The 72,089-nt window shown below is 35.1% G+C and overlaps 6 protein-coding genes across 8 annotated transcripts; 2 read left to right on the plus strand and 4 right to left on the minus strand.

Moving 5' to 3' along the window:
* Positions 1-4,858: 4,858 nt before the first annotated feature.
* On the minus strand, positions 4,859-7,803 carry LOC109153462 (7-deoxyloganetic acid glucosyltransferase-like). Its single transcript, XM_019301331.1, has 4 exons — positions 7,168-7,803; positions 6,842-7,065; positions 5,307-6,036; positions 4,859-4,940 (listed from the first exon to the last, which is right to left on the minus strand). Exons 1-3 carry the CDS (start codon positions 7,658-7,660, stop codon positions 5,335-5,337), a joined length of 1,419 nt encoding a protein of 472 aa, XP_019156876.1. The 5' UTR covers positions 7,661-7,803; the 3' UTR covers positions 4,859-4,940; positions 5,307-5,334.
* Positions 7,804-18,072: 10,269 nt separating this feature from the next.
* Positions 18,073-18,639, plus strand: LOC109153445. The gene has a single exon (XM_019301315.1). It carries the CDS (start codon positions 18,073-18,075, stop codon positions 18,637-18,639), a length of 567 nt encoding a protein of 188 aa, XP_019156860.1.
* A 6,798-nt stretch (positions 18,640-25,437) lies between these two features.
* Positions 25,438-29,286, plus strand: LOC109153463 (N-carbamoylputrescine amidase). Its single transcript, XM_019301332.1, has 9 exons — positions 25,438-25,701; positions 25,899-25,947; positions 27,549-27,640; positions 27,809-27,960; positions 28,051-28,097; positions 28,217-28,250; positions 28,376-28,542; positions 28,662-28,758; positions 28,896-29,286. The coding sequence occupies exons 1-9, from the start codon at positions 25,613-25,615 to the stop codon at positions 29,069-29,071; spliced, it is 903 nt and encodes a 300-aa protein (XP_019156877.1). The 5' UTR covers positions 25,438-25,612; the 3' UTR covers positions 29,072-29,286.
* A 2,675-nt stretch (positions 29,287-31,961) lies between these two features.
* On the minus strand, positions 31,962-32,564 carry LOC109153464 (18.2 kDa class I heat shock protein-like). The gene has a single exon (XM_019301333.1). The coding sequence runs from the start codon at positions 32,458-32,460 to the stop codon at positions 31,972-31,974; it is 489 nt and encodes a 162-aa protein (XP_019156878.1). The 5' UTR covers positions 32,461-32,564; the 3' UTR covers positions 31,962-31,971.
* A 19,808-nt stretch (positions 32,565-52,372) lies between these two features.
* On the minus strand, positions 52,373-60,055 carry LOC109153432 (7-deoxyloganetic acid glucosyltransferase-like). 3 transcript variants are annotated; one of them, XM_019301302.1, is made up of 3 exons: positions 59,324-60,055; positions 58,280-59,218; positions 52,373-52,542 (listed from the first exon to the last, which is right to left on the minus strand). In XM_019301302.1, exons 1-2 carry the CDS (start codon positions 59,817-59,819, stop codon positions 58,287-58,289), a joined length of 1,428 nt encoding a protein of 475 aa, XP_019156847.1. In that variant the 5' UTR covers positions 59,820-60,055; the 3' UTR covers positions 52,373-52,542; positions 58,280-58,286. The 3 variants fall into 3 exon arrangements, with proteins under 3 accessions (XP_019156847.1, XP_019156848.1, XP_019156846.1); XM_019301303.1 differs by lacking the exon at positions 52,373-52,542 and adding an exon at positions 58,027-58,069 and having other exon boundaries at positions 58,269-59,218; XM_019301301.1 differs by lacking the exon at positions 52,373-52,542 and having other exon boundaries at positions 58,134-59,218.
* Positions 52,470-57,890, minus strand: LOC109153433 (7-deoxyloganetic acid glucosyltransferase-like). The gene is made up of 2 exons (XM_019301304.1): positions 57,373-57,890; positions 52,470-53,483 (listed from the first exon to the last, which is right to left on the minus strand). The coding sequence occupies exons 1-2, from the start codon at positions 57,866-57,868 to the stop codon at positions 52,555-52,557; spliced, it is 1,425 nt and encodes a 474-aa protein (XP_019156849.1). The 5' UTR covers positions 57,869-57,890; the 3' UTR covers positions 52,470-52,554.
* Positions 60,056-72,089: the final 12,034 nt, after the last annotated feature.

The following is a 72,089-nucleotide window of genomic DNA, read 5'->3' on the forward strand; positions in this document are numbered from 1 at the left end:
GACTAATTGTTATAGTATTAGTTAATGGTAAAAAAGTACCAGGATTATGTGGTCTAATGGTACCCGAGTTGGACTTCCATTTGGAAGGTTGTGAGTTTGAGCCTCAGTGGAGGTTGAGAAAGTATATGAACAGATACTACAAAATAAAAAGTGTTTGGTAAATTAACTGTTCACTGATTATATACAAAATAAAAAGTGTTTGGTAAATAAAAAAACTGATCGAAAAAACTACTTTGACTAACTTTTTTTTAAAACATTAATAAAAAGTGTTTGGTAAATTAACTGTTCACTGATTATATACAAAATAAAAAGTGTTTGGTAAATAAAAAAACTGATCGAAAAAACTACTTTGACTAACTTTTTTTTAAAACATTTTGGAACAAGTTGTTACAAAAAGATAAACGACTAATAGAGGTCCTTTCAGATTACTCAAAAAATTGTATTTATTTATTTTTGGGGTAAAAATTAAGGTGGTCTGGGTCTTTCACTGCCCGTCTAATGGACAATACCACCCTACTAAGGATAATTCTTTCCAAAAAAAAAAAAGAGCTCATTTGCCATTTAAGCTACCTTATTGGATTAAAAATTGTATATAATGATGATTTGTTTTAAACAAACCTTAGCACAGTTATACAAACAAACACTTATCAAACATTTTCACACTTTGAAAACTTGTTTCTCCCCAAATAATAAAATGAAGACCAATTAATCATCTCTTGTCAATCCAACCTGATGGGACTATCCTAAAAGCCCAAAACATTTCCTGGTCAAAACCGCTCATCACCTCGACCTATATTGATCCAACTTGAGCTATATATGCTTTTGTTTTATTCCGGTTCTCTATCAACTTATTCCATCTTTAATGAAAAATTTGCCGCTTTTAGGGTTTGTTTATGTTGTAACTACTATTATAACAACTAGTATTTGCGCCCGTGCGTTGCACGGAATGAATTTGTTATAAAATTTTAAAAATATTTATATCGATATACAATTGTATAAATTATAAAATCGAATATTATATAATATAATTGAAGAATTTAGTTGCACTGATTATGTTTTCTGATGTTATCAATGCTTGAATTCGAATAAATAATTGCCCAATTAATAGCTAACATGTAGATATACGCATTCGGTGTTGCAACTTTAGAGATTTTATATATCAGTGTTTATAATTTGTATTAATTGGGCTAATTAGCTCGTTGTCTAGCAACTCAGTTATATAAATTATTTATACGGAAGATATATTTTCTATGTAGATCAGCTATATAGCAATTTTGTCATTTTTGTATGTAAAAAAAACATAATATCAATGGCTTAAATTATACATTATTGAAAATCTCTTTATAGCTAGACGACATTGGTAGTAGTAACGGAATTTTATCCATCATCGTCTAAAGTTAAAACTATCAGACTATCAGGATGGGTGATTCGGAAAAAAGTAACATACAATTAACTGTGATTAAAGACTGATTTTTTCAGTAATAACTCAAATATTATATAGTGCAATTAAAGATATGGTTTCGCCCGTGAATTTGTTGTAATATATTAAGAATATCTGGATTGATATATAATTATTTAAATTAGAACATTAAATATTATATAGTGCAATTGAAGATATAGTTTGGATCGTTTATATGTTTTGATGTTATCGTTGTTTGAATTTAAACAAAGAATTGCTCAAATTAATAGCTAATGTGTAGATATACGCATGCAGTGTTGTAACTTTGAAGCTTTTATTTATCATTGTTTAGTATTTTTATAAATTAGGCAAACGTGCTCATTCTTTAGCAACTCAGTTATAGGAATGAATTGCTATCCTAATTCATTTGTATGAAAAATATTTTTTTTTTGTCTAAATTTCTTTAAATTTTTTTTTTTTGTGTGTAGATAAATAGCAATTTTGTCATTAAAAAAAAACATAATATCACCAATTGTATTTACACATTATTAAAATCTCATATTGTAGACGACATTGGTAGTAGCAACATAATCTTGTCCGTCATCGTCTATAGCTAACATCTTCAGTCCATTAGAATGGGTGACTCGGGTGAAAATATATTATCGTAAAATATCAGTCAATTAGTAATATCATATTCATTTTCAACTAATTATTCTTTTTATTTTCCGTCGACTAATCAATTAGAATATCATATGCAATGGTATTTTTACCTAATTTCAGTTTTATTTTTAATTGGTGATGTAGAATATTATTATTGAAATATTTCAGTTCAATTTTTAATTTACCTTTACTATTGTTTAAAATATGCCTTTACTATTGATGATGTAGAATATTATTATTGAAATATTATCTTTTAATTTTTAATTTACTTTTACTTGATGATGTAGAATATTATTATTGAAATATTTTCGTTCTATTTTTAATTTCTGTTCTTTTGTTTTAAATTTTGAAAGATTTATTGTGATATAATTGGTTCACATATTTCAATTATTTATTTTTTCTTTAATTATTATAAACAGAAACGATATTGTACTAATTAATTTATGATATTTATCAAATTGTATTTTTTAAAAATATAAGATTTACACATATTATGAGGGGTTAAAAAAATATTTTAAAATGATTTTTTATTAGTATGAATTTTTATTTTAAAATATTTTATAGCAATCCAAACACTCCATTAGCCTCCCATACAAAAACTGATAAAAGAAAAGTCATTTCATTAAGAAAATTAAAATTAATTAAAGTAAATCAAATCATGCTATATTTATTTGTAACTGTATATTAATTTCATTTTGAAATCATTGGTTCACATATATGAATTTTTTTTAATTATTATAATTTATAAACAGAAATGATATTCTACTAATTAATTTATAATATTTATCAAATTGTAATTTTAAAAAATATAAGATTTACACATGTTATTGGGGGGAAGGGGAGGGGGGTAAAAAATATTTTAATTTTTTTTATTAGTAAGTATTCAAAAAATAATAATAATTTCCAGCAACTCAAACACTCCCTTAGTCTCCCACAAAAAAACTGATAAAGAAATTCATATCATTAAGGGAATTAAAACTGATTAAAGTAAATCTAATCATGCAATATTTATTTGTAACTGTATATTAGTTTCATTTTGAAATCATTGGTTCATATATTTGAAATTATTTATTTTTTCTTTAATTGTTATAAATATAAATGATATTGTACTAATTAATTTATGATATTTATGAAATTGTATTTTTTTTTAAATGTAGTATTTTACCCGTGTGTTGCACGATTTTTTTTGTTTTTTTTTTTGTTTTTATGAATTTAAAATTAAAATAAAAAATAAAAAATGTTAAAATGTAAAATATAATAATATAGTTGGACTTTTATATATTTGGTCAAGTATCTATTTTCATAACATACAAAATTTAAATTTAAATTTTGTATGGTTAATATAATCTCTAATCATGTACATATTTAGATAAATTTATAGAAAAAATTTATATAATTAAGTTGATTTATTCCAAATTGTATTATATATATATTATTAATTCTAAAAATATGAATAATAATAACTAAGAGAATTATACTTAGAAATCAATAAAAATGTAAATTCTAAATTTTGTATGAACAAATATAAACTCTAATGGGACGCATATCCTTATATGATTGTATAATACATTGTATATACACATAATATTTATTAATATGTATATAGGAAAATTATAATATAATTTCATTAATTTTAATTTATATCGATAGATTTATACTTAAAAATTATATTTAGAAATTTAAAAAGTGTATGTATGTATATTTAAAAAAAAATTATAAATATTCAATCAAGACTTTTAAAGTGATGAATTTTAAATAATTTTTATAAAATTTTCTAGACTTTCCTAGAAGTTTTCGAGCTTTCATTTCATCAACTTTGTACGAATCTATAAAAATTCGTAGCACAAATATTTATAGGCTTTTAAAAACTTTTTCATATTAAAAAGTCTAACAAACTCATTAGAACTCTAAATTGAATACACCCTCGCAAGTTGCAAACACTCCATAGCTTCTATTAATACACTATTTATAATGTTCTTACAAAAATATATTTTTATAAATCATAAATAAATTTAATGCGTTGCAAAAAAAAAAAAATTGATTATCACAAAAATAGAGTATATTATTATTATTATTATTATTATTATTATTATATATAAAGAAAATATAATCAATTTTCACTAAATATAACCAATAAAAATATTTCTTGAACTAATGAAACAATTAATGTTGAGTAATATAATTATCAAAATGTCTAGCTAGAAAAAGTATGAATTAAAATATTAATATTGTTAGTACAATTATCTTTGATTGACATTGATTTCACCTTGATGGGTATCTCTCCACATATCCAATGCTATTTTAACCTTCCATTCATTTGCATGCTCTCATTGTTGCTCTCGAGTTAAAAATTTATGTCAATTTTACTACGACCAACAGTAGTTTCCTGCTGCAAATAGTAAGCTGCAGTTTGTAGCAAAAACTTTTGTTGTGACGTAACAACAACAAATAATAATTTTTCGTAATAATTTTTGTTATGATTTTTTTTTTATATATAAATATGTATGAAAATAAAGATAAAAATAAAAAGTATACGAGTATTTATGAAAGGTTTGAAACATACCGTAACTTTTGATAAAAATCGATGAAAAGTTTGTCAAGTCTTCAGAAATCATATTGGACTATAATGCACCTATGCCAAACCACACTAAAAAAAATCCAATTAATTACCTAGTTTAATCCATGACCTTATTGTTGGTTTCTAGACTTTTGGGAAGCCTACCGAGAGTCCAACACAACCGGGAAAGATGGTGGACCACAGGAAAATAGAATATAAATTAAAAATAGATAGAAAAAGAATTGACACAATGATTTTTACGTGGAAACAGAAAGGAAAAATCACGGACCTTTTTGGGCGGTGCCAAACCTAAAAATTCACTATATTGTAGGAGATTTTGTACTTACATTGTGTATGGATGAAGTTTTTGTCTATCTAGAGTGAAGGAGCTTTCTTGGATTTTGTGGGTAATAATTTGGGATTTGAAGGGGTATTTATTTTGGGGGTTATGGAGGGTGGTCCAACCAAGTTTTAATGCTCCGTATCCATCATTTATAAACTCATAATCTCTCTTATATATTTTTTGAATGTGGGAGTCTTAACAATTTCTATATTTGAGGTTATTCTTAGATTCACCAAAGGCTGGGAAAATCAAGTTTTAATTTATCAGTATATATTATGGATATATAGAGGTTAAGTGGGAACAAATGACCCATGTAAAAAGTCATATTAATCTTGAACAATATAAACATTGTAAGTATTAATTTAAAGTGTCTTCCTAGCTCATTGACACATTAAGCTTAATGATATCTTGAATCAAACAATCCAAATTACAGGAAGATGATCCTCCTTCAGTGATGGCTTCTTTTGCCAACTTAGCCATATCTTCAGCCCTCTTCAAGAACTCTCCTTTTCTCTTATCCATCAACTCTCGAATCATATTCTCCACACTACTTCTGTCACAAACATCTTTCATGTCCAACCCAACCTTCCACACCTCTCCCACAAACCGACTATTCGTCTGTTGGTCAGCGAAGAACGGCCAGCAAATCATAGGCACACCGGTTACTATACTCTCCAGTGTCGAGTTCCATCCAGAATGCGTTAAGAATCCCCCGACCGCAGGGTGTTCCAATACCTCTTCTTGTGGAGCCCAACCTACCATGTACCCATTTGCTTTTGTGCCCTCTTCTAGCTCCAAAGGAATTGGGGTTTCCCCATCTTTTGCTGCAACCAAATCAGGCCTCATTACCCATAAGAATTTCTTCCCACTGTTAATCAGACCATACCAAAACTCCATCAATTGCTGCCTGGTAATCACAGAAATGCTTCCGAAGCTCACGTAGATCACTGATTTTGGTTCTTGAGAATCCAGCCATGCGATGCAAGATCTGTCTTCTTGCAAAAGGCTATTGGAGGAGGCTTTTTTGAGTTGCAGTTTGGCCTTGAGAAAGGCATGGATTGGTCCGATTGTGTAAACCTTGAGACAAAAAAGATGGTCTTTTATTGACAGATATTATAAAGTTTTTACCCTTTTGGTTAATACCACAATCATTATACCATGGACCATAGTTCACCTTACAACGTGGATCAAATTGTATAGAGTTCATTTATTGTATACTGAAAGTTCATTTTTGAAAACTACTACTTGGATTCCCAAGTTCTACTCTCTACTTTTACTCATTCACTCAAAATTTTGATGTTGACATTTCATTGGAACCCACAGGATGAAGATAACTTATCATCTCTTGTCACATTAAGGAGAAGTAAGAGAGTAGAGATTGAGTCCATGTATTAGAACTCTTCATTTTCAATATATTGAATGTTCATTTTTTGGTATACTATTTAAAAAAAAAAAAAACTTTTATACTAAAAAAGAACCTTCAATATACTAAAAATGAACATTTATTGATGGTCTACATTACAACGTTAACAATGGTCTATACTAAAAATGAACATTTCACATTATAGCGTGAACAATGGACCATAGTATAATTTGCCTTAAGACCAAAGGCAGTATCAAAATGTATACAATAATGGGGGCAACCAGAGTCAAATTAGTAAGACTATTGACTTGGTAATCACATAGTTATAATTTATTACTTGTAAGTTTGATTCCTAGTAGGATGAGTTTATTGACCTTCTTCATTTGAATTGATCAGCAATGAATAATTTAGACTAATTTACTTTTTATGGTCTTTTATCGACTAAGGTAGGTTTACTTAATACATACTTCAACTCAAAAAAAAAAAAAATGTATAGAGTGATTATTTGTTTGAACAAACCTTTGGATATTTGGCTCTAATTTGGGATAGGATTGGACCTTCGAGGCCTTCAAAGGTGTTGATAATGATGGCATGAAGTTGATTGACAAGTTGGGGTTGAGTGCACACAAGCTTGAAAACTGGGCCTGTCATCTCATCTGCCCTACACAAACTTGGAAGGTCTCTTGCCCTCAGGAAGCCCTCCATGCCCTTCACCTTTGTCACAAGCGAGTCCATCCCATTCTCTGCATTTCCATTTTCATCATATATACTTAGCTTAATTGGATTCATTTCTTGAAGAATTCAAGAAAGTTAAAAGGAGAGAATTGCAGAAACTAATTAATAACCTTTGATTGGCAGCTCGTTGGCTTGGATGAGATCAGGGACGGAGAAGTAAGCCCACAAGGCGGAAGCGCCGATTGTACGGAAATAATAAACCGGCAAACCCAAATCTCGACTGATATTCAGAGAGATTTCAAGCAAATCGGAGATCATACATGTGAACGGCGGCGGCCCGGAATCGCCAGTCCGGCGGGCTATGAGTTCCCTCAAGAACGGCTCGCCGGTTTTAACCAGGGAATAAAAAATCTCTGCGAGCTCTTCCTGGGAACCCGTGCGATCCCCATGGATGTCGGCGGGGAAGGTGTGGAGGCGGAAGCGGGGGCTGAACCGGCCGGAGTCGACGTCGGAGTGAGCTAGCAGGCGAGCGTGAGTGTCGGCGGTGAGGAGGAAAGTGATATGGATGTTGGAAAGATCTAAGAGGTGTGCGAGGTTGAGCATGGAGTTGATATGGCCCTGTAATGGGAAAGGGACGATGAGTATGTGCCCGGAAAACTCCATTAAGAATTCGTACTCAACCTTTGTGATTTTGATCAATGGATTCTTGAAAATATAGAAGTCAAAGACGGCCGGCCGGCGGCTCCATTTACTATAAAAGTCCCAAGAAAGAAACAAAGCCGGGCTATATACACTATGCTTTATGCTTTATTGTTTGTCCAGTATTAATGTAATTATTTTCACTTTTAAAAAAGAGCTATCAGAGATTTAGAGTAGGTGAAACTATTATTGTTCGAGACGAATTTGATTTTTATATCACACACATCCTCCATATCCAACCAACCTTCCACACAACCGACTATTTGTCGGTTCCACACCTCCCCCACTCCTGTCACTATACTCTCCATCGTCGAATTTCATCCACAGTATGTTAAGAATTTTCCGATCACAGGGTGTTCTAGCAATTCTTTTTGTGGCGTCCACCTTACCGCCAAATTATGTTGTAGAACTGTGTCCACCTTGTTCTAAAATGACATTGTTTTGGTGAAAAATGACAACATGTCAATTAAAAAATATTGCTTTTTTTTGTCGTTAAAGACGTTTGTCTTCAGGAAGTCTATGTTCATAATTATAAACTTCTATGTTCATAATTTTTGAACTTCATATTCACAATTATTAAACTCTATATTCACAATTACAGTACTCTATGGCACCGTTTGGTTTGCGGAAAATATTTGAGGGGAAATGGAAATGAAATTCCATGAAAAAGAAATTACCGAAAGATTATTAATTACATTGTTTGTTTGGTGGAAAATAAATTAATAGGAATACCGATTCTATTGTTTGGTTAAGTTTGAAATTGTAAAGAATAATGAGTATATATACCCTTACATAATAATAACAACAATAATTATAATGGTAATTAAAAAAAGTTGGCGAAGGCATAATTGTCATACTTGTTTTACATGGAAATTAAAACATTTTCCATAGAAAACAAAATACTAAGGAGACCATAAAAAATGTTTTCCTCAAATTCAAGAAAAACATTTTCTTTTGTAAAACATTTTCCATGAACCAAACATGTCTATGTTCATAATTATAGAACTTTATGTTCATAATTACTAAACTCTATGTTCATATTATAGAACACTATATTCATAATTTTTGAACTCTATATTCACAATTAGAGAAAATTACACTTTTGATCTTGTGACTATTGAGTTCTTGTTAATTTTAATACATAACTTTAAAAACTAACAATTTAGTCCTATAACTATGTATTTTTAACACATTTGGTCTATCTAGCTAAATCACCGGACAAATATTGCCAAAGAAACATAAATCTTTTAAAATTATTTATTCATGAGGATAAAATGGTCATTTATGTTTGAAATTGCTTTCCGTCTCCCCGGTCAACCATGATAAGCTAAAATAGTTGGCTTGCGAAACCTCCGGCGAGTACGAGAAACTAATCTTCTTCTCGCCTCCGGCGGCGTTCTCCTTTCTCAGCCTTGGGGGTGATCGAAAACAACCGGCGGCAGAACTTGCTCCATTGAAATACTCTGTAATCTCTCTCACGCGCAACAGGACTCCATGATTAAGTAATAATCGAGAAAATTACACTTATTTAAGCAACAGGACTCCATGGAAATACTCTGTAATCATATTCGATTGATCTTTGAACCATATACTTCGTATTATTATTCTAGAAGTGCACAAAATGTTTTGTAGTAATTTCCCTTCAAGATACCAAGTTTGCTTAGGGCTTATGATAAAATGCAACTGCAGTTAGGCGAAGATGAGTTCAAGAAGATTGTCAAGATAAACTTCATGGTGGATTCATTTTTGTTGAAATCTGTGTGCAAAGGAAATTTCTCTTTTTTATCTTTTTCCGGCGGTTGCTCCAAGAGGGAAGAAGAAAAACAAAGAAGAAGGGAGGAGAAGGAAGAAGAAAAACATAAAATAACCATTGTGTCCTGATGATTAAATAATTTAAAATAATTTATATTTTTTTGGTAACATTTGGCCGGTGATTTTGTCGGGTGGATCAAATATGTTAAAATTTACATAGTTAAGGTATTAAATTGTTAGTTTTTAAAGTCGTGTACTGAAATTAACAAGACCTCAATAGTCACAGAATCAAAAGTGTAATTTTCTCTTCACAATTATTAAACTCCATATTCACAATTACAGAACTCTATATTTATAATTATAGAACTCTATGTTCATAATATTTGAACTCTATATTCATAATCTTGAACTCTATATTCACAATGTCTCGTTGAGTGTTTTGACAATTTCCTTTTTAAAAAAAGAAAAAAAATTGATTGATAGAGGAAAAAGTGTCACTAACTACACCATTACTCTAAAATTGCCCAACTGCATCGTATTGAAACCGTGTCCACCTTGCACGACATAACAATTGCAACCTACCATGTACCCATTTGCTTTTGTGCCCTCTTCTAGCTCCAATGGAATTGGGCTTTCCCCATCTTTTGCTGCAACCAAATTAGGCCTCATCACCCATAAGAATTTCTGCCCACTATTAACTAGACCATACCAAAATTCCATCAATTAATGCTGGGTAATCACAGAAATGCTTCCAAAGCTCACGTAGATAACTGGTTTTGGTTTTATAGAATCCAGCCATGCCATGCAAGATCTGTCTTCTTGCCAGAGGCTGTTGGAGGAGGCTTGTTTGAGTTGTAGTCAGGCCATGAGACAGACATGGATTGGTCCGATTGTGTAAACCATGAGACAAACAAGATGGTGTTTTATTGACTCACTTTATAAAATTTAATCTTTCAGTTAAGAAGAAAGGCATATTAAAATGTATGGGATGTGAGGACAATTTTAACAAAATTGGTCGGTCTGTTTATTAAAAGGTTATAAGTTCGACTCATAGTAATGCTTTATTAGTCTTCTTGATTTGAACTGAACAACCTAGAACGATTTACTTATTACTTTATGGTCTTTTACCATCTAGGGTCATAAGGCAGAACTAAGTTGGCCAGTCTGTTATCACAATGTTATAAGTTTGACTCCCAGTAGACACGAGCAAAGCCAAAAACTTCATATGAGGAGCTAAAATTATAGCAAAAAGTTACAATGTTAATCAACAATAGTGACAATTATGCATTATATCATTATATATAATATACATAATTGTATCATGTATTATCGACACTGTTGCAAAAATCGGTCTAGGCGCCCGCCTAGACCCCGCCTAGGCGCTAGGTGTTGGAAAAATTAGCTTAAAATGGCATAAAATGGCATATTAAGTGACTATTTTGTGGTACAATTATCAGTGGGGTCCACTTCCGATTTGGGTCGGGTCAAAGTGAATTCGGATTCTTCGTAGTAAGACGAAGAGATTGATATATTGTACGCTCAAAACGGATAATAGGTGAATGAGATATTGATTCTCAAAGTAGACCCATTCGAGTTGGGAAATGAAGGGAAAATAGTGGACTTTGTCCCACATTAGTTTGGAAACAAGATTTGCCCCCCTTATATACATGAGCTCTTTTCAAGCTTGTAGAGTTGTATAACATAGAGGCTCTCTCGCGCGAGGGGGGGGGGGGGGTCCAAATCAAAATCCAACTAGAGGAGATCGAAAGGGCTTGATTCTGGCCTTGCGGGCATAAGTTATGCCAAACTTCGGTATCATTTTCCAACTGGTATAGTCACTTGGTTCGGCCGGAACCGAACCGAGAGCACCTACTCTCGTGCTACAGAGGAGCAAGAGAGGTTGTGGTGCACCGAGAGCACAACTCTCGTGCATCTGTGACCACGAGAGTAGTGCACTCTCGGGTTGCACCACAGGGCGCACGAGAGATGTACTCTCGTGTTGCCTGGTCCGTGTGCTCTCGTGTGAACCTGCACCCCAACGGTCTGAAACCCGAAAGTTCAGCCTGTTGTACAGATTAAACTAATCTGTTACGGAATTAATACTGTTTTAATTCCAATTTTAAATTCTGAGTTTAATCCTACTTAGTGGGTGGCTGTTACAGGTGTTACACAATTGGTTTTAATACCAATTTAATGGCCATGTTGAATGCTAGCACTCCAACATCCCTATATAAAGAGAGGTAGAGCAGTAACATTTTACACACAGTACACAAACGAAGGAATTCCAGTACAGTTTTCAGCTTCAAAACTTCTGCTTCTACTCTCTTCTTTAGCTAACAGTGTTCATACTGTGCTTTGTTTGCTGGGTTCTTTGTTTAGGTGCTTAAACAAAGAATCGAAGCACGTTTTATCCTGGGAAACCTAGGCTACAACGCTCCTAGCACTTGTGGGAGGTAGCAAATAAGGTTTTAAGGAAAAGAACTTTGTGTTCGAACTCGTGCTAAACCTATACCCAAACACTCAACCTTTTCCTTCCCAGTTTTTTCTGTTTTTCCCATATAATATTAATCTTTTCGTAGGATTATTATTATTTTGGGAGTTTCCACCTTATTACCCAACACTAGGCGCCCCTAGACCGTGGCCGTTTCCCCCCTAGGCGTCCGCCTAGCGCCTAACTCGGCCGATTTGGTCGCCTAGACAGCCGCCTAGCGTCTACCTTGGTGAAGTTAACCCGGTCAGCTCAGTCTTGCTAATTTTTTTTCATTATATATATACACACATATATGTATATAATATGACATATATACACCCGTAGACTAGTTTGATACTTTGAATCTTTGGATGATTGAAGTATTTTGAGTATTTTTAATTTTTTAATATTGTTTTGATGTTATGACTTATGATTGTCATTATTTCATTTATTTTGATGTGTTATTTGATTTAATGTTGAAAACATCCTCATTAAAATTGTCAAACTGAAAGTCTGCCACTATTTTTTTGGCTCCCGCCTAGCGCCTCCTAGATTCCGCCTAGGCGTCGCCTAGGCCGCCTAAGCGCTAGGCGCTGCCCGGGAGCCCGACTAGCGCCTAGCGCCTACTGCAACCATGATTATCGATAATAAATTTTAATGATACTTTTGTAACCATTGACATCGATATCAATAGATACTGTATATTAACGTAAGTTAGTTTGAATACATAAGTAATAGAAGGTTTAAGTTCTGCAATAATCGGGCCAGCTATATATTCTTTGTTTGAATCCTGACATGATTTGATATATATGAGACGGATGAGGTGAGAAGTACATGCCCAGTAGAGGAATGAGAACCCAATGCTGCCATCCATCTGTCCAATTTAACGGATCAATTTTTTTTTTTTTAATGCGGTGACATTTTTGTATATAATTCAAACTTTGAAGTGCAAGTAAATTGTGTTGAAAGTACAAGTAACAATATAGTTTCATAGAGTGCACCTAAGTGCAAGTAAAATATATTAGAAGTGCAAGTAAAATGGATGAGAATATAATTGTGTTGTATTCAATAATAATGTCTGAGAGTACATGGAGCGAATATATAGAGATGCTAGATAGAATCCTAGTCTAACACGAATAATATAGTCCTAGTCTAATATGAATAATAGAGTCCTAATACTCCCCCTCAAGCACAAGTTTGGTCAGCCAATACATTGAGCTTGGAACGGAGTAAATTAAAATGTACAGACGAAAGAGACTTAGTAAAAATATCTGCTATATGATCTTTGGTAGAAATAAAATTGACTTGTAATTCCTTCTTTGCTACTTTATCGCGAACAAAATGGCAGTGGATCTCAATGTGTTTGGTGCGAGCATGAAACACCGGATTAGCACATAGATAAGTAGCACCCAGATTATCACACCAGTGTTTGGGCGCAAAAGATGAAGCAAACCCGAGTTCCTTCATCAGAGATACGAGCCAAGTAACCTCTGCAGAAACATCAACATGTCCTTTGTATTCTGCCTCAGTTGAGGAACGAGCCACAGTATGCTGTTTTCGACAAACCCATGAGACAAGATTGGTCCCCAAAAACACAGCAAAACCACTGGTAGATTTTCGATCATCAGGATTGCCAGCCCAATCGGAATCAGAATAAGCATGAATATCCAGAGAGGGAGAGGAAGTAATTTTAAGACCGAGACGTAGTGTACCATTTACATACCGTAACATCCTCTTGAGAGCCGCCCAATCCGCAGTGGAGGGAGAGTGCATGTGCTGACACAAACGATTGACTGCATAGGAAAGATCAGGACGAGTTACCGTAAGATATTGTAGAGCACCTGGAAAGCTGCAATACTGAGTAGGATCAGCATATGGCACCACGACACCAGTCTCAACCTTCGCAGTTGAAACCGGAGTGGCCACGTGCTTGCAATCAACCATACCTGCCCGTTTTAAAATATCCTTCATGTACCGTTGTTGAGACAGAAGCATGCCACCAGACAACGGAATAGTCTCAATACCCAGGAAAAAAGAGGGCACTCCCATATCACGAACTTTAAATTCAAGAGCCAACTTGTCAATAAGATCAGTCACATGAGCCGAATCAGAACCCATAACCAAAATATCATCCACATAAACCAGAAAATATAGACGAGTATTGCCATGTGAATATATAAATAAAGATATATCAGTCTTGGAAGGTGAGAAACCAACAGAAACTAGAAAATCATGCAAACATGTGAACCAAGCACGTGGAGCTTGCTTAAGCCCATACAAAGAACGTTGAAGGAGACAAACGTGCCCGGGCATCGTTTTGTCTTCATAGCCGGGGGGCTGGCGCATATAAACTGTCCCAGCGAGATTGCCATTTAGGAAAGCATTGTGTATGTCTAGCTGTCGAATAGTCCATCCACGAGAAATAGCTAGGGATAAGAGAAGACGTACCGTAGTCGGTTTAACAACGGGACTAAAGGTCTCAAAGAAATCCTCACCGGCAATCTGATTGAATCCCTTGGCAACTAACCGAGCCTTGTAACGCTCAATCGAACCATCAGCCTTTCTCTTGGTTCTAAACACACACTTACATCCAACTACATTCATACCTGATTTAAAGGGAACAAGCCTCCATGTATTGTTGTGCACCAATGCATTAAATTCCAAATCCATTGCATCCCGCCATTCAAGAAATTTAACCGCTTGAGTAAAACATGTAGGCTCAGGAGTAACAGCAGCAGCAGATAAAGCAACATGATCATTTGGTCCCGAACTTCTCGTATTCATTCCATGAGAGCGAACGGGTGAGGGTGCGGGACAAGACCGACCACGAGGCCGGCTTCTTGGCCGAGGAGCCGGCTGGTCCGTGACTGTCCGCTCGGACTCGGTCACGGGCTCGGCAGTAGCAGGCTGCTGGCGGTGGTGATCAGAAGCGGATATGGGCGCGGCAGGAGGGTCACGAGTTGTGACAATAGTCGGATCACCACCAGAAACAATTGGTGCAACACCCCACGGCTCCGGGAGTGGTTTTGGAACCTGCGAATCCATAGAAGTAACAAAAGGAAAGATAGCCTCATCGACTCGCACATGACGACAGATAAAAACCTTGTTAGTGTTAGTGTCTAAACAACGATAGCCACGAAAAGATGGAGGATATCCTAGAAAGACACAAGGGGATGACCGAAACTGTAGTTTGTTGCGATTATAGGGACGCAGATTTGGAAAGCATAAACACCCAAAAACACGCAGATATGAATAAGATGGAGGAGACCGATACAAAAGATAATGAGGAGATTTATCATATAAGACAGGAGTGGGCATTTTATTGATTAGATAAACTGCAGTTTCAAAAGCATAATCCCAAAAACGAGACGGAACATAGGATTGAGCCATTAATGCTAGTCCCGTTTCAACAACATGCCTATGCTTACGTTCTACCCTGCCATTTTGTTCAGGAATATATGCACAGGATTGCCTTTGACGAATACCTAAGGACGCAAGAGTGGAACCAAGCTTTTTATATTCTCCCCCTAAATTAGATTGAAAAGAAATCATCTTGCGAGAAAAGGAACGTTCAACTAGTGACCGAAACTTATTAAATATAGCATACAAATCAGATTTAACACGCATGGGATAATACCACATATAACGAGTGTAATCATCCACAAACAACACAAAATATTTAAAGCCAGACGCAGAAAGTAATGGCGCAGGGCCCCAAATATCTGAATAAATTAATTCCAAAGGATGTGTACTAGTAGTTTCGACACGAGACAAAGGAAAACGAGAAGATTTTCCTAATTGACAAGAGGAACATACATTGAGAAGATCACTAGAATTAAATGTACCAACAGACGAAGACGCTAAAATTTTACGTAAGACTCGAGAATGAGGATGCCCCAACCGCATGTGCCAAACGTAAGAGGACCGTGCAGCAACAAATGCAGCAGGGGAAGCAGAAGACGCAGGCCATGTGTAGAGACCCCCAAACGCATGTCCCTTAAAAAGAACCTTCTTGGTCAAAATGTCTTTCACATAGAAACAAAGAGGGTGAAACTCAAAGAAAACATTATTGTCCTTTGCAAAACGCTGGACAGATAATAGAGAAGAAGAGAGACCAGAGACATGCAAAACATCATGTAACTTAAAAGACATAGAATCAGTAGCTAACGAAGCAGAACCAACATTAACAATAGGCAAACCTGTACCATTGCCGACTCGCAGAGTCTCCGGGCCATCATAACTTGTCGCAGAAGTCATCAAAGAAGAATCAGGCGTAGCATGATTTGTAGCACCAGTGTCAGAGAACCACTGATGAGGACCGTTGGAATCACCATTATCACCAGAGACGGCCACATTAGCCTGAAAACCCGGAGCCCCTGAATAACGCCGAAAACAGTTGACTCCCGTGTGACCAAAACGGTTATAAATTTGACACGGATCATCATAACGCCAAAAAAAATTGGCTCCTGTGTGGCCGAAACCTTTACAAATTTGACACGGATCATCAATGTCACGTCGTTGACCGGACCGCTTCTCATACGGTGTATCTTGGTTCGATGCCATCGGCTACTGCTACGAAGTGAGGAACATGGATGTTGGAAAAGAAAACCCTAGCTAATTAATACCAGATGAGAATATAATTGTGTTGTATTCAATAATAATGTCTGAGAGTAAATGGAGCGAATATATAGAGATGCTAGATACAATCCTAGTCTAACACGAATAATAGAGTTCTAATAAAATGTGTTAGAAGTGCAATAATATAATATACACCGAGCAACAATATTAAGTATTCATAATGCTAGCATTATATGCACCAATATTAAAAAGGTAAACTACTTGCCCTATTATGTGAAAATGATTGCACTTTTAAATGATTTTACTTACACATTTACACTGATTACTTGCACTTTTAACACATGTTACTTACACCAAAATTTAAATTATTTATAAAAATGTCACTACATTTTTTAAAAAGATTACACATGATCCGTTACATCCATATGTGTGTAAAATGCAAAGACGATTTACATAATATCCATTTTATTCATAAGAATTCAAGGTTTAATATAAAATAGATCCCCTTTCCCCAAAAAATAATAATATAAAATAGATTCCCAATGCACAAATTTTAAAATGGAATTGAATTAGGCACTAACCCAGAGCTCCAGTAGATCAATTAATGATTTTGTCATTCCTCTAGTCAATTCAACTCACATCTAAGTTTTGCATCTTTTATAGATTTAGGCTTGACCTTTTTTTTGAATTTTTCGAATTTTTTTGAAAACAAGGCTTGACCTAATTACTATGAAGCGTTATGTTGTGGAAGCGTGTCTACCTTGCAAGGTGGATACAGTTCTATGTTCATAATTACTGAAATATATGTTTATAATTATAAAAAGATATATTCATAATTTTTGAACTTCATATTCATAATTATTGAACTCTATATTCACAATTACAGAACTCTATGTTCATAATTACTGAATTATATGTTCATAATTATAAAGCTATATATTCATAATTTTTGAACTTCATATTCACAATTATTGAATCTTTATATTCATAATTACAGAATTATATGTTTATAATTATGTTCACAACTCTATGTTCATAATTATAGAACTATATGTTCATAATTTTTGAACTATATATTCATAATTATGATAGAAGTCTAGAGCCGTCGAAACGGTCTCGCGGGGCGGGACGGGCCAAAAAACACCAAAGCCCGTCCTCGTAGCGGGACGGGCTAAAAAGCCCGCCTCTTAGCGGGCTTGGAATGTAGCCGGCCCGCCCCGCCATGCCAAAGCCCGCTGGCAGGGCGGGCTAGCCCGCCAATCAATTTTTTCACTATGTTATTTAAAAAAAAAAATCAATGTACAATATCCTTAAAAAAAAAAAATCATTGTACAGACGTACAGTACACTAACACAGTAACACTGCCTAGTATTATATTCCTATAAATCTATAATCCTATTGTGAGTAATAATGTTATTTGTTATTATTATTTGTAGACAGGAATTAGTCTCCAACTGTTATCCTGATGTATCGGAGTGGTTAGAGTTATAATCTCTGTTGTAGCTCTGTCTCGTTCAATCAATCTGAAACTCAAAATCTCATCTGCTATCAGACTGAGTTTCTCTCTCTCCCCAAAATGTCGACGAATTCAAGCAAGCGCACAGTTACCGCCGCTATCACCACTGGTTCGCCGGCAACCCCCACCTCCCTATCATCGGCGCACCACTTTGTGTCGCTGAAATTAACAACAAGAAATTTCCTCTTTTGGAGAACACAAATGATCCCCTTCCTCCGTGCCCAAGGCTTACTTGGTTATGTAGATGGCGAGCTGCCATGTCCGCCGGCCGTTCTTCCTTCGACTACCGCCGGCGATGAAGCCTCCGGAGCCACGGTCTCCGCCACCACCCCAAACCCATCGTATGCGTTTTGGGTCCAGCAAGATCAAGCGATCTTTTCGCTCCTCATCTCTTCCCTTGCCGACGAGGTAATGTATTTGGCGGTGGGGCGCAATACGTCGCGCGAGGTGTGGCTGTCTGTCACCGCGGCGTTGGGATCGTCCACAAGGGCGCGTTGCCTGAATCTCATCGCTCAGTTCCAGAGCTTACGCCAGGGTGACAGTACGCCGGCCGAGTACCTCGGAAGAGCTCAGTTGATCGTCGAGGACCTAGCTTTGGCCGGCCGTCCAATGTCCTTAGACGAATAGAATCTCTACGTCTTCAGGGGTCTCCGCCCTGAATTCCGCGCCATGGCTGCCTCGTTAGCTGTCAATGGAACCCCAGTAACCATCCCTCAATTATCGGATTTTCTGCATGCTCAACAGTTCATCTTCGCGGAAGATTTTCCGGCGACTGATGGTGTTGCTGGTGGCTCCCCGACGGCGATGATGGCTTCACGAAGTCGCAGGCAGAATTCCAATCGTGGCTCTGGCGGTCGACAGCACTCCAACACTGGCCAGGGCCGTGGCCGGAACAATGGACGAGGGCGCGGCGGACAGGGTGGTGGACGCGGCGGCCGGACTCCACGTTGTCAAATATGCTGGAATTATGGGCATATCGCAACCAGTTGCTACCATCGGTACAGTGGACAGCCGCAAGCAAACATGGTTGTAGCCGGAGATGATGCAACCACCGCCGGCAGTGAAGCCTGGTTTCCTGACACGAGAGCATCCTCGCACGCGACTCCTGATCCGAGCATGATCGCGCAATCCGAGCCATATTTCGGCGGGGATGTCCTCCGTGTTGGCAACGGTACAGGTTTGGGAATTGAACGTGTTGGTCATGCATTTTTACCTTCTGTGTCTAGAAATCTTAAAGTGTCAAATATTCTACATGTTCCTCAATTATCTGTTCCTCATTTGTCTGTCAATCGTTTTGCACAAGATAATAACGTGTTTTTTGAATTTCACGCTGATTATTTTGTTGTGAAGGACTCAGCTACCAAAACTCCTCTAATTAAAGGTCCTAGCGTGGGAGGTCTCTACAAGCTGTCAGTTCCTCGGGCACATCTGGCTTACATAAGTGCTCGCGCGTCCTCTAGTGTCTGGCATTCCAGGTTGGGCTACCCACATTCCCGTGTTCTACAACACATTCTAAAAAGGTGTCCGGTCACGTCCAATAAAACGAGTCCCTCCGGGTTGTGTTCTGCGTGTCAACTGGGCAAGTCGTCACGGTTCCCGTTAGATAGGGTCAATTCTAGTAGTAGTGATGTACTAGATCTTTTATATACAGATATTTGGGGCTCTCCCGTTATCTCTTCGGATGGATTTAGACATTTTGTACTTTTCGTGGACGACCACACCCGTTTCAGCTGGTTTTATCCCTTACGGGTGAAATCAAATATTTATAAAGTTTTCCAGTTGTTTCGTGTGATGGTAGAACGCCGTTTTTCGCGTTCTATAAAGACCATCCAGTCAGATTTAGGCGGTGAGTACCGTCACTTGCATTCCATTTTTGAGTCAATTGGGATCGTGCATAGGCAATCTTGCGCCTATACGCACGAATAAAACGGTAGAGTCGAGCGCCGGAACAAACACATTGTCGAAATCGGGTTAGCTCTACTCGCCGAAGGTTCCGTTCCACTAAAATATTTGGATTGGGCTTTTGAGACAGCTACTCACCTAATCAATTGCATGCCCTCATCTGTTTTAAAGTTCAAAAGTCCATATGAATGCCTCTACAATACGTCACCTCTATACACTTTCTTTAGAGTCTTTGGGTGTCGGTGCTACCCATATCTCAGGCCGTACAATCGGCATAAGATCGAGTTCCGTTCTGCACCTTGCGTGTTTTTAAGATATCCTAAGTCCTTTAGGGGTTACCGGTGCATGGGCAAAACCTTTATCTGCCGTCATGTCAGATTTGACGAGGCAATCTTTCCTTTTGCAACATATTTACCATTGCAGGTTCCTATAAGTTCAGAAACTACACCGACACCATGGGGTTCTGGACCGGTAGTGCCATCAGTGGTTCCTTTGGCTTCAGTGGCTCCTCTGGTGCCTGAACCCGAGCCAGTTGTACCACGGTTAGCCCTGCCAGGGCCCGCGACCGCACCACCAGCGCGGCGATAGGCTGCACGAGCACGACCACAAGTCCGTGCACATGTCATGAGGCTACGACGCATGACACAGGGCACCGATGAGCCGTTCCAAGCTCTCACAGCCACACCTGAGCCTACTTGCTATTCTCAAGCTGTGGGTCACCCCGAGTGGCGTGATGCCATGGACCAGGAGTTCAATGCACTCGTACACAACAACACCTGGTCGCTGACTCCGGCGAAGCTGGACATGAACATCGTGGGCTGCAAATGGGTATACCGTACAAAACGAAAAGCCGACGGGACTATTGAACGTCACAAGGCTTGTCTAGTAGCCAAGGGGTTCAACCAGGTAGCTGGTGAGGACTTCTTCGACACCTACAGTCCTGTTGTCAAGCCGACCACCGTACGGCTATTACTCTCTATTGCCGTTTCACGTGGTTGGGTTCTGCGTCAACTGGATGTGCACAACGCCTTCTTGAACGGGCGCTTGGCTGAAACCGTATACATGCGGCAGCCACCAGGGTATGAGGACCCGACACATCCTGATCATGTGTGTCATCTGCAACGGTCCCTATATGGCTTGAAACAGGCACCCCGTGCATGGTTCAAGCGTCTGCATGATTATTTGCTAACTGTAGGGTTTTTGGCGTCCAAAACAGACGTATCCCTCTTTCATTACACTGCAGGGGCTTCACGAGTCTTTTTACTAGTCTACGTCGATGATATCATAATGATGGGCAACGATTCTACCTTGCTCACCACTTTGCTGCAACGTCTCTCTACTGTGTTTAAAATTCGTGACTTGGGCACACCGAGTTTCTTTCTCGGCATTGAAACCATTCCTACTGACGGCGACCTCTTCCTATCTCAACGCCGCTACATGAATGATGTCTTAACTCGTGCAGGAATGGCTGATTGCAAGCCGCTAGCCACTCCGGCCTCCATAACTCAATCTGCTGTCCCGGCAACAGAACCGTTTGATAATCCGACACAGTATCGGCGTCTCGCTGGGGCGCTGCAATACTTAACCATCACTCGGCCAGATCTATCCTATGCTGTCAACCAGCTCTGCTAATTTATGCATGCTCCAACTACTGAACACTGGGGCCTTCTGAAGTGTGTCCTACGCTATGTCAAAGCCACTCTCTCATACGGTCTGAAGTTGATGCCTTCTCCGACTTGTGATGTACACGCCTACTCAGATTCAGATTGGGCCGGATGTCCGGTTGATCGAAAGTCAACCAGCGGCTATGCAGTCTTTTTGGGTTCAAATCTCATATCCTGGGTCTCTCGGAAGCAGAAAACTGTGGCCGCTCTTCCACCGAGGCTGAGTACAAGGGGTTGGCTGACGTCGCAGCTGAGGTCACTTGGGTTATCTCACTTTTGAAGGAGCTAGGGTTACATGCTGGAACACCTGCCACACTATGGTGCGACAATCTAGGAGCGACCTACATGTGCGCCAATCCTGTGTTTCATGCCCGCACAAAGCACGTGGAAATTGACTTACACTTTGTTCGTGACAAGGTCGCGGCTGGGGACTTTCTGGTGAACTTTGTATCGACGAAAGATCAGTTAGCCTACATCTTCACCAAACCGCTGCCAGCAGCCCGGTTCACTTCTCTACGGTCCAAGCTCAGTGTAGTCTCTCTACCACCTTGAACTTGAGGGGGTGTGTGAGTAATAATGTTATTTGTTATTATTATTTGTAGACAGGAATTAGTCTCCAACTGTTATCCTGATGTATAAGAGTGGTTAGAGTTCTAATCTCTGTTGTAGCTCTGTCTCGTTCAATCAATCTGAAACTCATAATCTCATCCCTATAAGTTATAATACACTAACACTATTACACAAACCAAAATAACATGTATTAAATACTAAATATATATGTATTAGCAGGTCACGGGCTAAACCCGTGACCCAGACGGGACGGGCTAAAAAGCCCACCTCCTGGCGGATCAAAATTTGAAGAACCCGTCCCCTACCTACGGCGGTACGGTCGACCCGACGGGTAAAACTCATTTTTGACGGCTCTAGATAGAACCGTGTCCACCTTGCAAGGTGGACATGATTACATAGCTTAATTTTCCGATTACTATTTCCTAATTAGAATGTTTCCCATTTCACCGAGTAATCACTCTCACCCAACACTCAACTACAGATAATGCAAGAAAGGCTTATGCATGGAAAGAAGGAATCAGTCCATATATGTTCTTAGAAACATACAATCAACTATGAGGCAAAAGATGCTTAAAGCCAATAAAATTTCAAAAGACTTGCCAGGTTGGATTATATACTTATAATAGAGTTTTAGCCATTTTAAATCCATATTGTTTTGTTTTGATAGTCTTACCCCCATTCTTCAAAATTACTTATCAACATATCCCCTTTTTCACAAAGTTACCCAACAACTAAAAGTGCAACAATTATACCATAGACCCGAAGTCCAAAATACACAATTTACATATTTACAATTATTTTTCTTGCATGATTTAATCGTTGACATTGTATGTTGAATTGTTGATTTCTTGTGAAGGACACGTATTTAAGTTGATTTGTAAATTTGTTGATTTGTATTGTAGGTAGTGTATTGCCTAGTCTAAACTCTAAAGTGATGGGTTCTACTTCTTTGAATTAAACTACTAACGCCTGTTTTGAATAGCATTGATGGATTGGATAATGACTTTTGTAGTTTTGTTATGGACTTATCACTTAGCATTTACATTTTTCTTTTTCAAATTATAAAATTTAAAAATTACAAAGTTAAAGATTTTGGAGTGCCCTACCTCAGTGCCTCAGTGGTTATATCGTGGACCGCGGTGCATAATCGATTATGCACCGCGTATTAAAATGGCGTCGTTTCTTTAAGTAAAGAAATGGCGCACTGTTAGTGTTAACAGAGTGACATTACAGTGTATCTAAACCGACACTGCCTCACGTATTATTTTTATATTTTCAAATGAAACTGCAGTATATATATATATATATATATATATATATATATATATATATATAGAGGCGAGTTCAGGTGCGGCGGTGTCCTTAGGTGCGGCGGTGCGGCGTCACCAATAGTTCAACAAATATACACCATTAACGTTAGAAAAATACACCATAAAAATACACACAAATTAGGTACGCATCACCAAAAATACACCATTAGGCGTGAGAAAAAACACCATACAGTGTTTGGAAATACACTATTGGGGTGTGATGAGTTATATGGTGTATTTTTTGGGTCTGTTGTGTATTCTGTGATTTTTTTTGCATTTCATTGTGGTGCGTTTCCCTTACACTGTTGGTGCATGTTGATAACACTGTTGGTGTATTCTGTAATCCCGCCGCACCGCCGCACGGGAAGTGTCTGCCGCACGGGAACTTTTTCCTATATATATATATATATATATATATATATATATATATATATAATAAAACTGAATAACATTTCACATATTTGAGTGTATATTGTACAATGAAGCTGTAATTATATCGAAATGATCATGTAGTTGTGTTTTAATGAAACTATAATATATATAAAATAAAATAAAATTAAATAACAGTTTCACATATTTGAGTGTATAAATATTGAATAAAACTGTAGTTATATCGAAATGAAACTGTAGTTGTGTTGAACTGAAACTGCAGTGTATACAAAATGAAACTGAAGAACAGAATTATTTTTTGCAAAACGGTGCGAAACGGCAAGAAACGGATTCTGTTTCTTTTTATTAAATAAAACGACGTCGTTTTGATGCGCGGTGCATAATCAATTATGCACTGCAGTACACGATATAATTTGTTGCCCTGCCTCACTTAGGCGAGTATTATTGGTGGGCTTTTTAGCCCGTCTCGTATGTCTACCTGTTTTGACAGCTCTAGCTGAGGTTAAATTTCAAAATTTTAATAGTAAGTTATTATTATTATTATTAAAAAAAAAAAAAACAATAGGCCAGCTCACAACAACTTACAAAAAATTAGGTCCACTGTGGGGCTGGCTAACCCGCTTTGATAGTGATAGTTATGCTGTGTATCCGTATGCACATGGTGCATACGGATGCCAAAACGACGTCGTTTTATTAAAAAATGCGCGTCTCCCCTTTAAAAAAAATTCAGGTTCGATTCCCAGCAACAACATTATATTATTCATTCATTCTGGAATTTTAGTTCATAGATTATGGAATTATAGTTCATTGATTATGGAATTATAATTCATCGATTATGGAATTGTAGTTCATCGATTCTGAAATTTTAGTTTATAGATTATGAAATTTTAGTTCATTCATTCTGGAATTTTTAGTTCATAGATTAGATTATAAAATTATAGTTCATCGATTATGGAATTTTAGTTCATATGTTGTTGCTGGGAATCGAACCTGATTTTTTTTAAGGGGAGACGCGCGTTTTATTAAAACGACGTCGTTTTTGTGTCCGTATGCACCATGCATGGTGCATACGGATGCACAGCATAATTTGCCGTGGTCCACTGGTAAATTACGTTGTGGACCCGGGTCCAAAATAACGTCATTTTGCTTCAAAATAATGCCGTCTGAATTTAAAAAAAATTGTTTCCTTCATATCTGTTAACTTACCATTTGTCTTCAAAATTCGTTCAACTATATTCACAATCTTTGAACTCTATATTCACAATTTTAGAATTTTATATTCACAATTTTAGATATCAATATACAAAATTACAGAACTCAATATTTACAATTACAGAACTCAATATTTACAAGTGCAGAACTCTATATTCATAATTACAGAACTATATATTCACAATTTCATAACACTATATTCACAATTACAAAATTGAATATTCACTTGTTGAGTACTTAATTTGTTTTCAATAATTAAAAATATTATTGACTGCCCTAATTTTCACACGCGCAAACTCAATATTTTGAACTTTGGTCTTGTAAAGTGGACCCGGGTACATGGCATAACAATTTACAATTGGTGGTTCACCTTGCATAGACTAGAAAAGCTAAAAAGAAAATCGCCGTTTTTATGTCCAGCTTTTTGCAAGCAAGCACATATTCGCTCTGCAATAAAGGCGTCAATTATTGTCATTCTTATCATTGACTCTGCTTTGATTTCATTGTTGGTTAACGCAAGAGATTTAAGCACAAGGAGTTTAGCGGCGGAGAATGGCGGAGATCAAGAGACTAGTCACCGTCGCAGCTCTGCAATTCGCCTGCACGGATGATGTCGCCACCAACGTCGCCACCGCCGAGAGGTCCGTATTTACGATTCGTCTAGTCTTGTGCAGCTTTAAGATGATTGATATTTATGCCGAGATTTGGATTGATGAGTGATTTAGGGCTCATTCCTTAGTGAGTTTATAGTGAATGATTCTTTCTGGAGAATTGGTTTATTTATTTATTTTGTGAATTATGTTTTTGAGAGTTGCATTTCGTGGCTCCTTTAACGCAGGTTGGTTAGAGAAGCTCATGAGAAGGGGGCGAATATCATTCTTATACAGGTACGAATTGCTTTTGCTAAGGATACGTTTTTGCTTCGTGTTAAACAATTATGTGTTTACTAGATCTATTTCTTTTGTTAAGCCATTTCTTAACGAGGTGTTGATGGAGCAGGAGCTACATCGTTTATTCATTTCTAGTGCTAAAATCTGATAAACTTTAATTTGGCAACTTGATGTATTATAATTGAGTTCTTTTTCTATTTTGTTTTGTTTTGTTAATTTACTGCTTTTGATGGTCTTACCCTATTCTGGAAAATTGTGTGCTTTAGGTCAGAAGGTCTTCATTCCTTGTACACTTAATTACTTATGTTTGTCCCTTTGTAGCTAATTCCACTAAATGCTGGGTAGGGATAGACAAAAAGAGTCAAGGGCAAAGTGAAAATGCCAAAATACGGGCTAAGTGGAAAATAATGGAAACGAAAATGCCAATTTTGGTTATTGGGTAACTTTGTGAAAAATTGGGGATGTTACCATGGTAATTTTGAAGAATGAGGGTAAGACTATCAAAACTGAACAATATGGATTAAAAATGGCTAAAACTCTATTATAAGTATATAATTCAAACTGCCAAGTCTTTTGGAATTTTATTGGCTTTAGTATCTTTTGCCTCCTAGTTAATTGTATGTTTCTATGAGCAGGGAATGATTTGTCCTCTTTCCATGCTTTGCTTTTGTCTAAAGTATCATAATATATGAATGAGAAGTGGATCTAGTCTGGGACATGTATTCTCATTTCACATTGTTTAATTTTTTGGTGAATATGTAGTGAACAACCTATAAAAGAAAATGAAAAACGAATTGAAATTGAAAGATGTGCATAGCATTGTATAAGGCTATAAAGCTATAGTATGCGTGAGTGATCTGAGGCATTTGTGCTGATTGGTGAATTTAGTTCTGAATGTTATGAACTTAAACAGAGGCTTTGCATAAGCCTTTCTTGCAGTATTTGCTGTTCACTGTTGGATGAGAGTGATCACTTAGTGAAATGGGCTGTTTAAGGAAACATCCTAATTAGGAAATGATCAGGTCAAGCCAAAATCTATAAAAGATGCAAGATTTAGAAGTGAGCTAAAATGACTAGAGAGGATTAGAAGAGTGACAAAATGGGTAATTGGTCTAGTGGAGATCTGGGATAGTGCCTAATTTAATTCCATTTTAAAATTTGTGCAGTGGGAATCTATTTTATATTAAACCTTGAATTCTTATGAATAAAAGGGATATTATATAATTCGTCTTTGCATTTTACACACATACATACGTATGTATGTATGCATGTTTTGAGGTTACCAAAGGGTAGTGATATGTGTGCTTTTTGGGGTTTGGCGTGAGTGGCCGTGCACTCTCGTCCCTTAACAGAGGTCGGGAGTTCGAACCTCCTTTCGTATGGAAAAACCAATCTGGCTAGCACTTTGCCCCTTAATTGAGCTGACCCGGTGCGAATAGGGATTAGTCTGAGTATGGTATGGGCTTAAAGGTACCTACTACAGTTAGGGCCTGCTCAGGACACCTCGTGGTCTGACAAAAATAAAATATAATAAATTTTCTATATTTTAACTTATTTAATATTTTTTGTAACTTCTTTCTCCATGTTTTCTATTTCAGGAGTTGTTTGAGGGTTATTACTTTTGTCAAGCACAAAGAGAAGACTACTTTCAAAGAGCAAAACCATACAAGGGACATCCAACAATACTAAGGTGAAAACTCTTAATTTATCTGGTTTTGCATCTTGTTCAGTTGTTTGGTAATTTTATTATCACAAAATTGCTCAATTAATGATACAGATAAACCAAAATATCCCAGATTTATATATCAAGATTGTTCAATCCAGCTAGACTTGTGTTTTTCGTGTACATCCTTTACAGGATGCAGGAGCTTGCAAAAGATTTGGGAGTTGTAATTCCAGTTAGCTTCTTTGAGGAGGCAAATAATGCCCATTACAATTCAGTAGTTGTGATTGATGCTGATGGGACTGATCTTGGACTTTACAGAAAATCCCATATTCCTGATGGTCCAGGTAAGTGGAGCAGGACGTACTGTAGGAGTGAAATTTCAAGTCAACTACATAACAAAATTGATCAAATTCCTTCAACTTGGTGTTCTGTAGGTTACCAGGAAAAATTTTACTTTAATCCAGGTGACACTGGCTTTAAGGTAAATTTCTTAAGTTGGTCCTCCGAATAGGTTTATTTGGTTGTGAATTGTAAAAAAGTCTTTTGCATCTATGATTGTGTGATTGAATTTGGGTAACCTTTTACACTTAAAATGCACAGGTCTTCGAGACGAAATTTGCAAAAATTGGAGTGGGTGAGAATATATCCTATCTTCATCTTTAAATATTCTTTATGAGAATTCGCCAAGAAGCTTAGTTAACATTGGTGACCTCCAAAATAATAAAAGTCCAGTCCAAAATGACACTACTATTTTTGTAGGTATTTGCTGGGATCAATGGTTCCCCGAGGCAGCTCGAGCTATGGCTCTTCAGGGTGCAGAAATACTGTTGTACCCAACTGCAATTGGTTCTGAACCTCAAGATGACGGACTTGATTCCCGAGAGCATTGGAAGCGAGTGATGCAAGGTCATGCTGGGGCTAACGTAGTAAGTTTTATGAATCATAATATTCTAAAGTTGTCTTAGATAAGTTATATTCCATTTGTTACATCATTCAAAGCACATTTCTAAGGGAGGATTGCTATTATAACTTGTTGTGAGTTAAGGTACCTCTAGTAGCTTCAAACCGCATTGGGAAGGAGATAATTGAGACAGAGCATGGGAAGAGTGAGATAACATTCTATGGCAATTCCTTCATAGCAGGTATGCCATGAAATGGAAAGAGTTGACTAAATGAAGCGTTCGAATAATTTTATATATTTGAACTGTTGAGTTTGTCTCATATAGAGATGAACAAGGTATTTGACTATTTGATCTTGGTATTCCAATAATTTGATTAGGTCCCACAGGAGAAATTGTGGCACTCGCAGATGATAAGCAGGAAGCTGTTCTTGTAGCACAGTTTGATCTTGCCAATATCAAAAGCAAAAGACGTAGTTGGGGGGTGTTTCGTGATCGGCGCCCGGAGTTGTATAAGGTGCTTTTGACATTAGATGGCCACAATCCATCTCTCTGAACTGAATTCCTCAGTTAGTTTCTGGTTTGAGAGAGATGGTTGTAAGGAACTTTTAGAACCTCAAAATTTCATCTATACCATTTGAATAAGTAGATGGTTTAGCTCTAAGGTGCTATGTCCCTAGAAGAAACCGAGAAGAGATGTTTTGTTGTGGTCAATCACATTCAAGTATCTTCATATTATGATATCAATACCAACATTTAGCTTCCAAATTTCATCTTCAACCGTTGTTTACATCTAAAAGTAAAGTTTGACTCTTAAAACCTCTACCATTTTGTGCGGGTTCGGTCTTGGGTGTTAGTATCCTAATGGTCGAAGATGCAAACCTGGAGCAGTTATACCATGGACCAAGGTCCACCTTGCAAGGTGAATCTAGGTCTAAAATATACAATTTTAATATTGAATGTTCACAATTTACATACTTAGGCCCTGTTTGGTAAAAAATTGGTCTATAGGCCAATTTTGGATTATTTGATCACTATTAATTGTTTGATTTAGTTAAAATATCAATATAAATGTTTGGTTAATTAGTTTTTTGCAACTCTAAAAGGTTAAAATTCAAAAAGCTATTCTAAGCAACTTTTTCAATTAGCTTTTTGAAAAAAGAAATTATACCAAATAGCTATCAGCTTACAGCTAATTTACCAAACACTTTTCTACAATCAACTAATGTTATCAATTATTTATACCCTTTGACACAATCAGCTAACAACTAACAGCTATCAGCTAACAGCCATTTTACCAAATAGGACCTTAATGTTCGCATTTTATCATTTAAAAAATTGTGAACATTAAATATGTAAATTGTGTATTTTGGAGATGACCCGTTTCGACATGATAATCTACTATCTCTCTCGGTGATTGACAGTTGGCGTCGGAAGCATCTCTCTCTCTCTCTCTCTCTATATATATATATATATATATATATATATATATATATATGCGGATGACACTATGATAGTGACACTATTGCTAACTGAAGTAACCAGTATTGCATCATTGCTCTGAAACTATGACTAATGATGTTGTTTTGGGGTTTAATTAAGTCTCTGAAATTATTAATTCAATATTATTTCTAATATAATTACGCAATTTTTTAAAAAATAGAGTTAAGATTTTGAAGAGATTTTACATGTGTGATAAAAAAAATGAGAGGGGAGAAAAAAAAAAGGAAAAAATAATTAAAACCTGAAGAAAAAAAAAAATTAGTTGCGCCTCACGTGTCAGGCACAACTATTCTTCATTGGGTTCCACCAATGAATGCAAAATCCCCATTTTTGCAGGATCAACTTGTTGGATATTTCGTTTAATAACCCAAATAATAATCCTACGAAAGTGATTATTATTTTATGAAAAATTGAGAAGGAAATGGAGAAGTGATATGGCTCGGGTTTGGTTTAGGTTGTTAGCACGAGTCGAGCTAATCACTTTTTCCTTAAAACTTTATTTGCTACTTCCCAAAAATGCTAGGAGCGTTGTAGCCTAAGTTTCCCAAAATAAAACGTGCTACGGTTCAACGTTTGAGCATCCAAACTTTGAACCCGACGAACAAGCTAAGAGCAAGGCTTAGAATGAACACAGTAGGCTAAAGAAAGGCGTAGAAGCAGAGATTTTGTAACTGAAAACTATGATTTTATGTGGTTGTAAAATTATGCTGCCTCCACTTCTTCTTATATAGGGTTGAAGGAGTTCAATAGTTTTTAACATGGCTTTTAATACCAACTTTCTAACTCCTGTAACAACAACTCATTAACTTGAGCTTTAATTCAAAATTTAAAATTGAAATTAATTCAAAAAATTAATTTCATAACAGTTGAATTAAAACTCAACGGTCACAACAGGACTATTTGATATATATAGTAGACAGGTTAATAATTGTACCACAAAATAATCACTTAATATGTTATTTTCTACGATTTTGAACTATTTTTTCCAACACAACTCCCCCCTCTCTCTCTTCCCTTTCTTTAATTTCCTCCATCACACCCAATATTTCTTAAACTTTGTGCAAGATTCCCTTATTGGGGTTGCTCTTAAGAGTTAGAGCAACACACAATAACGAGTATTTTTCACTTTTGATCCTATGAGTACGGGACAATTTCAACAATTCATCTCCAATTATTAAATTTTCAGATTTGTGCATGAATTTGGAATCATCAATTTAATTCTTGATTATTAAAATTTTTAAATTATGTTCAATTTTTAAATCATTACCACATACCACGAGTTGGTCTTATAGTTGACTAGAATAACTGTGTTGGAATCCCCTATGTCCTTGGTGACTAGTTTGTTTTTGCTCTTTAGAATTCCACCATTCCATTGTATTAAATCATTTTCACATTTCATTCCCAATTATTAAAATTTTTAAATTTAATCTCACAACTTTAATTTTAAATTGTTATCACTTTTGGTCCATCACCTAAATTACAGCTATGAGTGACAAAATTTTAGATAAATGAATTATTAAGGGTAAAATTATTGTCTCTAATACTTTTTTCTTAAACTTATTATTTTCCTACCAAATCATTTTCTTCATTTTTTTTTTCATTTTTTTCTCTTCTTCTCCTCCTACTTCTCCCTTCCTCTTGCAACATTTACTAAGTGTTTTGAGCAAACCCTAATTATAAGAGACACCTTTAAGTTCGTACCATCCTCAAATTAGTTTCAATTCACACCAAGCCGGCTCAATTAAAAGGTAAAGTGATATAATTTTTTTTATAAAAAAAAAAAAAAGTTCGTAATAGGCGTCTATTTGATATATATATAGTAGACATGTTGAAAGATTATTATTAAATTTAATTTAGGGAATTACTAGAATTATAAAATTTAATCCATCATACATGATAATATGACATTCACACACGGGAAAAAACACAAACACATAATAATGCAAACATTAATTAAGCAGAAATGTCGATAGCCTTAACTTCAGCCTTCTTGGGCTCCTCCTTGGGCACCGTCACACTCAACACCCCATTCTCCATGCTAGCCTTTATCCCATCCATCTTCACATTCTCCGGCAGCCTGAACCGCCGGAGAAACTTCCCGGAGCTCCTCTCCATCCGGTGCCACGTGTCCGTCTTCTCCTCCTGCTCCCTACTTCTCTCTCCGCTGATCTGCAGCAGTCTCCCTTCCTCCACCTCCACCTTCACCTCTTCTTTCTTCAGCCCGGGAAGGTCCGCCGTGAAAACATGCGCCTCCGGGGTCTCCTTCCAGTCGATCCTCGCGCTGGCGAACCGCGCTGTCTCGCCGGAAACCTCCGAGCGCAGCGGTGCAGAGACGGCGGCGTTAGAGAATGGGAAGTCATAGAAGGGGTCCCAGATTTCGAGGGAGAATGGGTCGAAGACGTTGCTTCGTTGGCCACCGAAGAAGCTTGGAATCAGCGACATTATAATCCTGGGAAAAAAACAGGAAACAATAGACGATGTTGCAGGAAGATTTTGGTTAAGATTTAAGAAAGAGTGTTTTAGTGATTGCTTTAAGGTTTCTGTTGCTTTGTTTGATGATGTGAAAGTTAGAGGACTGATGTGTATTTATAGGGAAAGTGGAGAATGGGAGTGAAATTTGAAAAGATGAGCTTTTGCAATTGGGTCTTTCGTGAAGCTTCGTGAAGTGAATGATAGAAGAAGGAATTATCTAGAATATGGTGGATATTTTGAGATAGATATTTCAACTCCTCAAATGATTATTATGTGTCTAGTAATATGGAAAATCACCGTGATTATCCAAAATTATATACTGAATAATTGCGTATTGCAATTGTAATTGGCAAAAATTGGGAAAAATAAAATAATATAAGTTGTTCAATTCATAGTTATATGTACATATATAATATGTTAAAACATGTTTAGTTGGATGAAAAAAGCTTTCTTTACATTTAAGAAGAATCAGTGAAACATAATCTACCACGCTATCCAATAAATTTCTAGTATATTACTCTCGATCTCTTACTCCCATTTAGTTCTTAGTACTTAAATCTTAATTGTTTTGTTTTTACTGAATACTTGTTACTATTTTGCTAACTCCCATTGTTGCTATGATGATGCTTCTACCATTTGTCTAAATCAAATGAATTTAGGTTGATTTTTTTTTTCTTTTTTTTTTTTCTAAGTTTTATTCTAAAATTCAAGTAGCTAGCAATTTGCTCCCAATCCTACCTTGATATGAAAAAATAGCAATCTCAACCATTTTTTTCTCTCTCTTAGCACATTTATGTAGGGATGGCAATATGTCCCGTCCCCGTTGGGGATCCCCGTCCCAGTAGGGGATGGGGACGGGGACAGGAAAAAATTTCGGAGATTGGGGACGGGGAATTTTTGAAATTTCCCGGCGGGGACGGGGATACCCCTCCCCGCCCCCGTCCCATCCCCGAATATTTAATATATATATAATTTTAGGATTAGGAATTATATTATTAACTATACTGTGTATATATTGGAGATTATTATATTAAGTATACTGTGTATATATACTACTTATACTGTGTATCAGTGTATATATTGGATTAATTGGAATATATTGAATGTTGATTACTTTGCATTATGAATATTGAATGAATGTGTATATATTGAATTAATTGGAATATAATGAATGTTGATTAATTTGCACGGTGAATCATTGTATTGAATGTCAGAATATATATATATATATATATATATATATATATATATATATATATATATATAATGTTATAAACTCTCATAAATCACAGCCACAGATTTTAATTTTTTTTCTTTTTTTAATTTTAAAAATTGTATCAATTTGACACTTTAACTATGAGTTGACCGAGGATGGGGATTCTCCGTCCCGGCTAAATTTTCCGCGGGGACGGGGCCGGAGAACTTTTTCTATTCCTCGCCGGGGACGGGGAGTATACTCCCTGCCCCCGCCCTGCCCCGTTGCCATCCCTACATTTATGAATCTTTTATTTAAGGGGTTCAGCCTTTGGAAGAATGAATCCTTTATTTAACTTCTATTTGTACTTTGTACTTTATTGGCTAATGGTTTTAAATATGAGCAGGAAGAGGATGTGTGTTGACTGTTGAGTGCTGATGAATTGCTAAATGCTGATTGTTGTATTTATGATTTTTTGTGAACTGTGATGTAACTTTTAATTTGGAGTTTGCCACTTGCTAGTTTGACTTTGGACAATCTAATTTTGCAGTTTGTAGATTTGCAAATTGTAACTTAGTTGTAAGTTGTCACATGTGATGTCATTTGTAAGTTAAGTTCACTACCAGTATCTTGTAACTTGTAAGGTTGAACAATTGATTTTTAATAGTTTAGTTTATATATTTTTTAATGTTTTTCAATCGGAACCAAAATTGAACTCGGATAAAAATCGACTGAACCCGAACAACCAAAATTCCAAGTGGTTACTTAATAAAATTAAACGGTTTAGATATAAATATAGTAAATCGAAATCTGAACGGGTGGGCGGTTCATAAATTCGAACCACACAAATCCGTCTGTTACACAGCGCTACTCGTGGTATAGGCAGTCGTTATATCATAGACCGCGGTGCATGTGCACCGCTGTAAAAAAGGCACCGTTTCTTTAAGTAAAGAAACGGCCCGCCGTTATAGTTAACCGGAGTCCGCTTGTTTGGTGTATTAAACACCAACTGACACTACAGTATATCTAAACCGACACTGCAGTTATATCAAAATGATACTGTAGTTATAGTGAAATGAACTGCAGTGTATATAAAATGAAACTGAATAACATTTCACATATTTGAGTGTATATTGTACAATGAAGCTGTAATTATATCAAAATGATCATGTAGTTGTGTTTTAATGAAGCTATAGTGTATATAAAATAAAATTAAATAACATTTTCACATATTTGAGTCTATAAATATCGAATGAAACTATAGTTATATCGAAATGAAACTGTAGTTGTGTTGAACTGAAACTGCAGTGTGTACAAAATGACACTGAAGAACAGGGTTACTTTTTGCAAAAGGGTGCGAAACGGCGGAAAACAAACACTGTTTATTTTCATTTAAAAAAAAAAAGACGCGCGGTGCATGATTGATCATGCACGTGGTGCATGATATAATTTGCCTGGTATAGGCTTAGTCTTTAAGTTATATGAGTGACCATCTTTTAACTCCTAAGTTATGTGCGAAATGATGATTTTAGTATTTCGTGAACGTAACTATTTTGCTACCAATATGTTACTTAAATAAAGCGGCTAATTTGGTCCTTCAAAAACTAAACTCACCGCTTTGTACATAACTTATGGAGGTAAAGATGATCATGCATATAACTCATAGACTAAATACGTACTATGAGTATAATTAGAGGATAATGCAATCACCTCATAGCCCATCAAGATTCGAGTCTTCATATTGAACAAATTTCACTTTTATTCAATGATTATTGTGATATTATTGATACATTAAGTCTTTAAAAAAATTATCACATTACATCTTTAACTTTTATTTGTCTGCCATAAATTTATTCATTTAAATTTTTGTCATTTCAGCATTTAATGAAGAGGCCGAGCTATCATGTAATTTTATTATTCAAGTTTTTTTTTTTGGTGAAGTTTATTCAAGTCTTTTGTCCCAACATTTAATTTCTCTCCCTATCTTATGAACTCTTTTAATTGAATGATTAAATTACATGTTAGCCAAATTTATTAAATTAAATTGTGAAATAACAAAATTTTAAGAGGATGATTAATTGTAGCAAATAAATGAAAGTTAATGATGGAATGTGTGGCAAAATTAAAAAAGAGTTAATACAACAAATGGTCCTCTGACTATTGGGGTAGTACTCCTTTTAGTCCTCGACTTTCAATTCGACCAAAACACATATCTTAACTTTCATTTTTAACTACAAATAGTCATCCGTTATAATTTCTGTTAAATGGGTGTTAAATCTAAGATTAATATTGTAAATCTAAAATATTAAATGTTACTCAGCAATATGAAACCAATCACCCCCTCCCCCTCCCACCCCCCAAAAAAAAATAATAATAAATGAAGCCAACTAGAATTATTAGGTCAAAGTACCTATGAGGTCCCTGTACTATAGTCTTTTGTTCAATTTAGTCCTTCTACCTTAATTTTGTTTAATTCAGTCCTTGTACTTTAAAAAGTGAAACAATTAAGGACTATCGCTGATATGGCGTAGACATCATATCTGTCACATCATCATACTTACATACCAACTCATATATTATTTTATAAATATTTAAAATTACTTATTTTTACCACCAATATATTACATAATATGTCCAAAATAAATACATAAATATCAATTATTGTCCTTAATCGTTTCACTTTTTAAAGTACATGGACTAAATTGAACAAAATTAAGGTAGAATGACTAAATTGAACAAAACGTTATAGTACAGAGATCTCATAGGTACTTTGACCGAATTATTATATCAGTGTTTGCAAATTAAAAAATATTATCATCCTTCCCTTCATTCTTCCCTAATTACCCTCCACAACTTCAACACCCAGGATTTGAAAAGAGAAAATGTCAAATACCTCTCATTTTTCCCTACGTGAACAATAAAACATGCCAAAACATCGGTCCTCTAAACATGGAGAGTGATGATAATCGACAGGAGCCTCCTAGACATCTTGACAATGTCACTTTTTTTTTTTTTTTTTTTTTTTTTTTTTTTTTTTGGGTTCCCTGGCTTGGCAAAGAGGGTGGCATATATGTGCATATCAACAACTTAGGATATATTAAATTTTCAAGGTTTTCAAATACACATTTTTTTGTTAGGAATATAGCAGAATAATGCGAAAGCGAAGAATCGAAAATTGAGAATTATAGAAGTTAAATAATAGAGGAAAAATATATAAATCTAAGTTCCTTTTAACATCTCAATGGGAAGCATGTGCAGAGAGATCATATTGAAGCATTATGGCAAAATTCAACTACAGCTACAGGTCGAAACCAAAAATATTTATTCATTGAAAAGCTCCAATGAATAAATAAGCGTAGTTTGAGAGGTGTCAGTTACATCTATTTTACGATATTAACCTTATATTTAATACTATTTGACAAAAATTATAATGGAGGATTATTTGTGGTAAAAAATGAAAGTTAAGGTATGTGTTTTTGTTGAATTGAAAATCAAGGACTAAAAAAAGTACTACCCAAATAGTTGACCATTTGTGATATTAACTCATTAAAAAAGCATGCCTAAATGTGACAGTACCACAAATACTCGATAACTAAAAGTAAATCTTGATCAATACGGAGTATTATTTTACCAAGGAGAAAGAGGTCTACAATGATCCCACAAATTATATCGGGTCACCTTGTATTATGGACTTTTATCTAAAATGGCATCATTTTGTTTAAACTAATATAGTAATATTACTTTTTTTTTTCTTTCTTTCCATTTGGTCAACATTCACACTTACAATAAGTACATAATCTATTAATCATCCAAGCGCTTTGTGCTCAGACGTTGTTGACTCTGTGTGCTTCATTAAATTGAGAAAGTATGTTTGAACAGATACTACAATATAATAGAGCCAGTAGCATTCAAAAAAAAAAAAATCTATTAATCATAGATATATAAACTTAAATTTGTAAATACATAATATTTTAATCATAAGTGTATCATAGCACATAATTTTGACATTGTTCTAAATTTATATATAATATATGAAATATAGGTAAATTTGCTTAAAATTAGATATTTATAAATTATGTATGTCAATATATACCTTATAACTTTGTAGTCTTATTTCTTGTATATAAGTACAATTATATGGTTGTATTCATTTCGAATTTAAATATAATTTTGAATCATGTTTGACATGCAATTATAATTCTTTTATAATTTTAATAGATATTTAGTTGAAATTTTAAAAAATTAATTTAGTTGAAATTTTAAAAAATTAGTATTAACTTAAGGTATTCATTTTATTAACATGTAATTAACAAATTATGTACATATAATTATGAATAACTTAGATTGATTTATTTCTTTATAATATTTTTTTACCGACTAAAATCATAAGACGTAATTTATTCAGTACATATTTTTAAATAATTTTTTTGGGTACATTTGTAGTCCTCACCAGATGAACTTATCTAATTCTTAACGATGGCGAGCTATCCGCATCCGCAAGAAGCAAGTCGTTCATCTTGGCGGCAAATTATGCTGTGCATCCGTATGCACCATGCATGGTGCATACGGATGCAAAAACGACGTCGTTTTAATAAAACGCGCGTCTCCCCTTAAAAAAAAAAATCAGGTTCGATTCCCAGCAATTTATCCTTAATGAATATGATTATCCGTTAACTTTTCCGTTAAATATTATCTTTTCCGTTAATTTCTGTTAGTTCACCGTTAACTTACTCATTGATTTCAATAAGAAAGGTCTTAGGTTCGAACCCCATTTTAATCAAAGTTGGCATAATTAGTACTCTATTTTACTCTTATTAAATTAAAATAATAATTTAGAGCATCCACAATGGTTGGGGAGAATTGAGGGATAATGTAAGAGTGATTAGGAAAGAGAAGGTGGAAAGGGAAGAAAAAAAAATCAAAACAAAATAAAACTGATTTTTTTTTTTTAAAAAAAAAAAAAAAAGAAAAACATTGTCAGGCGCGCCTGACGGGCGCGTGCAATGCTGACTGCTGTGCGCGAAACGCGCACAGCAGTTAATGTTTCCTGATATTTCTCTTCCCTTGGGAAGAGAAATATTTTAGCATTTGCAGGAGAAATAATTCATGTATTAACTCCACTCCACATCTATAAATAACTCCACTCAAGTTATTTCTTCTTACATTATCCCCATATTATCCACTAGTGTGGATGCTCTTAGTAGCTACAACAAAAAATAATACATATGCATTTCTTTAATTTAGAATTATGTGTGTACAATGTCTTTATTCAAAAAAAAATTATTCATTATCAATAAATTAAATAAGAGAAATAATTGCATTACTTATATTGTCTTTATTTTTTTCCAATATAAAAATTCTTTATATTAAAAATTCAAATTCATCAATTGATTATATTTGCTACATTGTCCCTACAATGTCTTTATTAAAAAAAATTATTCATTATCAATAAATTAATTAAAAGAAATAATTTCATTAGTATATTGTCTTTATTTTTCTCCAATGTAAAAATTCTTTACATTCAAATTCATCAATTGATTATATTCACTACATTGTCTATTATCTTTTTTTGTGCACTATTTTTTTTTAATTAAATATCAAAGTTATAATACAAAATAATGCTATATATTTATTTACCAAGTATTTTATTAATACCATGAAAAAATTTAAAAAATTTAAATTAATAAAGCCAAACATATTAACTACTTGAGGGATTTGTTGACAAAGCGAGTATTCAGATCACACAACAAATTGAAGTGAGAAACTACCTCGCAATGTCCTTGTTTGACAATCAGCAGTTAGCGGTTAGCGTTAGCGGATTTGACTAGCGAATTATATCAACGGTTGGTAAAAAGATATTTGAAAAAATTATCTGTTTAAATTAACATTTAAAATGACCTAAGGGTATACATATAATAATAATAATAATAATAATAATAATAATAATAATAATAATAATAATAATAATAATAATTGTATTAATAATAATTTTTTAAAAAATATAGATGTGTTTGGAGAAATTATTCTAAAAAACGCTAAGTGAAAATGTTGTAAATTGCAATGTTTGTATTTTCAGTGGTTTGGAACAAATTATTGCTTCAAACTGTTGAATAACCAAAACACTTTCTTTAGTATTTTGATCTTTGGGTTACATCATATTTACCAATCGTCCAATATCTTTGGGTTATATTATAATAAAATTTTTTAAATTTTTATTACATCTAAAAATTCCTTAAATTAGGAACTTCTTTATCCATAATAATTTATTCAACAATAATGATTGAACTGAATGAACACTGACCCAAACATCGAAATGACTGGTACCATTGAGTCATTCATTGATCTTGTATATATGCGCATTCATTAAATATATTAGAACCCTTTGCAACAAAAATACTTGGTTACTATTTAAAAATTTTTAGTAATAATTATAATGAATCTCCTATATTACATTCTATTCATATACTATGAATTACATATTTAAATAAACAAATGAGACATTAAATTACTTATGTTGAACTTCTCATATATATATTCTTGCATTGATATACTTTCAAATATTTATTTAATTATAAACATTGGGTAGAAAAAATGACCGTCAAATTATTAAATCAAATGAATAGTTCAGAATGTTCAGATTTTTATTTTCACAAATCAGAGAACTATATGTTCATAATTGATAACTATACGGTTTAGAAATTATGAATTTACAGTATAGAAATTATGAATCTGTAGTATAGAAATTATGAATCTACTGTATAGAAATTATGAATCTATTGTATTTAAATTATAAATCTACAGTTTAGGAATTATGAATCTAAAGTATAGAAATTATGAATCTACAGTATAGAAATTATGCATATAGAACCGTGCCCACCTTGCAAGGTGGGCACGAGTTCACATCACAACGCTCCTACTGCTAGAATCTCCCCAAACAATATTACTCCGTAGTATATATTTAATATTTTATGCTTTAATTTTTATTTGCTCTCCCTTATATCCTGTATTTGGTTTCAACCATACCCATACAATTATTTTATTGACAATAATTATAATCAATCTTGACTATATTATCTTGCATTTGTAAACTTAGAATTACCAATTTAAATACGCAAATTCAACATTCAATTATCTATTCATGAACAATTCAAATATAATCTTGTCTTTATATATATACTTTAAAATACTTATTTAAAAAAAAACATTGAGCATTATCCCAATCGCGTAATGCGCGTAAAAAACTAGTATATATATATATATATATATATATATATATATATATGAAGTACAGAATCCCATTTCATTTTGTGTTGAATGTTTGCACTTTTGAGATTACGTACCGTTGACATCGACAAAAGAAGCTTCACATGGGTGTTTCAGTACTGACTCTTTATATGGAATTTTTCCAAGCATTATTAAGCGTATATTAATTACGTATTACGTATGTGAACATTTTTTTTTTAAGAAAAGAGGTCATTCCTAATTTCAAGGTCTGCATATGCTTTCATTATTGTGTTTATCGCTTCAACCATATTACTGCATATTAATTCGTATAATTAATTGTATGTTAATTAATTATGTGTTAATTATGTATGTAGATTAATTCTGATTCTCTATAACCAAACTGGTTTACATGGTGGTTTAGAACCTTGTCTCTTAAACTTGAGGTGAAGGGTTTGATCCCCACCCATGTAAATGGAGCAAATCATTTGGCTTACATATTAGTGATAATTATGCATGTGGATATTTTTATGATATTATTTATTATCTTATATCCACTTAACTTGGTATCTAATTATGATTGATTTGTTAGTCGCCAAAGTGGCCAAATTATAAAGTTTTAATAGATATCAAATTTTTAAATAAAATTCAATTACCCATGATTACGTGATGCTTATAATGAGATGACATGATTTTATTTTATTTTCATTGTATTGGGTAAATTGAAAGTTTAATAATTATGAAATATTTAAGAGTCGCCCAAAGGTTGATCAATTATTTCATAATTATAAGCAATAATAGTGGTTAATTATTTATATTTGATTGGGCTGTTTAGCATATCCAAAGATAGCAAACAAGTCTAGTCGTAATATACTTAATGGCCAATTATATAAAAATTTTTCTAGCATCGTATTATGTTTAAAGTTATATGTTGTTGGATCACCCAAAGGAGACCTTCAATTTATTTGACTTTTTATGATTATGTTGAGCTTATTAGCAGCAAAATTAAGGTCCATGAAAATGGACGTGAGTGATACTTTCCTTGCACAATTTATTTTAAACCCTTTTCCTATCGAGTATGAGACATTCCAAGTGAATTACAATTCTATTAAAGATAAGTGGAATGTGTTCGAATTGCATAAAATGCTAACTCAAGAGGTAACAAGGCTTAAAGGACAAGGAATTCACTCAATTAATCTCATGAGTCAGTCAAGAGCTGGTAAGAAGTTTGGAAAGAAGAATCATAAGAGTAAGAAAGGACAAGTGTCATTTCTGTAAGAAATCTGGACATTTTCAGAAAGATTGCCTTAAGCGTAAGGCATGGTTCGAAAAGAAACGTATACATTATATATCAGTATGTTTCCAATCAAATTTAACTGAAGTTCCTTATAATACTTGGTGGATTGATTCTGGTTCCACTACTCATGTTTCGAATACTATGCAGGGATTCCTTATGACCCAAACCATAAAGCCAAATCAAAAAAAATTGTGTCTATGGGGAATCGAGTCAAAGCTCCAGTAGAGGCCATTGGAACTTATCGTTTAATTTTACTAGAAATCATTTGGATTTGTTTAAAACTCTTTATGTTCCTTCAGTTTCTAGGAATTTAATTTCTTTGTCAAAACTGGACTCTTAGGGTTTTTCCTCTAAATTTGGAAATGGTTGTTTCAGTTTATTCAAGCAAAATCATTTCATTGGTTCTGGTATTCTTTCTAATGGTTTGTACAAACTAAAGCTTTGACAATCTTTTGCTGAAACTCTTTTAACCTTGCATCATTGTATTGGAACTAAACGAAGTTTAGTGGATGAAAGATAAGCTTACTTGTAGCATAAACGTTTGTGTCACATATCTAAGGAAATGATTCAAAGACTTGTAACGAATGAAATCCTTCCTGAATTAGATTTTACTGATGTTGGTATTTGTGTGGATTGTATTAAAGGAAAATATTCAAACCACACAAATAAGAATGCAGCCACAAGAAGCACATGGCTCGTTGAAATTATACACACTGAATATGTGGACCTTTTGATGTCCCAACATTCGGAAAAGAAAATAGCATCACATTTATTGATGATTTTTCACGTTATGGTTATGTCTATATTTGTTGCATAAAAAATCTCAATCAATAAATGCCTTAAAGGTATTTGTGAATGAGGTCGAAAGACAAATGAAAAAAAAAAAGATGAAAATTATAAAAGATCTGATAGGGGTGGTGAGTATTATGGAAAGTATAATGAAAGTGGACAATGCCCTGGTCCATTTGCTAAATTTCTTGAAAGACGTGGTATTTGTGCTCAATACACAATGCCCGGTACACAACAACAAAATGGTGTTGTAGAAAGGCGTAATCGTACCTTAATGGAAATAGTTAGGAGTATAATGCGTTATTCTTCTTTACCCTTATCATTGTGGACATATGCTTTAAAAAACGCCGCTTATTTATTAAACATGGTTCCTAGTAAGGTAGTTTCAAAAACACCATTTGAATTGTGGACAGGAAGGAAACCTAGCTTAAGGCACCTTCATGTTTGGGGATGCCTGGCGGAGATACACATTTATAATCCACATGGAAAGAAACTGGATTCAAGAACAACTAGTGGATTTTTCATTGGTTATCCAGATAAATCTAAAGGATATAGATTCTATTGTCCTAGCCATACTACTAGAATTGTTGAAACTGGAAATGCTAAGTTCATTGAGAATGATAGCATAAGTGGGAGCGTTGAACCACGAAAAGTGGAACTTAAGGAAGTTGCGGTGCAAGATTCTCCGATATCTTCTTCTCAATTTGTTGTTCATCCTATGCGTCAAATTACTCTGCTTGGAGTTACTCACATTGCTCATCCTGCAACAGTTGAACAATTTAACCACATGCCGGAACAACAAATTAATGATCAACCAGTCCATATTGAAGTTAGCAATGAACCCACAAATGATATTCCTACAGAAATAGCATTAAGAAGATCTCAAAGACAAAGAAGATCAGCTATATCTGATGATTATATGGTTTATTTTCAAGAATCAGATTTTGATATTGGAATTGATGAAGATCTAGTTTCATTCTCGCAGGTTATAAATAGTCATGACTCTTCTAATTGGGTCGAAGTCATGAAAGATGAGTTAAAATCAATGGAAAGTTGGCTATAAGCCAGTTGGCTGAAGGTTGTAAGCCAGTCGACTGTAAATGGGTTAAGACCAAATACGACTCAAATAACAATATTGAACGATACATGGCTAGACTTTTGCCAATGGTTTTACTCAAAAGGATGGTATTGATTTCAATGAAACATTTTCACCTCTTTCAAAGAAAGATTCATTTAGAATGATTCTGGCACTAGTAACTCATTATGACTTAGAGCTACAGCATAAGGATGTGAAAACTGTCTTTCTGCATGGAAACTTAGAGGAAGAAATTTACATGAAGCATCCTGAGGGTTTTTCAATTGAAGGAAAGGAACACATAGTGTGTAAACTTAACAGATTGATATACGGATTTAAACAAGCTTCCCGACAATGGCATCTTAAGTTTAATGATACTGTAACGACCTTTGGATTTAAGGAAAACACTATTGATTGGTATATATATCTAAAGGTCAATGGGAACAAGTTTATATTTTGATTCTGTATGTCGATGACATTTTGCTTGCTACTAATGATCTTGGTTTAATGCATGAGACCAAGCAGTTTCTTTCTAAAGAATTTTGAAATGAAAAATATGGGTGAGGCATCCTTTGTGATTGGAATTGAAATATTTCGTAATAGATCACAAGGAGTGTTAGGATTGTCTTAGAAAGCATATGTCAACAAAGTTCTAGAAAGATTTAGAATGTGGAGTTTGTGGCATGTTTTATGGCCACAAATCATGGATTATGGTTGCGGAATTTTATTTCGGGACTTGGAATTGTCGATAGTATTGCCAAGCCGCTGAAAATTTATTGTGATAATGCCGCAGCAGTCTTCTTTTCTAAAAAAGCGACAAGTATACAAGTGGTGCTAAACGTATTGATTTGAAGTATCTTGCCGTTAAAGAAGATGTTCGGGAACGAAGAGTATCAATTAAACACATTAGCACTAGATTAATGAGTGCAGACCCATTAACTAAAGCATTGCCACCAAAGGTATTTCGTGAGCATGTTGAAAGAATGGTCGTTATTGGAAACTGTTAACATTATGTTAAAGTTGTGTTTTGATATATTTGATACTTAGAGCTCAATATAGTTTCGTTTCTGTATTAAGTATACTGTTTAGTTTATGAAGTATATATACATGAATGTTTTATGTTAAACAGGATTTGTCTTTGACAAAGACATTATCGTGGACCATCATGAAAAGGTTAATTATGAATCATATTGAGTTTGAAATTAATATTGTGATACATGGAAGGGACTACGTTAAATAAGTGACATATCACCGCCTTGATTCTTATTAATTTCTAACTTAACGATGACTTATGTTCTGACCAATATAATGAAGAAATTAGCTTATACTATGCATATTATTTTTCAAGTTCATTATTAAAATTATGATTTATGAGCTAAGTGGGAGAATGTTAGAATAATATTAATTATTATTATTATTCTATGGTTCATTATAATTTATTGTGGCTCATAATTAAATATCTATTTATAATTTAATAATGAGATAATCCTGTGATTGGCCAGTTAAGGATAATGGCAGTTTCAACTGCTCATTAGATAATATCCTCTCAGGTTGATGGAACCGGGAGATGATGGTTAACCATTTTCTTATTCTCTGGTCCTCTCCCAACCTTCTGAAAAACAAAAACAAAAGTATCTCTCCATCAGAGTTCTTAGAGAAAGGAATGCTGAAGGTCTGGAGGGAGAAACCAAGTTTCTAGTTCAAGTGAGAAATTCATGGAGCCAGGTATGTTCACAGAACACCAACTAAACATTGTATGTGAAAATCATGTGTTCTAAAGTTCTTGCATTCATAGAATTAACTTACAAAATGTACATTATTTTTGTACTGTATGTATATTATATAATATAATGTACACTCAGTACAAAAATAATGTACATCTCCTAAATACAATGTACATTATTTTTATACTGAATGTACATTATTTTACAGTATACAAAATATGGTCCACACAATAATGATTGCTAAAAAACAAAACAGACCAATATGGAGTCTGGCTTTTTAGAAGAGGAAGAGAAAAGTGCCCCTTAATTATTGGGCCTTGGGCAAGCCCCAGTGTAACACCCCATTTTTCTTAAACCTTATTAACAGTCTTAACCTTGAAAGGTAAGCTAAGGCAGCTGAATAAACTTACTAAACAATTTAATATAGGTGTCACCGCCACAATCACCCTTCATGGCGATTGCACAGGCAAAGGTTAAACAACTAAATCATTCAAGTCTTACTAATCATCCAACAAACTAGGAGATAAGACCCCGGTGTCCAGCATAATCAAAAACTCAAGGGAAAGTTAACTACAAGTCTCAAAAGTAATAACATCAAGAGTTTAGACTACAACTAGCTATCTATGCTAATCTAGTCTAACTCGTACTCTCTCACGAACTAGGTCCACCTGAAAGGGGTTAACAAACAACAAGTAGAAAACAAACTCGTTAGCACGAAGCTAAGTATAACGCCACTCAACCCTGTAAAGTACTACATTATATACTTTTGGAAAACATTTGCTTCACATACTTTGATCTAGTAATCTCAATCACTTAGGCAACACTTTATCATGCTTAACATGGTTTCTATATGCTTGCAACCTAATTAACAAATAGGCATACTTTCACAATTATTTAGCTTATCAATAATCTCATACTATCACATACTTATCTTATCAATAAACTCATATCATCAAATATCTCAGTAAGCAATCTCATGCTAACACATAACTCAATAAGCAGTCTCATGCTATCATTCGATTCTCTAAGCGATCTCATGCTATCAAATACTCCACATGCAATCTCGTGCAATCATATAGTCAAAATGCAATCTCGTGCAATCATATACTCAACATGTAATCTCGTGCAATCATATACTCAACATGCAATCTCGTGCAATCATATACCCAACATGCAATCTCGTGCACTTAACTTAATCATGCAATAAAGTTGATGCTTTAGTATAAGTATAAATAGATATACATATACACTCATTTGTAAAAAGAATATTTTTCTGTGGAGGTTTCTTAGAGTCACAATGACTTGCTTTGCTCTTCTTTTCTAGAGTCTCAATGACTCGCTTTCTTTAGAGTCGCAATGACTCGCTTTCTTTAGAGTCTCAATGACTCACTTTCTTTATACTCGTGGGCGAGGTAGGACTTCACCATAGTGTGAATGAACTTATCTAGGCTCGGCATCTAGCCGGCTTAATACTCATCTCGCCCACAGAACCATTCTCTTGGTTCTTTTCTCAAACTCTGTGGAATCAGGTATCGAATTATTAGTGTGCACACCCCATGACCAGGATTTCAAGCCTGGCGGGCAGTTTCCAACCTAGTAACTCGAGAATATCAACCTCGTTACTTCATATCGGATCGCAATGTCCGTTTCTATCTCTTTTCTTCCGAAAGGACATAGTCCCAACGGTCCTCCAAAACAAGTTTTCCTCACAATAGATACATATAAATATAACTCGTGCGATGCAATCTTATGCAACAACTTTACTTATGCAATCTTGTGCACATAACTTCACAACAAATTCTCTTTTCTCGCAAAAAGGAAATCAAATATCATGCAACTATTCAATGAAGCTCAAGGTTGCAAAAATCGCGCCTAGGCGGTAGGAGGCCGCCGCGAGGAAAGGCCTCCGCGGCCGGCCGGCTAGGCGGTGGCCTAGACCGCCTAACCGGCCGGTTCGGCGGTTCGGCGATTTTTTTATTTTTTTTTTTGAAAATGTCGAAAAACTTTCGGAAGGCATAACTTTTGACTCGGTTGTCCGATTTGGACAATTTTTTTTTCAAATCGCGTATTTTTTCGAGATCTATACACCGCAAACCGCCATAGGCGGTTTGGTCCACTAATTTCTCAAAAAAATGCTTCTTTAGCTCTTAATTTTAGTTTTTTATGTATTTAGATGGTTTCAACAATCTTTTGAACAATTTTACAACCACTTTTGTAAATAGTTTCTAAGAAATAACTATGAAAACCTTATATTTTAGTACTAAATTTTGAAAATTTTTAATTTTAAATTTTTTTTAATTAAAATAAATAAAAAATCGGCGCCTAGGCGCTAGGCGCCCCCTTGGCGCCTAGCGTTTTTTGCAACATTGATGAAGCTAGATAATGATTTTTCAAAATAGATATAAGTTTGTGAAAGAGTACTTAGGCTTTCTCTAAGCCACTTATGCACTTTAAGTCATGCTATGCTCAAATATGAAATTTACTGTAAAGCATGCTTCAATTCGATTCACTGTGAACTCTCAACAAATTCTTAAACATGCTTGTAAATCATATCTTAACAAATCTTCTTAGCAAACTCTTAGAAAGTAGTCAACATGTACTTGAATTCAAAATACTCAACTTATACTCATACACTGCAAGTTTAGCATTCAAGGAAAATATGCTCTGTACACTTCTACATATGTGATACTCTTGGCAAAATTCTCAACAAGTCAAAATAGACATCTAGGCATGCTTTTCTAGCAAAACTTAACAAATATTGATCATCGTTCGTTATCTAACAATCATAGAATTGTCATCCTTCTCAAACAAATAGCCAAGAGTCAATACCTAACATTCTCATTTACTAGAAATACTCTCAGACATTTTCTGTAGCATTCTTCATCACAAATCCTAACACAAAAAGCTCATTTCTACTCCAAATTCAATGAAATCAAATTCTATTCGTGCGTCATGACGACCCCGAGTGTCCAAGCTTCGAGGGCTCGCGAGTCCTGGTCCGAAACAACACGTAGCTGAGCCACAAGAGCCAGGCCACTACACGACTTCTACTTGGCGGAGCTCTCGGCTGGGCTTGGGATGGCCCGCCTACTAGCTCTGCCATTCCACGGCTCAGGGCCACGGCCTTCACCAAGCCCTGGAGCCGCCTACTCATGGGGCTGGCTAACGGCTCCTGCCTAGGGCCGTTGGCTAGGCCCGTGAGACTGTCTAGTGCACACTGCCTTGTGCACCAGATGGTCTCTTTCACCTGCAAGAATTATTTCAGGCATTATAACACTTCCAAAACATCAACAACACAACATAGATCAACAATAGATCACTTAATAGTTCAAACACTTCAATAAACTAGCATTTCTACTCATTTCTACCTCAAAAATAGACTTCACAGAGTCTAAAATAGCTTTGGGAGTCCATGAGGTTATACCTTTGTAGATTTCCACCTTTGAGTTGGGATTCCACCTTCTTCCCAAGCTAGCTACACCCTCCTTCACCTCCTAAACATCTCAAACAAACCATACAAAACTTAAGACTAGAACCTCAGAGAAGGGGGAAGAGCTAGAAGGAATGAAATGATAGGATTGAATGGAAAAGAATGGTGAAAACTTACTGTGTTGCCTCTTGATCTTGCAGAGCTCAAAATGAGGGAAGCAAAGAGTGGAATCAAGAGGCAAATGTCTGATAGTGCTTTTATTTATAGAGGCACAAAACCCTAGGATGATCTCTCATGATTGGTGGAGGGCAAAGATGTAAAGTTTGGCTAAAAGTTGAATCAGACAAAAGTTTTTGGATTGCTTGTGGTCCACCTTGCTTTATGCACCAAGGACTAGAATTGAGATTTAAAATAGTTTGGGGTTGAAAGTGGATTTCTCAAAAAGACTTTTGTAGATAAACACTTGTTTTAGGCTTCTCAGCTTTCTCCCGATTTCACTCAGACTGGTTTTTCAGTTCAAAACTTGGTACGCAATGTGCCCGAAGATCTAGGATTCTAGATTTAAATCATGTCTTGGTGTTGAATTTATTTCAAAATGGTTCAAAATAATTTATTCAAACACCGATTTCATCGCAAAAAATTTTTATAGAGTGAAAAATGGCTATTTTAGGATTTCTTAAAACCAAATTTATAAAATTAAATTTTGGGTTGTCACACCCCGTCTGCCCTGCCCAAAGAAAAAGAATGGAAGCTCTAAGAAACATAACAAACCAATATGGAGTTTGGCTTTTTTATGAGGCCCAAAGACACTACTGTATACTCCTTGAGCAGCAGAATAAGTATGGCAACAAAGGGCAAAAGTGTTTTGGTTAAAAGGGGTGATATCAACTCAACTTTTTTTTTCATAATTCCGTCCGGCATAGATGCGGAAACAATTTTTTAACCAAGATAAAAGACGGGAATGGTAGATGTTGAAACAAAGGGTTAGAGTTGAATAACCCTTTGTGCAGTACTTTGAAGGTTTATTCACAGCAAGCCTAGGGGATATGGAGTCGGTCACCCTGAAAATCACTGACCAACAGAATGAGAGACTTACTAGAAGGGTCACCTATGATGAAGCGAAAACAACCATTTTCAGCATGCATCCTGACAAGTCTGCGGGCCTAGACAGGTTAAACATGCGATTCTTTCAAGCCTACTGGGATGTCCTTGGATCTGATATTCATAGACTTTGTGATAGTTTTGTCCATAATGGTCATATGCCCCATGGTTTGAACTCCACACAGATTGTGCTTATTCCCAATAAAACAAAAGCCAGAGTTTATATGGGACATGAGACCGATTTCACTTTCCAACGTTGTCTACAAGGTGATTGCTAAAGTGTTAGCCAATAGGCTCAAGCCTCTTCTAAACAACTTCATCGTAGAGAACCAGAGTGCCTTCGTGCCCGGCATGATGATCACATATAATGTCATGCTTGCGTTCGAAGCCCAACATTTTCTAAGGAAGAAGAGGCAAGGAAAAGAAGGTTATGAAGCACTTAAGATGGACATGAACAAGGCGTACGATCGAGTTGAATGGGCTACACTTAAAGCTATCCTTCGTAGGTTGGGTTTATGTAAAAAAAAATGGATCAGTCTTGTTATGCATTGTGTCACCACAGTACAATACTCCATTCTTTCATACGAGGAAGAGATTGGCCCTATTAATCCTCATCGAGGGCTCCGACAAGGTGATCCTTTGTCACCATACCTATTTATCATTCTTCATGAAGGGCTCACAAGTCTCATTCGAAAGAAAGAAGACGATGGTTCTCTCCTTGAATAGCAATTGCTAGAAACGCCCCAAGAATCTCTCACCTACTGTTTGCGGATGATAGTTATTTGTTCTTCAAAGCCACTTCAAGGGAAGTCCAGGTTTGCAAGGACATTCTAAACATCTACGCTAATGCTACGGGACAAACTATAAATTATGACAAATTTGGGATAGTCTTTAGTAGCAATGTAGAGGAAGGGGTGAGGGAGGAGATCAAGAGCATCTTGGGAGTAAGGAGAGAGGGGAACCAGGGGAAATACTTAGGTGGTCTTCCTTCTATTATGGGTAGGAATAAGAGAGAAATCTTGGGTTTCATTAAGAATAGAGTGGTTAATAGGATCCGAAGTTGGAGTGCAAAATTATATTCTTATCCAAAGCCGGTAGGGAGGTCCGACTGAAAAGTGTGCTGCAAACACTACCTTCTTATGCTATGAATGTATTTCTACTGCCTATTACCACTGTGGAGGAGATTGAGAATGAATGGTTTCTGGTGGGGTAGGAAGAGTGGAGGGAGAAAAGGAATCCGATGGAAGGCTTGGGACTATTTATGTGTGCCAAAGAAATGGGGTGGGATGGGTTTCAGGAAGTTGAGAGCCTTTAATATCGCCATGTTAGCCAAGCGGGCATGGAGACTAATCAAACACCCAGAGTTGCTGGTCTCAAAAGTATACAGAGCAAAATACTACCCAAATGACAATTTTTTGGAAGCTGAAAAGGGAAGCAATCCCTCCTTTATTTGGACCAGTCTAGTATGTTAGAGACGCAAGAAATTATAACGAAAAATACAAGGTGGAGGATTGGAGATGGGGAATTAGTTTTTATTTGGAGGGACGAATGACTTCCAGACAAAGCAAAACCGCCAATCTCAACTCCACCGTACCCTTTCCTCCATGATACCAAGGTGTCATCTATCATGAATGATCTAGGTACGAGTCAGGATGAAGAAATTCTCTACGACATTTTCAACCAAAGGGATGCCCAACTTATCATGTCAATACCTCTATCAACCCACAAGAGGAAGGACGAGCTGATATGGGCTGCTGAGGAGAGAGGTTGTTGGGTGTTTCTTATCTTGATTTGTTATTGTTGGATATTAAAGATATGATGAACATGTTTGCTAATAGTCTAATATTGATATCTTGTTTTTTAAATGTTCAACAAATCAGGCTGTCCATTTGTTAGCGAGGGAGTCTATTTCTATGCCTGAACGTATGGAGTGGAGTTTTCATCCTCCTCCCTTCCTCTATAATGTTCTGGTTCATCTTGAATTAATATATTTTGTTGTTTGGTTTCCAAAAAAAGAAAAAAAAAACATACATGTGTCAATACTCAATAGTAAATTAGTAATTAATGCTTTTAAAGAAGGTAATAGAGAAATTAAAAACGACATAGAGAGGTCAAGCACTGGTGCACTTCTTTGTAGAGGCCTAATGTGGACCACTGAAGTAGGTAGATGTGAGATTGAAAATGCATGGAACAAAATTCTAGTGGGAAATTAACTAGCTATCCTAGGACATTTTACAGAAGTTCCCTTGTAGCTTCATTAACCTTAATCATATCTTGAATCAGACAATCAAAATTGCAGTAAGATGATCCACCTTCACTTATAGCTTCTTTAGCTAACTTACCCATATTTTCAGCCCTCTCTAAGAATTCACCCTTCCTCTTCTCCATCAATTCTCTGATTAACTCCTCCACACTGCTCCTATCACACACATCTTTCATGTCCAATCCCACCTTCCAAACCTCTCCGACAAACCGACTATTCGTTTGTTGATCTGCAAAGAACGGCCAGCAAATCATAGGCACGCCGGCCGCTATACTCTCCAGCGTGGAATTCCATCCAGAATGCGTTAAAAACCCTCCGACGGCCAGGTGGTCCAGGACCGCCTCTTGTGGGGCCCAACCTACAATGTACCCATTTGCTTTTGTGCCCTCTTTTAGCTCAGAAGGAATTGGGCTTTCCTCATCATCTTTCCCTGCAACCAAATCAGACCTCATAACCCACAAGAATTTCTTCCCACTATTAACCAGACCATACCAGAACTCCATCAATTGCTGCCTTGTAATCACAGAAATGCTTCCAAAGCTAACGTAGATCACTGATCTTGGTTCTTGTGAGTCTAGCCAAGCCATGCATGTCTCATCTTCTTCCCAAAGGCTGTTTGAGTGGGTGGATTTAGAAGCTAGGGTGGCCTTGAGACGGGCATGGAGAGGTCCGATTGTGTAAACTTTAGGATATTTGGTTCTGATGTGGGATAGTATAGGTCCTTCCAGGTCTTCGAAGGTGTTGAGTATGAGCCCTCGAACTTGAACGGCAAGCCGGGTTTCGGTATATAAAAGAACTGCCATGTCTTCATCTCTGCAAAAAGGAGGAAGATCTCTAACCCTCAAAAAATCTTCCATTCCCTTAACCTTTGTTATTGGTGATGAGTCTATTCCATTCCCTGCATGTCATGGTGGATATATGGTGTCAATGTCTAGAGAAGATATATATTTATGGGTGAATAATGTAGCAATTTTCCATTTAGTATAATATGCTATATATTATTTAAATATTGAGTCAATAAGTGAATTAATAAAATAAGGTAGGTTAGATATACATGTTGATTTAAATTGGTTATCCACTTATAATGACGGGATTCAAAATTATCCTCTCATAGTTCCTTAGACTGATTTCACTACACCATCTAATTTTTAGAAGAGAAGTATGTTGTAAACGAAACAAATAATGTTTTTTTTTGTAAGTCCATTATTCCAAAGGCAACACTAGTGGGCTATTTGGTGTAGGGGTGACCGCAGTTTTGATTTTAATTTTGATCAATTTTGATTTCGCAAATGGTCAAACCGGAACCGAAACCTTATATTAAGGTTCCGGTTCTAACCGGATTTAGAAAAAAAAAATAAAAAATTGGCCAATGGACATGCTATTCGCCAGTAATAGCATGGCCATTAGCGGAAGTAGGCCACTGGCGTGCCTGGGGTCTATTTGAAAATGGCTTTTCAAATTTAAACTTTAAGTTTTGTTTTGTTTTTTTTTTTTCGGTTTGGAACTGGAACTGTCCGGTTCCGATTTCCTAATTACACAAACTTTAACTGAAATTGGAGCCGTACGAACGGTTTGGTTCCGGTTCCGTTTGTACAGTGCACGATTTCGGTTCGAATTTTCAGTTCGAATCGAACTGTGGTCACTACTAATTTGGTGTGATGTTGCAATTCAAATACAACATAATTATTTGGTCACCCAAATTACAGTGCATAAAACTTTTTCACAATTTTTTCCTTAGTTGTGAGGAAAAAGTTTATCAATGGGAGGGGGTGGTATTTTTCTTTCTATGAAACTTAGGAACAAAAAGTGATTTGACAATACTATTTTGCCCTTGTGATTTATTCTTACTTTTATTATCATTATTAGCAGTCGTCGTTATATCGTGGACCATATGGTCCAAAAACGGCGCCGTTTCTTTAAGTAAAGAAACCATTGCCGTTACATCACTACTGGAAATCTTTAATTTTCAGACCACCTAAAAAATGGTTGAAGAAGTGACATTTTTAAATTTTTTGTCGAAGGATTATAATAGGGAAAGAGGTCAGAATTTCCGACCACCTTTACTTACTAGTCGGAAATACCGACCACAAAGTAAAGGTGGTCGACAAAAAAATTCGGTCGTTTAAATTTTTAAACCAGATTGGGAATTTCCGCCCATCTTTCTAGTAGTCGATTTTTCCGACCACTTTACAAAATTGGATGCTATTTCTGACTACCTTTTCCGGTGGTCGGAAATTCCTTGATTTCCAGCCGTGTATCTTAATGGAGCATGTATTTTTTGTGTATTAATTACAAAATGAAACTAAAGTGTATCTAAAATGAAATTGTCTTACATATTGTTTTTATATTATCAAATGAAACTGAAATTGAATTGAAATGAAATTGTAGTTGTGTTGAAATGAAACTGCCGTAATGTATATAAAATAAAACTGAATAACAATTTCACATATTTTTGAGTGTATATTGTCCAATGAAACTATAGTTATATCGAAATAATATTGTAGTTGTAATGAAACTATTGTACAGTGTATATAAAGTGAAAGTGAATAACAGTTTCACATATTTGAGTGTATAATGTCGAATGAAATTGTAGTTATATCGAAATGAAACTGTAGTTGTGTTGAAATTAAACTGTAGTGTATATAAAATGAAACTGAATAACAGTTTCACATATTTGAGTGTATAATGTCGAATGAAACTGTAGTTATATCGAAATGATACTATAGTTGTGTTGTACAATAATATAACTATAGTGTATACAAAATGCAACTGAATAACAGTTTCACATATAATTTGATTGTATATTGTCGAATGAAACTGTAGTTATATCGAAATGATACTGTAGTTGTGTTGAAATGAAATTGCAGTATATATATAATATGAAACTGAATATGTTATACAAACAGAGCTACTTTACGCGGAACGGCGCTGACGGGTGTCGTTTCTTTTCATTAAAAGAAACAGCACCGTTTTGGACTATGGTCCACGGTATAATTTGCCCGTGTGCATATATGTTTTTATACTCATTATTTTTACAATTCTAAATCCAACCAAACAATGAAATTCATATTTCCAATAATTTTTTTTCGTCCAACTAAACGATGAAATCAATCAATCTAATAATTGATTTTTCAGGAACTTCCTATTCCATTATTGCTTAAATCTTTGTCAAGAACGGGCAAATTATTGCATGGACCATGAATATCAGGTACATTTTTAATATACTAAGAGTATATTATTTTTGTATTGAAGGTACATTATATAAAATAATATACCCTTAGTATATTAAAAATGTACTTTCAAAAATATACTTTATGTACATAAATAATGTACCCTTAGTATATTAAAAATGTATTTTTTATTTATGATTCACACAATTGTGTGGACTATGGTTAGGGATGGAAATTTCAATCCGCCCCGCGGATATCCACCCGAATCCACCCCGCATGGATCGGGTTTTTTTAGGTGATGGTGGGTGGTGGGTCGGGGGTGGGTCTTAAAAAAGTAAACCCGCGGTGGGTCGGGTTGGATTCGGGTTCTATGTACAAAACCCGCATAGAACCCCACCCGACCCACCATGTGTATGTGTATATATATAATAGTATAAGTACTAGTATGTAGTTATTTATAAAAGTTTATATAACTTTGTGTATCTATTTACTATTTTTTATATCTAAACTACTAAGTTTATTTTTAAAAATTAACAATTTAGTTATTATATTTAAATATTTCTATTATTTTATGTTGTAGTATCACTATATGAATTTTATTATTTTATTATGTGTAAGCAATTTAAATATTATTTTTTTAAAAAAATTATAAGATAATAAGTGGTGGGTACCCGTAGTGGGCACCCGCACCCGGTGAGGTGGGGGTGGATTTTGAAAAAGTCCACCCGATGCGGGTTGGAGGTGAGGGTGGGTGGAGAAAATAAATGGTGGGTCGGGTGATGGATGTAGCCATCCCCGACCCATTGCCATCCCTAACTATGGCCCATGCAATAATGATTGTTCATACTTGGTATACTCCAAATTTTTACTCCTTACACTACTTTGATAAATATACTCAATCATTGTTTGCTAGTGAGTATAACTATTAAGTTTTAGGAATAAGGGTCAAATAGGTCATCTAACTGCACACAATAATGCAATTAGGCCACTGAACCTAAAAAAGCAACAATTAGATCCCTAAACTAACTATTTTCTTACAATTAGTCTAATTTGTAGGTTTTCTAAGTTGCTAGCAGGTCACCTTTAATTTAAAATATTTTTTAAAATTTAAAATATTTTTTAAAATATTTATTATTTAAAATAATTATTTAAAAAAAAAAAACAGATCGTCTCGGGCCATGAATTCGTCTCCATGGCCGGAGATGAAGAGTCTCTTCGTCTCCGGCCATGGAGACAAAGAGTCTCTTCGGAGACGAAGAAGTTATCTTCGTCTCCATGGCCGGAGACGAAGATAACTTCTTCGTCTCTGGCCGGAGGCGAAGATAACTTCTTCGTCTCTGGCCATGAAGACGAATCCATGGCCAGAGATGATCTTTTTTTTTTTTTTAAATTTTAAATAATAAATATTTTAAATTTAAAGAAATATTTTAAATTAAATGTAACTTACTAGCAACCTAAAAAACTTACAAATTAGATTAATTGTAAAAAAATGGTTAGTTTAGGGATCTAATTGTTACTTTTTTAGATTCAGTGACCTAATTGCATTATTGTGTGTCGTTTGATGGTCTATTTGACCCTTATTCCTAAGTTTTATTGAAGAAGATAGGAAGAAGAAACCTTTGATGGGTAGCTCGCCGGCTTCAAAGAGATCCGGCAAGGAGAAGTAAGTCCAGAAGGCGCAGGCGCTGATAGTACGAAAATAGTAAACCGGAAGATGATTGAAACATTCTTCACTAACATCTAAGGCGATGCTAACCAGTAAATCCGAGATGAAGCAGGTGAAGGGCAGGCCGGAATCGTGATTCTGGGCTATATATTGCTTCAAGAATGGCTTCCCTATTGTGTGCAGGGAGTGACAGAGCTCTAGCAATCCTTCCTTGGAATCGAGAGCACCGTCATAGATTCCGGGAGGGAAGCTCTGGAGGCGGAAACGGGTGGTGAAACGGCCGGAGTCGACGTCGGTGAGAGCCAGAAGGCGAGCGTGAATGTTGGAGGGGACAAAGAAAGTGATATGGAAGTTGGAAAGATCTAAAAGGTGGGCAAGTTTGAGCATGGAGTTGAGATGGCTTTGTGCTGGGAAAGGGAAAATCAGTATATGACCAATAAACTCCATTTTTCTTCCTTTTACATACTCTTCAACCTCTGCCACACATGCATAAATATATCATCCTCTGATCTGTGCTAGGATAAAGTGCGGCAGTCTCCTCTCACACAAAAGTGAAAATAAATCCGGATCGTTGGATGAATTCAAATCTCTGAAAATTAATAAAATTGAGAAAAGAAAACGGTGTCATTTTGATAATTTTTTTTTACACTATTCGCCAGTATGCTGTGGTGCTCTAAGGTGAAGGAGAAAAGCAACAGATAACATGAGTCAATACTCAATTATTAATGCTTTTAAAGAAGGTAACAGAGAAAAAGGACACAGAAAAGAGGCCTAATGTGGACCACTGAAGCCGGTACAGTAGGTGAGATTGAAAATGCATGGAACAAAGTCCTAGTGGGAAATTAACTAGCTAAGCTAGGACATTTTACAGAGGTTTCCTTGTAGCTTCATTAACTTTAATCATATCTTGAATCAGACAATCAAAATTACAGTAAGATGATCCACCTTCACTAATAGCTTCTTTAGCTAACTTACCCATATTTTCAGCCCTCTCCAAGAACTCACCCTCCCTCTTCTCCATCAATTCTCTTATTAACTTCTCCACACTGCTTCTATCACACACATCTTTCATGTCCAATCCCACCTTCCAAACCTCTCCCACAAACCGACTATTCATCTGTTGATCTGCAAAGAACGGCCAGCAAATCATAGGCACACCGGCTGTTATACTCTCCAGTGTGGAATTCCATCCAGAATGCGTTAAAAACCCTCCAATAGCCGGATGGTCCAGGACCGCCTCTTGTGGGGCCCATCCTACAATATACCCATTTGCTTTTGTGCCCTCTTCTAGTTCTAAAGGAATTGGGCTTTCCTCATCATCTTTCCCAGCTGCAACCAAATCAGACCTCATAACCCACAAGAATTTCTTCCCACTATTAACCAGACCATACCAGAACTCCATCAATTGCTGCCTTGTAATCACAGAAATGCTTCCAAAGCTCACGTAGATCACTGATTTTGGTTGTTGTGAGTCCAGCCAAGCCATGCAGGTCTCATCTTCTTGCAAAAGGCTATTTGAGTGGGTGGATTTGGAAGGTAGGGTGGCCTTGAGACGGGCATGGAGTGGTCCGATTGTGTAAACTTTAGGACATTTGGTTCTGATTTGGGATAGTATTGGTCCCTCGAGATCTTCGAAGGTGTTGAGTATGAGCCCTCGAGCTTGAACGGCTAGCCGGGTTTCAGTATAGAAAAGAACTGCCAGGTCTTCATCTCTGCAAAAAGGAGGAAGATCTCTAACCCTCATAAAATCTTCCATTCCCTTAATCTTTGTTATTGGTGATGAGTCTATTACATTCTCTGCATTTCATGGTGGATATATTATTTAAGTATTGAGTCAATAAGTTATTTAATCAAAGTTAGATATTCAGTTTTATTGAAGAAGATGAGAGGAAGAAAACAAACCTTTGATGGGTAGCTCGCCGGCTTCAAAGAGATCCGGCAAGGAGAAGTAAGCCCAGAAGGCGCAGGCGCTGATAGTACGAAAATAGTAAACCGGCAGATTGAAACACTCTTCACCAACAACATCATAGGCGATGCTAAGCTGGAAATCCGATATGAAAGCCGTGAAGGGCAGACCGGAATTCCGGTTCTGGGCTAAACAATCCCTCAAGAATGGCTTCGCTATTCTGTTCAGAGAGTCACAGAGCTCCATGAATCCTTCCTTTGAATCTATAGCACCCTCATAGATTCCGGCGGGGAAGCTCTGGAGCCGGAAACGGGGGCTGAAACGGCCGGAGTTGACGTCGGTGTGAGCCAGAAGGCGAGCGTGAATGTTGGAGGGGACAAAGAAGGTGATATGGAAGTTGGAAAGATCGAAAAGGTGAGCAAGTTTGAGCATGGAGTTGACATGGCCCTGAATTGGGAAAGGGAAAATCAGTATGTGACCAATAAACTCCATTTCTGATCTTCCTTTTAGTCTTCAACCTCTGCCACACATACATAAACACAATATAAATATATCATCCTCTATGTGAATCAAATCAGGTGCATTAGACTCCTCCCACACAAAGGTACAAACAAATCGGAATCATTGGATGAGCTCGGATCATAGAAAATTAATAAAACAGAGGAAAAAACATGGTTGTACCATTTTAATAATTTTTTACACCAAGCATACCTAGAACACTTAATACTGTTCTGTGCTACGCTACGAGTTGGTCTGTGGTGTATCACCAAATGTTGGTCTTTGGTGCACACAAAAAATATTTGGCGGTGCATTTTATTCAAATCATTGAAATTATAAAAGGTGAATATATATATATATATATATATATATATATATATATTGGTTCCAGTGAGGTCAGGTCTTCCCGTGCGGTCAGTGCGGCATACACCATTACGTAGCATAAATGCACCACACAGTGTTCGTAAATACACTGTTATGTGTGGTGTAACTTTTTTTTTTGTGGTGTATTTTTTGGCATTTCATTCTGGTGTATTTTCGAACACTGTATGATGCATTTATGCATACCTAATGGTGTATGCCGCACTGACCGCACGGGGAGGCATGACCTCACATGAACCAAAATCTATATATATGTGTGTGTGTGTGTGTGTGTATTTAGGATCAAGTGCACATGTCACTTCTCGTGCGAAAATGTGGTTTGTGCACTTGAAGGATTAAAACCATGCACTTGAAGGTAAAAAATGTGTACTTGAAGGTAAAAAATGTGCACTTGAAGGCAAAAAAAAGTTGCATTCGAAGGCAAATAGATGTGCAATTGATGCAATTTATGGTGTCAAAAAGGGAGGTTATTCAACTTAAGTGTTATTAAACCAATTACCCATACAAATCGTTTGTAAATCTCACAAATTTCATTAGAAATTTAGTTATATGTTATTGAAAAGAATGCACAAGATATACAAATACTGCCAGAAGTTGTGCACTTGAAGGCAAAGAAACATGCGCTTGAAGACATAAAACTATGCACTTGAAGGCAAAAGGGTTCACTTGAATGCTAAGTTTTTTTTTTTTTTTTTTTTTTTTTTTTTTTAAATTTTTACACAATAGTAAGACACACATATACACTTTTAGGCATTAAATTGAGCACTTGAAAGCATAAAGTGGATCATTAGAAGGAAAGGGAGAAAAAGAACACTAAAAAGGGAAAATTCGAATGAAATTAATTATGCACTCATAGAAAGGAAAACATGCACTTGAAGGCTACAAAACATGCACTTGAAGACTAAAAGATTTGCACTCAAAGATACAAAGATGTCCACTCAAAATCATAATCATAATCATAATCATATCATCATAATCATAATCATAATCATCATCATCATCATCATTATCATCATCATAATCACAATCACAATCATAATCATAATATATATATATATATATATATATATATATAGAGAGAGAGAGAGAGAGAGAGAGAGAGGGAATGGTTCATGTGCGGATATAGCTTCCCGTGTGATTGTGCGGTTAGATCTGAGTCGTTGATCAAATCTAAATCAACGGCTCAAATCAATGAAAATTAAAAAAAAAAAATGCGTGTTTGGAAGAAAGCCACGCACCTTAAGTGTTAGATCTTAAGCACAAACTCACACACATTAAGTACAAAATCCACGCACATTAAGTACAAACTCACGCACATTAAGTACAAAATCCACGCACATTGTTGGACAAGAAGACGCGTTTTTGGTAGACGCTTTTGGTTTTGGTAGACGCTTTTGGTCATTTAGACATGCTGCATGCTTCTTCATCCAATACACATTAAGCACAATCTCACGCACATTAAGCACAAAACCCACGCACTTTAAGTATTAACTCACAGACTTTAAGTTTCAACAATTACTGATATTAATCACTACCCTCACACACATTAAGCATAAACCCTACGCAAATTAAGCACAAACTCCACTCACATTAAGAACAAATCTCACGCACCTTAAACATAAAAGCCCACACTTTAAGTTTTACTAACTACTCACATTAAGCACAACCCCACGCACATTAAGCACAAACTCACGCACCTTATGCACAAGACTCACGCATATTATATACAAAACTCACGCACATTAATCACAGAACCGCTCACATTAATGTTGACCTAAATACAAAAATTACAAAATTATCACCGCGTTTTTTTTTAAATTTTGGTAATCCTGGACGTTGATTTAAGAGAGATGAATGGCCCAGATTAAACCGCACAACCGCACCTGAGCAACCTAACCGCACCAGAACCTAATTATATATATATATATATATATATATATATATATATATATATATAATAATATATAATAATAATAATAATATATATATATATAGTAAAATCTTCCTAGCCATGTTTTCCCCCCAAAATTTTGGGGCATTTCTGTAATAATATATATATATATATATATATATATATATATATATATATATATATATATATATAAATCTTCCTAGCCATGTTTCCCCCCCCCCCCCCAAAATTTAGGGGCATTTCTGTAATAATAATAATAATAATAATAATAATAATAATAATAATAATAATAATAATAATAATAATAATAATAATAATAATAATAATAATGTTATTACCTTAAATAAATAAATTATTATACTTTCCTTTTGAATTAGTATTTTCTACCTATAAATACAAATTTATAATTCTTTTAATCTCTAACCTCCCCCATCATTTCCTTCTCCACATCGGTAGGGCTTCTCCACCCCGTATCTTCTCCATCATTTCCGTTTATGCATCAGTAGGTTGATGAACTAGAACCGCCTTACCGTTCTGTTGTCTCATCAATCAAAGAATCTCATACTCATCTCTTTGCTTTCTTTTCGTATGAATTTTTTACCTTTTTCTAACTATATTCCCCCGTACTTCAATATATTTTACAGTTTATATCATCTGGTATGAGCTTAAAGATACTTAAGGAGGCTCTGCTTCAACAAAAGAAAATTGTGGAGGAAGAGCCTTAGTAACAGAACCTTAATGGTTTAGCTTTTATGGAAGATTGTAGAGATGCGATCGAGAATGATAACGACGGTAATTTTGATTATTTTGTAAGATTTTCTTAAACTTAGAGTTAGTATGTTGACTTCAAGATTTGCTTATGTCATTCAAGTTTCTATGTTTTTTTAACAAGCAGTGTTAAGGGTTTACGTGGTTCGCCGGGAAAAAAAAAATCAAACAAAAGCTAAATCGAATTGAGGGCTGAGGACGTTGTAGATGAAGGTCTTTTCTCATCCTACCTTGCCTTTTTTCTAGAGAGAGAGGGAATGCGATGCTGAGGAAAGAGAAAAAGGAAATGGAGAGCTTTTTTTTTTTTTTTTAACCAAAAGTTTATATGTTTTTCTTATACAAATTTATAATTGTATATTTATATTAATAAATAATTATTAAGACAAGTATAACTTATTTTATATTATGGACACATTATTTTTTAATAAATTTGATTTAATAATATTATACCTTAATTATAAAAATTCTACCTAATAATTTTAGTACTAAATGTCATACAATAATTACCATAAACAATGTTTAATAATTGACAAATTTTATTTGGCAATAAAAATTACTATTATAAAATCTTTGGTAATATGTTCACATTATTTTTAATTATATCGGTTTAATATTATTATATCTTATTTATAAAAATTTGAAATAATACTTTTAGTACTATTGAATATTGATTGACTAAAAATTATCTTAATTATTAAGGTAATTAATAGGTATTTAGCTTTAAAAACTTTTCAAATATATGAACCTAATTAATAATTTACTTTTTAAATTATATCCCCTTTTTAATAATGAATATTTCTTAATTAATATATATATATATATAAATTATATATATATATATATATATATATATATATATATATATATTTTGAATGTTACTGGCCCTATTTACCAATAACGCCTCCACTGAGGCTCAAACTTGTAACATTCCAAATGAAAGTTCAACTTGGGTGCCCTTAGACCACATAGTCTTAGTATATATAATGTATAATATTATTAGTACAAAATCAATTATACTTACCTTAATAATTAATTATTAATATTATTACCTAATAATTATGTATTGTCACCTTTTTCGGTGTAATTATTATGCTAATTTATACGCATATATATTTTTATACTTAATATATAATATTATTAGCACAAAATAAATTATAATTACCTTAATATATAGATTATTTTTTAGTATAATTTCCTAATTTTTATTAAAGGTAATTATTCTCATAATTTTTCTTTCCTTCTTTTGTGTAATTATTATGGTAATTTATTTAAATATTGGAAGAGAACAAATGTTATAATTAATATAATTAATGAAATTATTATGGTAATTGCCACAATATAAGCTAGATTTCTTCTGTATAAATATTTGTGACAATTTCATTAAATTATAATTAATAAAATATGAAATATAATTAAAGAAATGAAATTATAAAATTAACAAAATATGAATGTTTATAATTTTTTTTTAAATATACATACATACACTTTTTAAATTTCTAAATATAATTTTTTAAGTATAAATCTATCAATATAAATTATAATTAATGAAATTATATTATAGAATTTTCCTATATACATATTAATAAATATTATGTGTATATATAATGTATTATACAATCATATATAAGGATATGCGGGGCGTCCGATTAGAGTTTATATTTATTCATACAAAATTTAGAATTTACATTTTTTATTGATTTCTAAGTACAATTCTCTTAGTTATTATTATTCATATTTTTATAATTATAATATATATGAAATACAATTTGGAATAAATCAACTAAATTATATGAATTTTTTTTATAAATTTATCTAAATATGTACATGATTAGAGATTATATTAATCATACAAAATTTAAATTTTAACTTTGTATGTTATAAAAATAGATACTTGACCAAATATATAAAAGTCCAACTATATTATTATATTGTACATTTTAACATCTTTTTATTTTTTCTATTTTAATTTTAAATTCATAATAACAAAAAAATTTCCGTGCAACTCACGGGTAAAACACTATATTTTAAAAAATACAATTTGATAAATATCATAAATTAATTAGTACAATATCATTTATGTTTATAATAATTAAAGAAAAAAATAAATAATTCAAATCTGTAAACTAATGATTTCAAAATGAAGTTAATATACAGTTACAAATAAATATAGCATGATTACATTTACTTTAATTATACTAGTATTTGCGCCCGTGCGTTGCACGTAATGAATTTGTTATAATATTTTAAAAATATTTAGATCGATATACAATTGTATAAATTATAACATCGAATATTATATAATATAATTAAAGAATTGAGTTGCACCGATTCGAGTAAATAATTTCCCAATTAATAGCTAAAGTGTAGATATACGCATTCGGTGCTGCAACTTTAGAGATTTTATATATCAGTGTTTAGAATTTGTATTAATTGGGCTAATTAGCTCGTTGTCTAGCAACTCAGTTATAGAAATTATTTATACGGAAGATATATTTTCTATGTAGATATATAACAATTTTGTCATCTTTGTATATATATATATATAAAAAAAAACATAATATCAATGGCTTGAATTATACATTATTAAAAATCTCTTTGTAGACGACATTGGTAGTAGTAACAGAATTTTATCCATCCTCGTCTAGAGTTAAAATCATCAGACCATCATGATGGGTGACTCGGAAAAAAGTCACATACAATTAACCGTGATTAAAGACTGGGTTTTTCTGTAAGTCACATACGATAAGGTCTCTCAATATCTCACTTGTTCTAATTCGTTGAAGTACCAAAATGAAAATTAGAAGTAACCTTCACAATTCACCCTCAAATAACTCAAGCAGAAGCTGCTGCTGCCTTCTTCCTTGGAAATGCTTCAGTACCATCCCTTTCGCCTTTATCAGGCATCATAGAAGAGGTAGCATACAAAGACTCTAACAAGAATCAATCATACAACAGCATTAGAACTAAGCCCCAAAACATATTGATTGTAGTATCAACTAATACTCTAGAGAAAGCTAGGTAGGTGGTAAGTTAAAAGTAACATTCATAGGTTCACCCTCAAAGAACATTAAGCATAAGCTGATGCTGCCTTCTTCTTTGGAGCTGCTTCAATACCTAATCAATCAACTCACTTCAATTAACAAATACTTTCCACACAGAATCTTGGAAATGACTATCAAATGCATCTTTAATTTGTAGATATAAGAATGAAACGGTAAAATTGTACCCTCATTCTAGCATATCGACTCGTCACTGTTCTCTTTCTCTCCGCGTTGTCCTTCTAACGCTCGTCGCCGTCTCGCTGGCATTGGATTCCAGCCGTGAAAACCCACACGGGCTCAACAAAGCCAAGCATTTTGTCAGATTGTTTGGGTCCCTTCCGTCATCTTTGAGTTCGACAACCGCGACACACCATTCATTTATACATCTAAAGCTCTGCAAAATCTGAAGATAGAGGATGTCTTTGATTTATAGCATTTGTAATTTTGTGATGAGGTGTTAACAGATATTGAAGGCAAAGCTGGGGGGTTATTCTTTGTTTATGGTTATGCAGGTACTGGTAAGACCTTCTTGTGGAGAACATTGTCATCCGCTTTAAGGTGTAATGGTGAAATTGTTCTAAATGTTGCATCTAGCGGCATAGCTTCTCTTCTGTTACCAGGTGGCAGGACATCACATTCTAGGTTCGCAATACCTATATCTGTGAATGAAGATTCCACTTGCAACATAAGACAAGGAACCCCATTGGCTGAGCTTATTATTCAAAGCAAGTTGATAATATGGGATGAAGCTCCAATGATGCACAAATTCTGTTTTGAAGCCCTAGACCGAACTATGAGGGATTTGTTGCGCTCCACAAATCCAAGTAGTTATGAAATGACATTTGGTGGTAAAACAGTTGTTTTGGGTGGCGGTTTTAGGCAAATTCTACCGGTAATTCCAAAGGGCACAAGGCAAGATATTGTTGGGGCGAGCATAAATTCCTCATACCTTTGGAGATCATGCAAAGTATTTAGGCTAACTACAAATCTACGCCTAAGAAGTGTAAAATCACAGATAGAGGCCAAAGAGATTGAAGAGTTTGCAAATTGGATAGCTAATATAAGTAATGGAACAATTGGTAATTCAAGTGATGGTGAAGCAGAGATTACAATTCCAGTTCAGTTATTGCTAAACTGTGATGATGATCCTATTGCTACGATTGTTGATGTTAGACAAAATATTATTATTATCTTTATTCCTTGTAATATCTGAATAAGTCAATAGGTTAGTATTGTGTGGCTAGCCTATTGTTTAGGAATAGTCTACGTAGAATACTCTATTATTGTATTGTATTTCCTATTGCTCAGCATTATTGAATTGATCTGTTATCTCATCTAGTATCAGAAGACTAGGTTGGATTTTTCTCTCTCCTCCCTACCACCACCAAACACCGTGAACCACCACCCCTCTCTCCTCTCCTCCCCAAACCTTGTCGATATGTCATCCAACTCCTCGGAGCGCACTGTGAGTGCCGCCACCGGAGCTCCGCCGGCGACTGCCTCGAATCCGCTGGCTAGCGCCCACCATTTCGTCTCTGTTATCTCATCGTTGATAGCACTTTCCCTATGTTCAGACGGGCTAATGGCGATATATCATACCTTAATGATAGTGCTATATTGGCTCCAACATTGGATGTGGTAGATATCATTAACCAATACATGAATGATCATAATCCATGTGAGGGTAGGACTTATTTGAGTTGTGATTCTGTTTACAAGTCAGATTCTAATGCAGATATGTTAGCGGATTTGCACACTCCAAAATTCTTGAATGGTCTACGATATTCTGGAGTACCTAATCATGCTTTGAATTTGAAAGTTGGGTCACCGGTTATGCTCTTGAGAAATATTGATCACACACTTGGCTTATGCAACGGTACAAGGTTGATTGTAACAAGGTTAGTTGAACACGTGTTAGAAACAAAGATCATGGGCGGTACAAATGCAGGTACTACAGTTTTGATTCCAAGAATGTCACTTACATCGTCAGATCCAAGATTGACTTTCAAATTCCAACGAAAGCAATTTTCTTTGATGCTATCCTATGTCATGACAATAAACAAAAGTCAAGGACAAAAGCTTTCAAAAGTGGGATTGTTTTTAAAAAGACCCGTCTTTAACCATGGCCAAATGTACGTAGATGTTTCAAGAGTCAGTAACCCGAGGGGTTTAAAAATATTGATTTGTGGTGAAGATGTAATGTCTTAGTAAGACAACAAATATTGTGTACAAAGAAGTCTTCAACAATGTGTAATCAAATTTCAATTTGTGGATTTTAAATTTATTACATTTCATAAGCTTTATTTTATACTGTATATTCCATAAACTATACATATGGCCGTGCATCGCACGGGTGCAACTATTATAGTATATAATAAAGCAGAATCTAGCCACAAAATTTTTCCTCCAAAGTGTGAATGCATTTTGATAGAAACAAGATTAGCAAGTATTAAAGCATTAATTGTGTGGATAGATGTATTTATACATATTTTTTTTGAAGTTATTATGTGTATTTATATTTTATAAATTATATTTTATTATTATAGCTCTATCTCTATCTCTATATATATTAAAGCATAATGAAGTATGGAAAAAAGTTGTGCTCAAATTTATTGGTAAAGTTTTATATTTAATATAATTTGTTTATATATTTATTTAAACCTCAATTATAATTAATTTGACTCCACGTATATAAAGAGGAGAAATTAGATATAAAATAAATATAGTTTTTACATAAATAATCTGTTGGTCCCAAAAGAGGTAAGGTGAAAGTCGAGAGGGGGGGGGGGGGTGAATAGACTTTCAAACTTTTTCGCACAGCACAACAATTGCTAAGACAGAGATAAACCAAAACTCTTAACTAGATTGTTAGAGTATGGTGCAAAGCGGAAATAAATAAACATAAAGTGTGTGTGAGATTGTGTGAGCAGTATATCTTCGTGAGAGCGAATATGTAAAGAGCGGTATGTAAAGAAAGCAGTAAAGAACACAAGACAATTATAGTGGTTCGCGAGGTGGTGTAATCCTCCTACTCCACTTGCTCTTTTCTCCAAGAGCCAATTCACTATATCTACCACTCCTTGGTTCCAAGATACAATGAATTTCCGTGATCTAGTGCTTTGATCACAAAGCCCGCACTAATCACGCCCAGTGACACCACACTGCTGCTTCGGGTTTCACGTCGCCGCGCTACTATCCCAGGATTTCACGACTCCGCGTTACTTTCCCCCCGTCTTCCACACTCCGGTAGAAACGTATCCGTGATCTGGTGCTTTGATCACCAAGCCCACACCAATCACGCCCAGTGCCTCCGACATTGCTGCTTCGGATCTCACAGCTCCGTGTGACAATCCAGGATTTCACAGCTCCGTGCTACTTTCCTCCCTTCTCTTGTTTTGCTCCAAAACAAGTGTTGTCTTGCTTCCAACTTCTGAGACTCTGTAGATGATCTTCAATGATGCGCAGGTCTCTTTGATGAAGATAAACACTCTGGAATGATTTCTCTTGACAGCTCTAAGAGTTTTCTCTTTTTGAATATATCAAGTAAAGCACTTGATATTTTGCTCTGCTTTGCTCTGTTTAAGAACTCTCTGAATATTTTTCTCTTGAAGCTCTCTGAGTTCTTTTCTCACACTTGAAGATTTTAGCTCTTTTAAGCTTAATTGCTCTATTCGATCCTTTGATGGATTCGAATTTTCTGCTCTCTTATTTTTGATCTGCTCTACTGCTCTTGTTCGTAAGTTCCCCTATCTTCAAGTCTTCATATCTTCATCATTTTATAGCTGGTAATGAGAATCTGTCCGTTGGAAAGAGACGCTCCCATGTCAGAGATCTTATCTTATCTTCTGCAAAAATATCAGAAAGAGATAAGCTAGCCGTTTGAAAGATCTTCATCTCCATGTAAATGAGCTCCCAAACTTCATCTGATATTCCTCTGTTTTAACGTTGAGTGAAAATATCTGGGTCTCAGTTTTGGTGTAGAATGGCTTCTCTGATCAGCTCTGAAGTGGTCCTTGTATCTTTGGGATTCAAAAATAATCTTTATTTTAATCCCATACTAGTTAGACTAGTAATTTCCTTGTGAGAATATTTTTCACTGTAAGTTCTGCTTCATCTTCTTCATTCTCACGTCTGGGTGTTCTCAGACTTCAAACTGGCTTTGAACTTCCACCCAATTTGAATTTCTCCTTTGTAATTGACACCCAATTGACTTTGACTTGCAATTGGCTCCCAACATCTCCTGGTGCTCCAATTACTTCTCAATGTTGACTTCGAAATTGGACTTCTTTTTAATTGGTCCCCAATCTGAATTGCATCCCATACTACAACTTGAATTGGCTCCCAATTTCAATGGACTTCTTTTTAATTGGTCCCCAATCTGAATTGCATCACATACTACAACTTGAATTGGCTCCCAATTTCAATTCTACATTGGCTCCCAACTTGAATTGATTCCATTTGAAACTTGCTCCCAATTTCAATTTCTCTGATACTGGCTCCCAATTTCAATTGCGGCTCCCAATTTCAATTCTACATTGGCTCCCAACTTGAATTGATTCCATTTGAAACTTGCTCCCAATTTCAATTTCTCTGATACTGGCTCCCAATTTCAATTACTTCGAAACTAGCTCCCAATTTCAATTGCTTCGAAACTAGCTCCCAATTTCAATTAATCTCAATTTCTCTGAACTAGCTCCCAATTTCAATTAATCTCAATTTCTCTGGAAACTTGCTCCCAATTTCAATTTCTCTGAACTAGCTCCCAATTTCAATTAATCTCAATTTCTCTGAAACTGGCTCCCAATTTCAATTGCTTCGAAACTAGCTCCCAATTTCAATTTCTAGTGAAACTGGCTCCCAATTTCAATTGCTTCGAAACTAGCTCCCAATTTCAATTTCTATGAAATCGGCTCCCAATTCCTTTGCTTCCCAATTTCCACTTGTAATCGGCGCCCAAAGCTTAAACTAGCGCCCAACTCCATCAGATTAATTTAATTTGACTTCTCAAATTTTACCTTGTAAAATTGTTGATGGTGAGTTTTGAACTTGAGCCATTTCGGGTTATATATCAAGCATCATCCACTTCGTCCATACAGCTTTTGATTAAATCTCCAATCATATTTGATGTACTTCTTTCTTTCCATAGATGCTTGATCTCTAAGTCAACTTCATGCATTCTTCCAATATTAATTTTCTTCACGAAAATTCTTCTGGGATATCTTCTTTGAGTAGTAGCGACGTGAATTCATATCATTCAACTTCTTCTTCAATTTGTCATTTTCACCAGACAAATTCTTGATTTTCGGCTTTATATTCTCTTCTTCCAATTTCATGCATTTTCCTCTGTTTTTCTCTTTTGATAATTAAATAATTTCCCGATCATGGTCTAAGATTCTACTAGACCTATGAAATAAAATTGGGGGATCTACAAATACAAATTTGGCATATCAAAACCATTACACTTTATTCCTAACAATTTCCCCCCTTTTGATAATGTCAAAACCTATACTCAGTCATTGGCTTTAAGTCTTTGAAAAATAATCTTTTTGCTCAATTTTATTTGACAAAGCCAAGATGAGTTTAACAAATGGTTTTCTAGACACAATCAAAAGAAACTTGTGAATTAAATTTTTAGACAAGCTCCTAAACGCATCTTGAATTACTTTTATTTTGATCATCATCAATTTTTAATTTTGTCGTGCGTTTGACATATTTCTTGTCTTTTAATTCACGAAAGTCTAATTACATTAAACAAATAAAATTAAAGACTCAAAATAGACCATGGGAAATTATTATTGATATATTTTGAATTTATAGAGAAAAACGCAACAGAGGTTCGAAAATAGAGAATATCAGCTTAAGAGAATTTTCAGATTACCTTCTGGGTTTCTTCACACCAAAGTCTTTCTTCAAAATTTCCTTGACATGTTCTCTGAGCTTGAAGAAATCATCTTTGAACTTTGCATTCTGAAATTTCTTTGTAAGCTGTCCGGCCATGTAATGTCCAAAAGCTTCTTTGATGTTGTTGCCCGGAAGAACTCCGTTTTCCCACCATAAGACACATTCTTCGAAGCTTCTTTCTTCTCCAAGATTCACGCCCATATTTCCGGTGAAATCTCTTAGTTCATACCACATCTCGGTTCTTTTCCTTTTGCCTTCTTC

Source organism: Ipomoea nil, unplaced genomic scaffold, assembly GCF_001879475.1.
Source record: "Ipomoea nil cultivar Tokyo-kokei standard unplaced genomic scaffold, Asagao_1.1 scaffold2484, whole genome shotgun sequence".
NCBI classification, from domain to species: Eukaryota; Viridiplantae; Streptophyta; class Magnoliopsida; order Solanales; family Convolvulaceae; genus Ipomoea; species Ipomoea nil.

Coding starts and splice junctions, on each gene's coding strand:
- LOC109153464 (XM_019301333.1), bottom strand. CDS start 32,460: ATGTCGCTGATTCCAAGCTTCTTCGGTGGCCAACGAAGCAACGTCTTC.
- LOC109153445 (XM_019301315.1), top strand. CDS start 18,073: ATGTCGACGAATTCAAGCAAGCGCACAGTTACCGCCGCTATCACCACT.
- LOC109153433 (XM_019301304.1), bottom strand. CDS start 57,868: ATGGAGTTTATTGGTCATATACTGATTTTCCCTTTCCCAGCACAAAGC. Junction 53,484..57,372: donor CGGCGAGCTACCCATCAAAG/GTTTCTTCTTCC, acceptor CATGACATGCAG/GGAATGGAATAGACTCATCA.
- LOC109153432 (XM_019301302.1), bottom strand. CDS start 59,819: ATGGAGTTTATTGGTCACATACTGATTTTCCCTTTCCCAATTCAGGGC. Junction 59,219..59,323: donor CGGCGAGCTACCCATCAAAG/GTTTGTTTTCTT, acceptor CATGAAATGCAG/AGAATGTAATAGACTCATCA.
- LOC109153462 (XM_019301331.1), bottom strand. CDS start 7,660: ATGGAGTTTTCCGGGCACATACTCATCGTCCCTTTCCCATTACAGGGC. Junction 7,066..7,167: donor CAACGAGCTGCCAATCAAAG/GTTATTAATTAG, acceptor ATGGAAATGCAG/AGAATGGGATGGACTCGCTT. Junction 6,037..6,841: donor TTAGAGCCAAATATCCAAAG/GTTTGTTCAAAC, acceptor TTTTGTCTCAAG/GTTTACACAATCGGACCAAT.
- LOC109153463 (XM_019301332.1), top strand. CDS start 25,613: ATGGCGGAGATCAAGAGACTAGTCACCGTCGCAGCTCTGCAATTCGCC. Junction 27,961..28,050: donor CCATATTCCTGATGGTCCAG/GTAAGTGGAGCA, acceptor GGTGTTCTGTAG/GTTACCAGGAAAAATTTTAC. Junction 28,251..28,375: donor ATTTGCAAAAATTGGAGTGG/GTGAGAATATAT, acceptor CTATTTTTGTAG/GTATTTGCTGGGATCAATGG.